The 70,337-nt window shown below is 52.5% G+C and overlaps 2 protein-coding genes across 2 annotated transcripts; one reads left to right on the forward strand and one right to left on the reverse strand.

The window, feature by feature from the left end:
• The first annotated feature begins 19,082 nt into the window (after positions 1 to 19,082).
• LOC142450660 (cytokine receptor common subunit beta-like) lies at positions 19,083 to 38,056 on the forward strand. The gene is made up of 13 exons (XM_075552633.1): positions 19,083 to 19,158; positions 19,939 to 20,062; positions 21,792 to 21,982; positions 26,514 to 26,671; positions 26,753 to 26,921; positions 27,828 to 27,963; positions 28,079 to 28,236; positions 30,335 to 30,462; positions 31,683 to 31,845; positions 33,191 to 33,281; positions 33,420 to 33,477; positions 34,033 to 34,136; positions 36,836 to 38,056. The coding sequence occupies exons 1-13, from the start codon at positions 19,083 to 19,085 to the stop codon at positions 37,542 to 37,544; spliced, it is 2,265 nt and encodes a 754-aa protein (XP_075408748.1). The 3' UTR covers positions 37,545 to 38,056.
• A 10,782-nt stretch (positions 38,057 to 48,838) lies between these two features.
• LOC142450661 (cytokine receptor common subunit beta-like) lies at positions 48,839 to 58,253 on the reverse strand. The gene is made up of 13 exons (XM_075552634.1): positions 58,178 to 58,253; positions 57,339 to 57,462; positions 56,413 to 56,603; positions 54,970 to 55,127; positions 54,720 to 54,888; positions 54,149 to 54,284; positions 53,876 to 54,033; positions 52,601 to 52,740; positions 51,710 to 51,872; positions 51,332 to 51,422; positions 51,162 to 51,219; positions 50,497 to 50,600; positions 48,839 to 49,931 (listed from the first exon to the last, which is right to left on the reverse strand). The coding sequence occupies exons 1-13, from the start codon at positions 58,251 to 58,253 to the stop codon at positions 48,839 to 48,841; spliced, it is 2,661 nt and encodes an 886-aa protein (XP_075408749.1).
• Positions 58,254 to 70,337: the final 12,084 nt, after the last annotated feature.

Consider the following 70,337-nt stretch of genomic DNA (forward strand, 5'->3'; position numbering starts at 1 on the left):
CCCACTCCTCACCTTCCAAAACTATTGAACACTACCCTTCTATGGTAGCCACAATGGCCCTAAGGGGTGTTAAGACAGCTATTATGCATTTTGGAAGAGAGCCTAGCAGCGTCATTGTCCCATATACTAGTGAGCAAGTTTCTACACTGTGCGCCACTACGGATGAGTGGGCAATTTTTAAATGCAGTTTTAATGGACTAATAGACAACCATTATCCTAAACATTCCTTGTTGCAATTTGTGACTGCTCATCCAGTAATTTTTCCCCGTGTCACTGTTAACAACCCCATTAAGGAAGCTTTAGACATTTATACAGATGGCTCTAAAACAGGCAAAGGATGTTATGTAATAAACGATCAAGTGACTACATTACAATTTTTAGCTGATGCACCCCAATTAGTAGAATGTTTGGTGGTCTTAGAAGTTTTTAAGAAATTCACGGAGCCAATTAACATCATATCTGACTCCCATTACGTAGTCAACGCGGTGTCTAAGCTGGAAATTGCTGGCTACATTAAGCAATCCAGCAAGGTAGCAGACATCTTGTCTCAAATTAGAAAATGTATTTTGCAACGAAAACACCCATTTTATAGTCAGCATATACGTGCTCATAGCTTGCTCCCGGGACCCATGGTAAAAGGTAATGATTTGGCTGATCAAGCTACAAGAGCTTTCCCTGTGTTAACTAAATCCCACTTTGAACTTGCTAAAGACTTTCATGAGCTGTATCATGTGCCTGCTGCCACCCTACGCATTAAGTTTCCAATTACTCGCGCAGAGGCTCGCACTATTGTGTTGCAGTGCGCCAAGTGTGCAGAATTTATTTCCAAACCCTCGGTCGGGGTAAACCCTCGAGGCGTCCGTCCTCTCGACATCTAGCAAATGGACGTTACCCACGTATCTGCTTTTGGAAAGTTGCAGTACGTGCATGCGTCAGTGGACACCAGTTCTGGCATTGTACATGCAACACTCCTAACGGGGGGAAAATCCAGCCAAGTAATTCAACACTGCTTAGAAGCCTGGAGTGCATGGGGCAAGCCCACCATGTTAAAAACAGATAATGGGCCTGCATACACTTCCACCAAGTTCCGACAGTTTTGCTTGCAAATGCAAGTGAAGCACTTCACGGGTTTGCCGTATAATCCCCAAGGGCAAGGAATTGTGGAACGATGTCATCGCACTCTAAAGCAATATTTATCAAAGCAAAAAGGGGGAATAGAGACCGTGACGGTCACTACCCCTAGAATGGCTTTATCGCTAACCCTTTTCACCCTAAATTTTTAAAATTTGGATGAGAAAGGCCAATCAGCTGCAGACAGACACGGGCAATGGCCAAAGCCACCAAAGGAAATGGCCCGGTGGAAAAATGTCCTAGACAACAAATGGTATGGCCCGGACCCCATATTAATCAGGTCCAGGGGAGCAATTTGTGTTTTTCCACAGGAAGAAGAAAACCCCATCTGGGTGCCAGAGAGACTGGTGAGACTAATTAAGAAGGAGGATGAAGATCGTGGGAGCAGAAAGAATGAAGAGGACAGCGATCCATCCAGCGCTACTATTGACGCTAATGGTGATATGGGCCCCGGCAGCACAGGGAATTAAGAACAGTATTGTGTCTCAAACCGCTGAAGCGTTACTGCAATGTCAGCGTGTGGATGCCCATCTGACCTCTGGCATTTTATTATTAAATCAAAAAACAGATTTGCTCCAGCAGCAAATCAACCAGCTTACCACTATGGTACAATTAAGCTGTGTCTCTTCCACCACAGCGCTTTGCATCACTCCAGTGTTATATGATAATTTTAGTGCATTGAGTGCTAATATTTCTCAGTATCTCACAGGACAATGGACCAAAGAGTTGAACCAGCTGCAAGAAGACCTCCTGAATCAATTTGTCCAATTGAATGGAACACGCGTGGAACCCCTTACCCTTGAAAATTTTCTTCTTGGCTTTCATCTGCATTTTCCTACTTTAAGGAGTGGGTGGGGGTGTTTACATTTGCTGCAATAATGTGCTGTGGAGGGGTGTTGTTGCTATGGTTGCTCTGCAAACTTAAAGCTCAGCAAAGGCGTGACAAGGTCATCATTGTGCAGGCGCTCTTAGCGATTGAGCGCGGTGGTTCCCATGATCTTTGGCTTTCTTTGTTAAAAGAAAACTAACCCCCATAAGTTGTCAGCTCTCGCACCCCAAGGGGAAGACCCCATTGCACTGGGAAGAGTGACAGAAATTGGATCTTGGCCAGCCCTTGCACCATGCGGAGCTCTGCTCATTGCACGCATCAAGGTGACCAGATTTGGGTTCTTATATCCATCTTGATCTCCTGGGGCTGCTGGAGGCTCCGGGGTGGATCGATGGATTAGGCCTAAAATAAATAAGAAAGGAGGAGATGTGGGAAGCCGCAGCTCTCGCCGCCATTACAAGATGGCGCCGGGCAGTCAGGGCGGTGGCCCAGTTAAGTGGTAAACAACCACTTAGAGCATGCGCACTGCTTAGATGACGTAGTCATAACTCCACCCTGGAGTATGCTAATAAGGGTTCTGGCGAACGCACCAATCAATGCACAGCACGTCCCCATAGAGCGCATATAAGCAGCAGTAGTTTGGGGCTTCGGGGTCTTTTTCCACATCTGCAAATCGAACCCGCATTAAACGCCTGTGGAAGAATCCTGTTGTGGCGCGTCCTTCTTGCTGGCGAGACTGAGCACGCGACAGCTGTCTGTGAGCGGATGATCTCTACCCCACACAGGGAGATCCCGCGATACAACTGTTCCTCAAATGCACACAACAGCCACTGACGCGGGTGTCTGAAGAAAAGTGTAAGAATTCTACCAATGCTTTCTGTCCGAATTGATCAGACACGCCATCAAGACGCAACTCATACTTAAAGACAAAACAGAGGTCTAGGACCTTCTGAAAAGATAGCATTCATGCACCCCAAAGGAGTAATGAGAGAACCCACACTTGGGGAAATGTTTAGCAGTGAGATAGCAGATGAAGGGCTAATTCACAAAGTCTTTAGAAAGCTACAACACTCTAATAAGAGAAATATACAAATAACCTGGTGAAAAAAATGGACGCAAGACGGGAACAGACAACTTATTAAAGATAAATGTCCAGGCCGCCAACAATCAAATGAAGAAATGTTCACATTCATCACCCTTTAAGGGAATACAAATTAAAGCCACCATGAGATGGTGCCTCACACGGACACTTGTAGCAATAAATAAATCAGCGCTGCAGAGGATGTGCAGTGATGAGGACGCTCAGACCTGGTGGGTAGAACTGTACAAGCACTGTGGAATCAGTGAGGAGCTTCCCGAAACAAGCGCAAATGCACATTCCTTACGATCTTGCGATCCCTGTACTGGGTCTACACACTAAAGAAATAAAGGACAAAACACACACAGACCCACGCACACCTAGGTTTATTGCAGCAATATCTATAACAGGGGAAAAAACAGACATTGGTTTTTACACTAAAGGATAAGGCTTTACGGAGTACCAAGAGGCTGGCATGGGGTAAGGATAGAGGGGGAGAGGGAATGGACAGGAAAGTGTGGAGGGAGGGAAGGTGGAAAAGGAGCGAGGCTGGAGACCAGGTAAGTCTAGGATGAAATGTTCATTGTTCGCTGGTGAAAAATTCATTTAAAAAATGAAGACAACTAGTGATCACCTGCCCTTTCTTCAAAGGAGTCACCTTTTAGCTGAGATTCGAATTACTTCTACTTTTTTGGGGGGTGGGTATGAAGATTTGGAATTCAATCTGTAATGGATTGAATTGTGTTTGCCTCCCAAATATAAGCTGTAAATCCTAACCCCTACACCTGTGGTTATCCATTCGACTGTGATCTGCTTGGTTGGCAGTTCAAAACCATCAGCAACTCTATGGGATAAGGACTGGGCTTTCTACTCCCGTTAAGTTACAGTCTGAGAGTCAGTTTCCGTGTCAGCATTGACTCCATGGCAAGGAGACGTGCCTGTGGTTATGATCCATTTGTTACTTTGAAGATTAAGGTGTGCCTGACCCAAATCATGTGATTTCTGGTCACCACTGTGAATGTGAAAACTGGACAATGAATATGGAAGAGTGGAGAAGAATTTGATGCCTTGAATTTGGTGCTGGAGAGGAATATTAATTATGCCATGGACTGCCAGGAATAATAAATGAGCAGATCTCTTCTGGAAGAACTATAGCCAGAAAGCTCCTTAGAAGCGAGGATGGCGAGGTTTCATCTCATGTATTTGGATACATTATCAGGAGAGGCCATTCCCCTGGAGAAGGACATCATGTATGTTAGTCCGGGTTGACCAGAGATAAAAATCCAGAGACACTCATATATGTAAGAGAGAACTTTATATCAAGAAGTACTTATGTATCAATAAAACATCCCAGCCCAGTCCAGATTAAGTCCATAAGTTCATATTAACCCATAAGTCATATTAACCCATTAATTCCTCTTCAGACTCACACAGCACATGTAGGCTGGTGGGTGGAAAGTCCTGTGGGTCCAGTGGCAGGGGACACATCTCCAGGGCTCTGGCTGCTATCGGCGTGGCTCCATGTGGCTTGTCAACGGGAATGTGAAGCAGAGAGTGTGCCCAGCCTCCTTGGAGGAAGAGAGGAAGTGCCAGCATCTTCATGAGAAGGCCATGCCCACAAGCTGGGAATCACCAAGCTGTGATTGACAGGCTAGACTCACCCCCTTCATCCTGATGCATCTAGTTGACATGAAGTTGTGTAACTGCCACATCATGCATGGGAAAGGGGAGAGTCAATGAAAAAGAAGAGGACCCCCCAGAAGGGATGGACGGACACAGTACTGCAACAATGGAACAATTGTGAGGGTGATACAGCTCCCCGGGCAGTGTCTCCTGTCATGCATCGGGCTACTGGGCTACTAAAAGTCAGATCAACGCAGCAGCACATAATAATAAACGACCCCACCAGCCAGGGTCAGAATGTGTAGTGTGTGCTAGGAATTCTTTGCTAACACGTGTCTGTCAAGAATGTTTGCCCAGCTTGTCCTTGGGAGACTACCTTACATCAACCTGTCCACGGAGATTAGGAAATAGAATGGATAAGGTTAAGTAAAGATGAAGCCGGGAGGAGGTCAATGCCAATCAACCAAGTGTGAGCTCTCATGGCCCGATTCTCTCGAGCCAGACTTCCTTTTCCCACTCGGAGGGAACATCCGTCCATTTCTGCAGACTCCTCGCCGCCCGTAACCAAGCGCTTGAAACTTGAAGACAGAGGGAGCCTGACTGTGAGCACAGTGGTTCGAGGCCGACAAGGGCGGCTAGGAGATCAAATGTTGAAGGAAGTTGAACTGCCAGCCACTTCCCCCTGAGCACACAGTCTGTGTTTACCTCACCTGATGAAACCTCTCTGTCTGGTTTGCAGCTGGGGACCTTACTGACAGCGTCGCTGTGAGTTGGAATCGATTTGGCGGCTGTGAGTTTGTTTCTTTGTGTTTGTGGTAGTGGTGGCGATGTGTCCTTGTATTGGACAGGGTTCTCTAGAGAGACAAACCAGATTGCTAATAATTATATATAAATATTTTTATAAAGATAGATATATAATTCAAGAAATAAACCGTTAAATAATATACAGATAGATAATACAAGAAATTAACAGTTAAATTATAAAGCAGTGAGACACTAGCAGTCCTTCAAGTTTTGAGAGCTGCCAGTTGCCAGTCCCCTTCTGTAGAGAGAGCTGGGCTATATATACCCAGGCAGCAAACACTAAGGCAGGTCCCCAACTCTCATCAGCTGTCAGTCCCCAGCTCCAGAGATGAACATTCCAATCGTGTGGGCTTAAAGGGACCTCAACTTACAGCGACACAGTTCACAGGCTAGGCACCTCACAGGTAGTGTACCCCTTAAAACTGAGGCACAGAACAACCAAGGTGAGGCTCACCAAGCCATTTATCCCTCTGCCCTTCAGTTAATCCTACTTGTGTTTATCGGCCAGGCTGGCACAATAAACTATAGCAGTCCTTTCCCCCCCAAACTCTCCCTACAATACATTTCCTTGTTGTCTTCTCACTTCCAGTAGAGGGTCAGCTTGAGCTGTCTCCAGGACATACGTGAGGACTCTTGGTGGCGCGGTGGTTAAGGTCCTCGGCTGCTGAGTGACGGTCGGCTGTGGGGACCACCCGCCGCTTCTCGAGAGGGACATGCAGTCAGCTGCTCCTGCCGTGGGAAGCTCACGGGGACACGCTGGTCTGTCCTCCGGGGCTGCTGTGCTTCAGGGCCCACACAGCAGCAGCGGCCTCTTTTGTATGTCTACACGTATGACGTTCACAGTTCATGGCAGCTTATTTTAAACTGTCCTTGATTTTTTTTAAAAATTGAAAACCAGTACTTTCACCCCCTCCCCACATTAACATTTCTTTTACTCATTCAGTGAAACCCAGGAGATGGCGCTCACACTCCCAGGGGCATGGAAGTCGAGAAGGAAGCCGAGAGAGACAGAAGCCCCATCGCTCACTGCCGTCCGGTGAATACCGGCTCATGGTGTAAAGAGTCGGAGCAGTGGTTCTCAACCACCCTCAGGCCGCAACCCATTCATTCAGCTCCTCATGTCGTGGTGACCCCAAGCATAAAGTTATTTTTGTTGCTACTTCATCACTGTCATTTCGCTACTGCTATGAATCATCATGTCCATCTCTGATAGGCAGGATGTCTTTTCCTGGTTACAAATTGAACATGATGAAAGCATAGTGATGAATCACAAAAACAATATGTCATTATATGTTATGAAATATTTCTTTCTATGACAAAGAAATGAAATGTCTTGAAGCATGGTGTAGCATGGGTAACAGTCTTCACGCCGGGTACTCGTAGGTGGCGGACCTTCCTGGAGATGGATAGAGGAGCAGTGTCTCGGTTCCTAAGACCACTGGAAATATGTGTTTTCCTATGGTCTCAGAGACCCCTGTGAGAGGGTCGTTTGACCCCCAAAGGGGTCGCGACCCACAGGTTGAGAACCGGTGGTGTAGAGTCTTGGACACCCACAGGATCGTTCTCCTCTGTCCTATAGGGTCTCTGTGAAGTCCCTTTAGGAGTGCTGACCGCAGTGAAGGGGAGTTTGAGGGAGAAAGCAGACCTTACATCCAGGTCGCAGAGGGTGATAGGCTGGTTTGACTAGAGAAATTCATTGACACTCATATATGTGTTAGAAAGAGCTTTATATCCAGGAATAATTGGACATCAAGAAAACATCCCAGCTCGAGCCAAACCACTTCCATAGGTCTGATACTGGTCCATGAACCCCTCTCCAGACACACACAGCTGCATGCGATGATGGAGCATTCAGGAAGGCCAATGGCAGTGGAGGTATCACAGGCTCTGGCAGGTGTCAGTGAGGATCGCCAGCAGGAAGGTGAAGCAGAGAGGGAGAAGGGAGGTTCCCAGGACCCTCCTTATGAGGGGGTCACGCCCACAAGGAGGCACCATCAGGCTGTGACCTGTTGACAGGCTAACTCTACTCCTACACTTCAAGTTCACCTGAAATTATGTAACTACCACAGGCACGAACCTCCAACTCAGTGGTAAGGAATGGGGTACAGGTGTCTGAGCCAAGGAGAGGGGGACCCAGGAGCAAGAGGAGGCAAGTCACCACTCAACCAAGAGAGGCAAATGGACCCCATGAGGAGGCTGAAGTCTCAGGGGGCTGCCTGTGACTGAGGGCCAGTGGGGTGGAGATCTGGGTGCTGAGGGACAGGTTGGGCTGGGTCCCCCAGAGCCATGGGGAGCCTGGACACTGCCCAGGGAGCCAGCAGAGATGAGAGGGAACTGGAGACCCGGTGGTCTCCTCCCATAGCTAGCATGGCTCACGGGCCATGGGGGCTGCTGGGTGGGGCTCAGGTTTCTAGTTTCAGGGAATCGTCGTGAGAAGGTGGGTACTCAGAACCTCTGGCCTGCTTCCTCTGTGTTGCATAACTTGGTTCTTTTGAACTGATCTTTCTTGGATGAGATAGAGGAAGTGGTGAGTGTGTCTTAGGACATCAGAGATGGGGCTTTCTCAGCACTGGGCTGACTCAGCAGATAAGCACCTGGGGAGAGAAGGGGCTGGTGAATCTCTTGGGGACGAGGGGTTAGGGAGGCCCAGTGGGTCCACACTCAGCAGTGGTAGAAGCTGGCCAGCCTCTCTCCAGAACCACTTCTCTGGGTGGGGTCCACCTGCCGGACCCCTGCCTCACTGCACATCATAATCCTTCTGCGTTTTCTCCTGCTGGCCCTACACTGTGAAAGAATCAATCTTCACAGAGGAGAATTCATGTGTATTAGATGGTTATGGAGCCCTGGTGGGGTAATGGTTGCGCTTTGGGCTTCAAACCACGGGGTCGATAGTTAAAACCACCTGCAGCCCCAAGGGAGGAAGACTGGGCTCTCTACCCCTGTCAACAGTTAGAGCCTGTGAAACCCCCAGGGGGTCGCTATGAGTCAGCATTGGCTGGATGGCAGTGACTCTGGAGTTTTTTAGATAGGGTCTCTAATGCATGGTTTCAAAGAGAATCCCAGAGCAGACACGACCCTCCCTCTAGATCGGAAACATTGACAGACACTGCATGAGTGGGAGGAGTCCTGGTGGTGCGGCGATGGATGGGTTGGGCTGCAAACTCGAAGGTCAGAAGTTTGAAACCACCAACTGCTCTTTGGGACAAAGAGGAGTTCTCTCTCTTCCCGTAAAGAGTTAAAGGCTGGGAACCCCGCAGGAGCAGTTCCACCCTCTCCTCCAGTGGCCCTCTTTGTTGGCCTGGACTCAATGGGAGTGAGTGTGCTATTTCAGTGTCTGTGCGTCTGGGGTGGGCAGGCTGCTTCTTGGATGCCCTGACTTGGTTCCCGACTTGAAAGACAGGGTCCTTTCGCTTTGCTATCAGGACCCTACACTATAGCGAGCCGTCCACCAGCCGGAAGGTAAGGAGAGGCCAGAATGCCGCAGTTCTGCCTTCCACGCTGTGCTTCAAACACGGAGTGATTTTTCACTCTGGACATCCAGTTACCGAGTTTTACTTATTCCAAAGTTTCCTGAAAACCCAAAGAGAAAGTTTGAAGTGTCTGGTTAAGCTGACGCAGTGCAGAGCCTGGCAGGGCAGGGCCAGGAAATGGTCTGCTTCGCCCAAGACTCGTGAGTCAGCTCTGTCCTGGCTTCACACGCTCTCGATAGCATGTGATGTCTTTATCTTTTATTTGGGTGGGCATAAAATAAACACTCGGAAGACTTTCAGAGGCTCGCTGGTGCCCTCCACCACCCGTCTCCCACTCCCTCTGCTTTTCTGGTTGGCACTAATGGGGGCGGGTGGCATGGCTCCTGCCACACTGTAACTGGTGCAAGGGCCCCGGGAGGGATACGTCCACCTGCCCCACTGAACCAGGAGTACGCGGTTCCCTTGGGTCTTGTGAATGTCCTCATGGCATTTCCAGGAAACAGGGACTTCTCTTGGGAGTTGAACCAGCTCTGATAGAGCCAGGATTTTCTTCATCTCATGAGAGGCTGGGACAAGCCTGGCTGAACCACTTGGGAATCCCAGGAAGACTTTGGGAGCAGTGGCAGTTTTCCAAGCCAGCCCATTCCCTGGGTGCGAGGATACCCACCCTTCTCAATGATGCTGTGTTGAGCCGTACACAGGCCTTTCCCCTGAGGGCCCCCCTGCACCCTCTTTGAATGACAGCCACAGAAACCCTTCTCTCCCTTGGGTGGCTTTTCCTCATCCTCAAGATTCCCCTTAGGAAATTGGCCGAGGCCTCACCCACTGCCATCGAGTGGGTGCCGACTCACAGTGACCCCACAGGACAGGGAAGAACTGGCCCTGTCAGTTTCTGAGACGGTAACTCTTGGTGGGAGCAGACAGCCTCCTCTTTCTCCCACGGAGCGGCTGATGATTTCGAACTGCTGACCCCGCGGTTGGCAGCCCAACACGTAACCCACTATTCGAAGTGAGCGTGGTTTTTTAGTATCTGTGGGTCTGGGGTGGGCAGAGCCCCGCTTCATCCTGGATGATGGACAAAGTCTGAGGGGGCACTGATCTTTTTTCTTTTTTTAAGGGGACAAGAGGCCAAATAGGTTTGGGAACCGATGGTTGGGAGGTGGCTGTGGATTGGAATAGACTCCACGGCAGTGGGTACAGGCATCCAGGGAAAAGGGAACAATTGTGGGTCACATTGGTGGCCAGGTCCCAAGAACGACAGGACACTAGGTGGAGTGGTGCCCATCTGGCAGGCAGAAGGGGATATCCTTAATGCCTTGAATCCTCAGACTCGTTGAATGAGGTGGAGAAATGACCCCACGGTGTCCTTTTCATAGATGAAGGAACAGCTTCAGGGACAGGCGGCTCCGTGGCAGAGTGGGGTTCCTCCCGAGCCTGACTGCACCGGGGGAGCCCAGCTGCAGCGCCGTGGCTGGGAGTTCTCCTTTGGGAGATGTTCGTTCACATGAGCTTATCTTTGGAAACCGGAAGGCGGTCTGCCTTGCTGGCGGGGTCTTATCTGTCTTGTGGTCACAGCATGCAACTGTCTCCTTGGCCTCCTTGACTCACTCCTGACACAACGCATTTGGTCAGGCTTGGGGGCCTGGGGCTCTTCTCCACTTCCCCATTTTGAGTTCAGGTCACCCCTGCCCATGAGTAGCCATGTTTTGGGAGGAAATCTTTGACCTTTGCCAAACTAGTATCCCACATGCTACATTTGAGTTGTTTCTAGAGCAGTGGTTCTCAACCTTCCTCATGCCGCGACCCTTTCAGACAGTTCCTCATGTGGTGGTGACCCCGCAACCATAAAAGTATTTTCGTTGCTACTTCATCACTGTCATTGTGCTACTGTTCTGAATCACATAACCCATATGAAAGGGTTGTTCGACCCCCAAAGGGGTCGTGACCCCCAGGTTGAGAACCTCTGCTCTAGACCGTCCCAGAAAGGGGTCCTGGGATAGTTGGGTATGTGGCTCTCAGGTGTGTAGGAGAGAGCTTCCTGAAGGGGACTTTGCCCTTGCTGGAAGGGAAAGGGATTGCCTGGGAGTGATTACAGCCTGAGACAGGTTGAGAAGGTGCAGGCGGGGCATGTGGCCTGAGACCAGAGAAGCTCCCTGCCATTGAATCGATTCTGACTCCCAGGGATCCTCTGGGACAGTGTAGACTTGCTCCTTTGGGTTTCTGGACTAGGCATTTCTATGGGAGTCGACAGCCTCATCTTTCACACCAGTGATTGGTGTGTTTGAACTGCTGACCTTGTGGTCCATAGGTCAGTACATAGCCCACTAAACCACTGGGGCCCAAGGTTAGGGAGCAGGTGGTGAGGAGGCTGTCAGAGAGGGAGGAGAGAGAGAGGGGCGGGGAGAGAGACATAAGAAGTGACAGCTTGTCAAGGAGGGAGGAGTGGGGACCCGGTGGAGCACGGCAGCGTAGAGGTCAAGCTGAGGTAAGCTCATGGACCAGGTGATAGGAAACTCCAGGGGCAGAAGCCAGGCTGTAGCAATAGAAAGACAAGTAACAAGGGGGTGGGACAATGAGGACTCTCTTTAGAAATGGGTCCATGAGGTAGCAAGGAAGGAAGCTTAAAGTGGGATAATCCTTGGTTGAGGTAAGGGCTCGTGACAATTATTCCTGTTAAATAGTTGGCCCAAAGTCCAAGAAAATATGCGCAAAGTGTTATGAGATACCTGGGGGGGGGGGTGGATGGGGATCAATAGATGAAGGGATGGGTATGAGAGGGACAGGAATCAGCACACACTTGACATCATATTGGGAAGTTGCTCTACAGGGTTCTTCTTGGCCCCAGCCATGTAGACACCGCTGGCTGTCCTTGGGGGCTGACCTGAATCTTCAGCTTCTCAGGGGGACCAGCTGACACAACGTGCCCCAAAGTCCTCACCCTGTTCCCCTCCAGCTGGCCCTAAGATCTCGGGCATACAATGACACTCCTCACAGGTAGGTCATTCCCAGGACTTAGAGATGCCCTCCTAGAACCAGCGCAAAGGCCAGACCTCCTTTAGAGCAAGGTTAAACCCTTGACTACACACCCGGCTACCACTTTCTTACTTTCCCTTTTTAGCTCATCACCCAAGTAGGCATCCCTGACTCCACCACTTAGCGTTCCTTATGTCCAGTCTATCGGCAGCCCCTCCACTTCTCTCCCTTTCTTCTCCCTCTAGTGTATTTCCTCATGTGCTTTCTATGCAGCTTTTGTACATCGTTGGGGACCTGATGGCTTAGTGGGTTACCCATTGGGCTGCCAACGGCAAGGTCAGCAGTTCAATACCACCAGCTGCTCCATGAGAGAAAGACAGGACTTTCCACTCCCATCAAGAGTTACAGTTTCAGAAATTCACTGAGGCAGTTCCACCCTGTCTTGGAGATCACGAGGAGCTGACATCGACTCAGTGGCAGTGAGTTTGGTTCTGCTTTGGTTTCTGTACTTCTAAATGGAATCAGTTGGTTGAAACACACCACATTTTTAATTTCCAGTATAAAATAGGTAATGACGAATGATAGTGAAAGCTATTAATTTTACGAAGAAAGATGGCAATTATGAATGTAATAAAAGCCCACTAAGGGAAAAGATGGATAGTCCATACATATGTTAAGAGAGTATAATTTCTTGGTAATTTTTAGGAAGAATATTATAGAGAGTTGGAGCCAACAAAATGCTTATATGAATTTTAAGCAAAAACAAAAGCTCAAGTGATAAAATACAATTGTGTTCTAATTTTAATCTTTATAGAACTTGGAGTGGCAGTGTCCCTCAGATGAAATGGAATCCCCTTAAGAATTCTATTTCAAAGAGAAAGCAGAACGATATTGTTTTTTAACATAAGTTTTCCAGGATCGGTGTATGAAATCCAGTAAATCTACAGAGACACTGACAAGATTAAAGGTTTTTTGGGAGTGTGGTAAGGGGAGGTTGGGGGAATTGGGGAGCTGATCACAATGATTACAAGAAAGTAGAAAAGGTTCTAAAGCAAATTGTAGTGAGGATTGTACAACTGTTGTAAAATACGATGGAACTATTGAATCGTGTGAATTATATGCCAACAAAACTGTTAAGAAATAAATTTTAAAAATAATTATCACAAGTGTTAGTGACTTAGGTCCATGTAGGTCCTGGGTCTTTCAAGAAAAGGTATGACTTGACAGTTCAACACACCTTATGAAAGCAAAAAACCTTTTGCTTGAGTTTTGTGCCAGAGTTTCACAAAGAGAATGCAGTCCAAAGATTATGAAGACCACAAAGAAAGGAAGTATGATAGCCAGGTTCATTGTGCCAACCTGGCCCACAGGAGCACATGGGATTGATCAGGTTACAGTTTGATTGGCGGGCAAAGAGATAAATGGCTCTGCAAGGACCACTCCCCTCTCTTGCTCTCTGGTGATTCGAGCGTGCTGGAGTGTGAGTGGGTGCTGCTGCTGGAGCTAGTTCTCTGCCTCAACCTGTGAGCTGCACTACCTGTGGGCCAGGCCAACCCACGGATTGTGTTGCTAGAGCTGGAGGCTCCTTCGAGACCTGCTTCGCCACGCTGCTGGTGCGTACATCGCTTGAGCCTGAGGCTGGTGGATCCTGTCGCCTTGCATTGCTTGCGTTTGGTATGCCATCAGGACCAACTTCGCTGAGCTCCTGAGCTACTGACTGTTGCTGACCCACCCTGCTGCTTGCTGCCTGTGGGCAGACTCTGCTTGCCTTACCCAGGGAGGACTCCGTTGTCTGCTTCCTTGACCTTGGACCGGCAGCCCATGTGAGTTGAAGGACTTCCAGTATATTAACTGTCCCACAGAAGTGAGTTGAACTGAGCCCTCTGTACTGCTGTGTGGACTAGTTAGGTGTTACATTCCTTCTCGCTGTATAAATCTATCTATCTATCATCTATCTATCTATCTATCATCTATCTATCTATCTATCATCTATCTATCTATTCATAATTGTCCCAGTTTCATTTCTCTAGAGATCCCTGCCTAACACAGGAAGGAATGGCTAAAGATAAGCTAGGCATTCAAGACATATTTCCATTATTGAACCTCAAAACAGCAGCCTTTACAGAGTACCGTTGGTGGGCTTTTGAGTCTCAGAAGGTTAAAATGTAAAACAGGAAAGAAAGGAAGAAAGAGAGAGGGGAAATGCTCAGAGATGGTGGCTACAGACGACCCACATTTCAGAAGCAGAAGACCAAGCAAGGCTCTGGGGATCTGTCTGAACCATTAATCCTGAGGATAGAAAGCCTTTTGGAAACATATGACCAGGAAATTTCCCCGAGTGATGTCCCTTCTTGTGTGCACAGAGAGATTAGGGATATTGCCGGAGGAGCTACCTGAAAGGGCGCATTTATTGCGGATCTCAGGGATGCGGGAGTCGAGTCCCAGGAGCAATCTGCCACTGATTATGGCAGAGAGATTGTGGTCCTTACTCATCGCTTGAATACAAATATCTGTAATAGTAACACTGCGTCAGGGTTGTCATTGTGGGGCGGAGAACATTATGGGCATCTTCCTGTGGCCAAAGATCCGCTGTGCGTGTTGATTCCCTAGTTGACCTCCTCCAGCCCAGGGTCCGGGCTCTGCTTGTTCTGTTGCTGACCCAGGGCTGGGGAGGTGGGCAGAACCGAAGGGGCTGGGGTTAAGGACATCCACAGGCTTGCAGGGCTGGGGCTCAGACCACACTCTGGTCAAGACCACCTGTTTACATTGGTCAGGTCAACTATGACTTTTGCCGACCCCACATGTTAGGGGCAGAACTGGCCCATGGGCCTTTCTGGATTGTGTGTTTTATGGAAATAGATTACCAGGCCTTTCTTCCCTGGGCACCCAACCTCCCCACCCCCACTCTGGGAGGTTCAAACCACCAGCCTTTAAGTTAGTTTGAGCAGCTTGGGGACCAACAGCCTGTTCAATAGCTTCATTCTCTCAAGGAGATGGAGTCAGACTCAGAGATGGAGAGTGGGGTACTCCAGGGCACCCGGCCAGGCAGAGAGCTCGGCCTGAGCCTACAAAGGGCTCCTTGGACCGAAGATGTTGTTGCTGCTGTTAGCCACCGTGGAGTCGGTTCTGACCCAGAGCAACCTTATGCACAGCAGAAAGAAACACTGCCATCCTCACAATTGCTCTGGTGCGTGAGCCCACACGCTCAGTTATAGTCCCTGCGTCCGTCCATCTTGTTGAGGGCCTTCCTCTTCCTCACTTCCCCTGTACCCTTCCAAGCATGGTGTCCTTTTCCAGGGATTGCGCTGTCCTGGTAGCATGTCCAAAGTAGGTCAGACCAAGCCTCTAAGGAGCACGCTGGCTGTACTTCTTCCAAGACAGATCAGTCTGTCCTTTCAGCAGTCTGTGGTACTTTCAGCAATCTTCTCCAACGCCACAAGGCAAACGCATGGGTTCTTCTTTAGTCTCCCTTGTCCCACGTCCACATGCACACGAGCGATCGAAAATACCAAGTCTTGGGTCAGAAGCAAAGATGGGAACTTGGGTATTCTGTATCCACAAGGCTGCCCAGCTCAGACGTCAGCCCCAGGAGCCTGGGGGAGAAAGGGTCATGCCCTTCCTACAACTCCTAAGGCCCTGACTACCCCCTTAGCTCAGCGCTTCTGCTGTGAGCTTGTTCTGTGTGAATACGCCCGAATCTCATGCTCTTGGTCTGCACGTGGCAGACCCCTGCTCTTTCTGTCCCCAAGTTCACCTGCCTGGTCAGCATGCTGTGCCCTGAGCCAGGCTGGACAGACCAGGCAAGGAACACACTCTGGAGCTGCTGTCCTTGGGAAGCTTCTCCATCCTTCACCCGTGGATCCTTCCATTCCCACACTCTCCAAAGGGCCACCTCTGTACCAAGGTTTGGGGCAAAATAACTAAAATGGGAGCCAGGAGAATCCAAGGGATTTCAGCCAACACCCTGGAGGGTCATCATGTACCAGGCGCCGTTCCCACCAAAGCCTTCTGGGGATTGTAAGACAACCGTCTTCCAGAGGCAGATGCAGGAGGCTTGCAGGAGTTAGCTGCAGGGACTTTGATAAGGCGACTTCAGAAGTAGCGGAGCCAGGATTCAGACTCTGGGCTCTGGGGCTGGCACCTGTCTGCTGGAGGAGGCCTGTTTGAACCCAGGCTGGAAGTGTGGGCGGAGTTTACAGGAAGACAAGCTTGGGGGAGAAGAACTTCGAAGAGAAATTTGCCTAGTTGACATCACGGCGTTGTCAGCTGGCAACAAAAATATTGACAGCGTGGTATCCCCAGTTCTAAGAAGCTGGTGATGTGCTGAAACAGACTTGGGTTCTGGGCTTCCTCTTTCGGCCTCTTGGCATAGATAGGAAGTGCTTGCTGCTCACTGTATCCGGAGCCTCCAGCAGAAGACAGAACTGCCTCCCACAAAGAGGTTTCCCCTGGATTTCAGGAGCAGGGTTGAGGAGTGGACAATGCCTTTTGCGTGAGACACAGGTAGGATTTGGGGAAGTCCTGGGTGGAGTGGGGCAGGGAGAGCCTTGGGGGACAGGTGGGCAAATGTGCGCTGGGGGAGGGGCAGTGCTGTTCTTCAGAGAGGCATTAGGAGAAAGGCCAGCCAAGTTGATCGATCGCTGTCTGCTTGGGTGTTTGGAGATGGGCTACCCAATAGGCATGTCAGTTCTGAAGTGTGTGTGTGTGTGTGTGTGTGTGTGTGTGCGCGCGCGCGCATGTGCGTGCAGATCAGGCACATGCCCTGAGTGCCACTTGAAGGGAGATGTCACTGAACTGCGTTTGATACTTTTGATAATCCAGTACTGCCAACACCCTTCCTCAAGCGGGGAGACATCCAGAGGCCTAGTGCAGGGGATGTGGGGCACACTGGCCCTTGGGGTCAAGTTCAAGGGGTGCCAGATGAGGTGGATGATAGGCCAAACATAAAAGGTGACCACGAGACAGCTGGGCAAGAGAGGGGACGGCATCATCATCATCATCAACGTCTGTTCTTCTTGAACTTGGGGGCTGTGGGACTCGGGAGACGATCCCGGGCCATCGTCATGATCCGTGTGCATATACACAGGTAGGGAGGGGTGGGGTAGTCTGGGAACAGAAGGAGTGATGCAAACAGTGGCAGGAAGTCCGCTGTGTCCACCTCACAGTCACGTGTGGCTGGGGGAGGGTCATGTAGGAGTTGAGGAGGGTGGAGCCTGGTCCAGAGTTCTATGAGGTCACTGAGCATCAACCACCCCTTTTTGCTGAGCGACCCGAGGAGTCCTGGTGGTGTAGTGGGTTACCTATGCACTCAGCCACAGACCCCGAGGCTAGCAGTTCAAAACCGCCAGACATTCCACGGGCTAAAGATGGAGCTTTCTGCTCCCATGAACATTTACAGTCTCAAACATTTACAGTCTCAGACCGACGGGGGCATCACTGAGGCGGAATCGACTTGAGGGCAGTGAGTTTTTTATTTGATTTGATTTTTTGGTTAACTTAGTATCCTGTATCCTTGTTAAACTTACTGAGTCCTAATAGCTTTTTAGGGGTTGATGTCTTAGAATTGTGTACATTTTTTGTTCCTTGAGCATTGGCTAGGACCCCCGTTATAATGTTAGTTAGAAATGCTGAGACTATTGAGAGCTAAAGTAACTAGAGCTTTTTCATGGATGGTATTTGTCAGATTGAAGCTATTATATTATATGCCCAATTTCCTGGGAGCTTTTAAAATTTTGTTAAAATGCATTTTGAATTCTATCCAATTGGCATTCTCTCTTCAGTCTGTTAATGCGGTAAATTACATTGATTGGCTTTCAGATGTCCAGTGAAGCGTTCCTACTTGGAAAATGACACTTCATCATGCGAGATTATCTCCCCTAGCCATGATCCATTTGAGGATGTTTTGTTAAGGATGTTTGTTCCTGAGGAATCTTGGTCTGAAATGTCCTTTTCTTGTTTTAAGGGGAATGATGATTTCATAAAGGGAATGGGGAAACATTTCTTCCGCCAAGTTTATTTATGTAGAATTGACATCGTTTTCTCAACCTCATCTGCAAAGTCATCTTGCCTGTGCTCGAGCCCATTGTTGCCCAAATCAAAGTATCAGGAAAAAATTTAACTTGCATGAGTATGAAAAAAAAGCAATATATCAGGATGTGTGAGATGCATTGAAAGCGCTGTTTAGAGGGAACTATATTGCTTTAAATGCTAATATCAGCCAAGAAGGATGTGCAGTCAGAACCCCCCCCCCCACCTAACGAGCAAGAAAAATAAGATCCAATTTAACACAAATAAGTAAAAGAAGGAGTAATTAAGAGCAGAATCAATGAGATTTAAAAAAAGAACAATAAGAAAAAATGCAACTGCCGTGTGTTTGCTTAATCAATAAAATGAATAAACTTCTAGTTAGTCTGAATTTTTAAAAAAGCAGAGGGAAGATACAATATCAGGAATAAAACAGGAGGCATCACTACAGATGATATGGACGTTAAAAAGATAGTCATGGAAAAAAAATAAAAAAATAAAAATAAAAAAACAAACAACAACAAAAAGATAGTCATGGAATAGCATAAGCCAGGATATGCCAACAAATTTGTAAACTTACATTAGAAATTTTAAAATAGCTTTAAAGGATGCAGATTCTAGACTTACTCTAGAAGAATCAGAAAATTTGAATAGGCCTATATCTGTTTTAAAAAGTGGATTTTATAATTAAAAACACACACACACATAAATGTAATCTCCAATCCCAGAGCAGACGCCCTCCAACACACAAGATTTCCAGCAACGTGGCACAGCTGCCAACATCCCAGTGACTGGCACATCTACTGCTCCAGACACGCAGAGACTGAGCGCCAAGGGCTACCAGCCAAGGCTGAGCAAGGACTAAAGCCAAGGCTGCCTGCTCCCCTCCATCAGGGCATTCTCTCCCCATAGCTGGCCTTGTCCCTGGGAGTGGGGAGGGGCATGGCAAGGTCAGGCTCTATCCCATATCCCCCTTGTCAGTCCTGGGGGAGGAAGAGCAGTGTACAGAGAATCAGAGCGGGTGACATGGGCCTGGCCTGGCCCCCAGCCTGAGAGGCACAGAGGACTTCTGGGCATTGAGGACTTCGGATCTGTCCACAGCCTGGACCCACCTGTGCCAGCCACCTGCCCATCACAGCTGACAAGGGAGATGGAGCTGACCTGGGAGCTGCTCCCCACGGTCCTGCTGGCTCTGTGCTGGGGGCCCAGCATGGCGGGGGCCCACGGTGAGTCCCATCATCCCTTCCCTCCCTGGCTCTTCTTCCCTGCTGGGCCGGTGGGTGAGTCCCCATCACATGGCCCCAGAAAGTTCCAGACACATAGTGGCTCCATCCTCCCTCCCTGGCTCCCTGTCCTCAAGAGCCCCCCCCCTCCGCCCCCACTCCCATGCTCTCTGTCCTCTGGAATCCTGATAAAGTCACATCAGGTCCTGCAACTTCTCTGCCCTCAGTTCTCAGTGTGACTTCCAGTGTGACTCTGAGCTCCTTCCTCCCATTCCTCAAGTACCCCCCCCCCAGTCCCACCCCCTGCCTTGGCTCCTGCTGGGCCTCCACCGGATTCTCTTGCTGGTTTTGCCCGCAACCGACCCCTGTGCTCAGACTCTGCAGGGACGAGCCCCCCTCCTGGGGCAGGAGGAGCCCCACCCAAAGTGCATCCACCACAGTGAGTGGGTTCCAGTCAGAGGTCCCAGGGGGTGTCTCTGCCACCATGCCTCTAGGGGTGGGCTTAGGCATTACCTCCCCAGGCCACAGAGTGGGCTCTGGTGCAAGTTCCCATCCTGGGACCACCCTAGGGGCCCAGAGCAGAGCTTAGAGAATGCGCTGTCAATCCTTGACATGCAGGATGACCACCTGAAGCCCCTCCCTGCCACGCCCCCTGCCTGGTATCTGAGAGCCTGCCATTGAGGAGATATGGGCACCTGGGGAAGATGGAAGGGGGGGGGCGCGGCGAGTGATGAGGGACACCTGGCAGGGTTTGGCGTGACCCTTTCTGCCTCTCCCCGTCAGAGGCCCTGCCCCTGCAGAGCCTGCGTTGCTATAATGACTACACCAGCCGCGTCGTGTGCAGGTGGGCAGACACCGAGGCCAGCCAGCGGCTCATCAATGTGACCCTCTATCGCCGAGTGAACAAGTGAGTGACCGGAGGTGCGGGGGGGGGGGGGAGCGGGGCATGGGGAGTGGTCCAGCATCATTGGCGTGGGGTGGGGGTGGGGCCAGGAGAGCCTGCAGGGAGCTGGTCTGGGTGTCGGGCTCGGGAACAGATGTTGACGATGGTGGTGAGGACCGCCCACTTCCTCAGGGGGCAAAGACTCCCACGGGCCGAATTGCCCTTCTTCCGGGCTGAGGAGGGCAGAGCAGGGACAGGATGCACATTTCATAGATGGGGAAGCCAAGGCCTGTGCCCTGGCCTCCCATGGGGATGGGGATGGGGGCCTGGCTCGAAGCCCCACTCCCCGCAGGCTTGTTCATGTCTGGTCTTGTGTGTCCTATGCATGTGCAGTTGGGGGAGGGCTTACGACATTTTGGGATCTTGGTGTGAGGCTGAGTCAGCCAGAACAGAGACAGCGCAATGTCTGGGTACCTGTCTGGGGAATTTCCTCCGGAGACTGAAGTTGGGGAGGAACTGTTCTCTCTTCTGCTCCCTGGAAATCTATAGCTTCCTTCCTCCCACCCCCAGTCCCCACCCCCATCATTCTCAGCCTGAGTCCTGCCCCAGGGCCATCAAGCCTAACTCACTGCCATCGAGTGGACTCAGTTCATATTCCTCCTACAGGACAGGGTAGAGCTGCCCCTGTGAGTTTCCGAGAACGCAACTGCTTACGGGAGCAGAAAGCCTGGTCTGGGTGTTTTGAACTGTGGACCTTGCAGATGGCTGCCCAATGCATAACCACTATGCCACTAGAACTCAGCAGCCGAAGCTCCTCAAGACCCCAACTGCCCAGTTCTGGTAGTCTATAATACCAGAAGTGACTCACTCACAGCGGGAGCCCTCCTGCCCCCGGCTGACCTGGCAGGGCAGTCCAGAGCCCTGTCTTGGGCTGAGTCCTAGCTTCACCCACAGAGGAAGCCGCCCTGAACTCCTTGTCCACGTAGCTCACCAGGGATCCAGGCCCCTCCTATTCTACCCCCAATTCTGTTCACATCACCTCATCTCCCTCTGACTTCCCTTGTCCCTCCTTTGTGGTTCAGTGTGTGTCTCCTTCACCAGGATGTCTGATTGTGTTAGTCTGGGTAGGTGAGAGAAACAAATCCACAGAAACTCATATAAGAGAGAGTTTTATATAAAGGGTAAGTTTACACTAAACAAGCATCCCAGCCTAGTGCTACTCAAGCCTATAAGTCCAACATTAGCTCATATGTCCATTACCAAGCTACAAAGTCCTCCTCAAACTCACAAAACACAAGCAATGACACTGACTACAGGAGGAAAGCCGAATCAGTGAGAGTGTAAGCATCTCAGTGCTGGCAGGGGTCTCCATGTGGCTGCTCCAGCACCCAGGGCTGCATCGGGGTAGGTCCACATGGCTTCTCCTCAGGGATGTCTTGCAGGAAGCGAGCCTTGCCAGCTGAAGCAGGGAACTGGTAAGGCAGCTGCACCCTGGTCGGACCATCAGAGAACAATAGACCGGAGAACTGGAAAGGCGAGGCTCATGGAGCCATTAATCTCTCTGCCTTTCAATGAATCCCACATGTGTTTATCAGCCAGGTTGGCACAATAAACCTTAACTATCTCACCAATCCCCAGGCAGGAACTGAGGTGTGGCTCTTGCCCCTGGGCACTGTGGTGTGCGGCCACCTCTCTGTGTTTGTTGAATAGGGATTATCGTGCCCAAGAGCTAACGCATGTCCTCTGTCGGCAGTCACCCTCCGGAGCCAGCGTCCTGCACTCTCAGCGAGGAGGAGTCCTGGTCAGGCTGCCCATCTCCACCCTGTGTGTCCAGGATGTGTGTCATCCCCTATAGTGGCTTCAACTTGGCTGAAAATGACTCCTTCTCATTCCTGCCAGACAGGCCTCTGGGCGCCGGGCTCACCGTCACTCTGACCCAGCACGGTGAGAGCTTGGGCCCCTGTAGGGAAAGCAGGGTCACCAGGAGGTGGCCCCTGAGTCAGGGTCTTCCAGGGGCTGAGATACTCACAGGGGGTTGGCACCCAATCTTTGGAGCTGGCAAGCTTGGGAAGGTTCTGGCCAATGGGTTGACCTCCTGGCCATGGCTCCTCCCTCCACCCATCCAGATAGAAAGGCTCTAGCCACAGAACTTCCTCACCAGTGCGAATGGGCGTCAGAGAGCAGAGGCTGGAGACGGAGTAGTAGATGCTGCTGGCCGTGGCATCTCTGGACAGTGTCATGGGCAGAGGGGAGGGAGTCCCTAGGAATCAGAATAGGCTTCCTTCGCATTCTACCCTGCTCCCCTCACACGTAAAAGTACCCTAGTAACATATTAGTCAAGTGCTTAACTGCTTCAAAAGGCCAGCAGTTTGAACCCAGTGACTCCACACCAGGAGAGGCCTGGCCGCCTGCTTTGGGAGAGATTTACAGCCCAGGAAGCTCTTAGGACAGGTGGGTTCTATGTCATAGGATCTCCCTGGGTTGCAGCAGACACCATGGCATCCAACAACACACATGAAAAGCCATCAGAGTCTTAGTTCCAGATTGTTAGGTGTTTACTTGATAGAAGATGTGTTAGTCTGGGTAAACTAGAGAAACAAATCTATAGACACACATATGTGTCTATAGGAAAGAGGTTTATATATAAGAGCAACTGAATATTGAAAAACATCCCAGCCCAGTCCAGATCAAGTCCACAAGTCCAACATTAGCCCATATGTCCAATAATAATCTATAAAGTCTTCTTCAGACTCACAAAATACATGCAACCATGCCGAATGCAGGAGGATCTCAGGCCAGTGGGTTGGAGTCTTGTGGATCCAGTGGCATTGTAAGAATCTCATCACTGGTAGGGGTCTCAACTTGGCTTCTTCGGCTCCAGAGGTCTGGTTGCATCAGGATAGGTCCATGTGGCTTCCCCAGCTCCCAGGGTGTAGAGCCATGTATCTTGTCAGTAGTGTCTCTCAGGGAGTGAGCAAAGAGGGAGAAGTATCTCCCACCTCCAAGGAGGAAATCCGGGAATTCCCAGAGTCCTCAGGGTATGGCCATGCCCACACACAGGCCTCATTGACTAGGATTTGATGGACAGACTAGACTCCACCCCTTCACTCTTAATCCTCTCCAGTCCCAAACGGACACCAGATGATGTAACTGCCAGAGAAGAGCTGTTCTTTTTCCCTCCAACTTAACTGTGTTACCAGTTTCTTTGTTTGGCATCGATGCCCACGTGGCATGCCACCGTTCCTTCTTGTTTTCTCTCAGTTTGGGTGTGAAATACATCCGACAGTGCTTTCTTTCCATACAAGATCCGAGCAATTTCCGCTGTCCTTTCCCATCCCGAGTGTGTAGGTTTACTTCCTCTCCACCTTGGAAGAGCGCTTGACTTATTGTGAGTCTGGGTTTAAGTTCAGTGTCCCTTTTGAAGCCCTTCTCCATGTAGAGTTTAGGGTCACTGGTGAGATGTCCTGTGCCAGCCTGACCCACATTCCACTGATGGTAACCTGTTGTGTTACGCTGGCGTGCTAGTTGGTACATTAGAGAAACAAATCCACAGAAACTCATATGTATAAGAGAGAGTTTTATATGAAGGGTAAGTGCACATCAAGAAAACATCCCAACCCAGTGGTGCCCAAGCCCACAAGTCCATTACCCCATATGTCCAACACCAATCCACAAAGTCCTCCTCCATCTCACAAAACACACGCAATGACGCTGACTGCAGGAGGCAAGCCGAATCAGTGAGCGCCTAAGCATCTCAGCGCTGGCAGGGGTCTCCACATGGCTACTCCAGCACTCAGGGCTGCATCGGGGTAGGTCCAGGTGACTTCTCCTCAGGGATGTCTTTCAGGAAGTGAACCTTGCCAGGTAAAGCAGGGAACTGGCTAGAGCAGCTACACTCTGGTCCGACTATCAGAGAGCAAGAGACCCAAGAACTAGAAAGGTAAGGCTCACTGAGCCATTTATCTCTCTGTCCGTCAATTAATGCCAGGTTGGCACAATAAACTTTATCTCAGCTGGGTTCTGTAGAGAAGCAAGATCAGGGACACTCATAATACATGTCTAAAAGAGACACTTTTATCAAGAGAGCAGTCTACGCAGCCACAGAATAGGCAAGCCCAGTCTATCTCACGTCCATGGGTCAGAGGCTAAGCTGGAGGCCCTTCCTGACTCATGCAGCTGCCAGGAACGATGAACCAGGAGGCAGGAAGATCAACCAAAAAACTGGGAAAACCGCAGGATGAAGAGTCAAGTGGTTCCAAGGTTGGCAGGCAACATGGCAAGCTGTTGGCCCAAGTCCCAAGCATCCAGATGCAGGATCCAGACCAGCAGGAAGGAGGGCATTCGCCAGAGTGTACACTTACATGTTTGAGGCAAGCCAACCCCCCAAGGGGGCACCAGCAGGCTATGACTCGAGTAAGGGGCTGGGTGGCACTATGCCCTAATCTTCCCATAGCTGATGGTTACGTTATGTTGGGTCACATTTGGGGAGAGGATCCTGGCCCTGCCAAATTGACACAAAACTTAATTATCCACCTGTGTTGCTGCTGCTGTTGATTTGTCACTTTCTGGAAGCTTCTAGGATTTCATAGATTGAAATTTCACCCATAACTGAGTGGGTATGGTGCTTTAAGAAAAGTGAAACTAGCTCCTCACTGAATGGACGATGGTCTTCTTTCAAGGTCTGGGAAGTTTTCCTCTATTGTTTCCACTTGTAGCTACTTGGTTGCATAGGGAGGATCTAAAAACAACAGTGGTTTACATGGTCCAGGGGTTTATTTCTCCTTCACATAAACGAACCTGGAGGCAGGCTACTCCAGTGACATGAGGGACCCAGCCTCTTCTCCTCCTGTTCCATCAGCCTGGCGTATGGCTTTCTCTCCCTAAATCATCTCAGAGTCCAAGCTGGCTTCTGGTCTTCAGCCATCAAGATGGAAGAGACAGAAGGGACACCCCTCCCCTGCCCACTCCATTCAAGCAGGCTTTTCCGGAAGGCCTAACCAGTGCTTCATTCAATCTCCTCACATAACGCTGAGCCCTGTGGCCCAGAACAGAGCCCAGAGAGTGTAGGACACACCGGCTTTTATGTGTGGGCGCTAAGCCCTGGCCTTCTCTTAGCGCGAAGGAAGGGGCCAGGCAGGTGGCTGGCCCTGGGCCTCCCTGCTCTCTGTCCTCTGGGCCCTCTGCTTCTGAGTGTGGGGACGTTGGGGCCTCACTAGTCTCTATAACTTCCTAGCTCTGTCCATTCACTATGGGGAACCCCTGGTCTTCAACATCCAACTCCATAACACCATCAACCGTAGAATTCATTCAGGGAATTGAACCATTCTTGAAATTAAAATGCATATCTATGTGGATCCTATCGTTTGCAGTCCAAGAGCTCTGTTTTGGTGGATTCTGTGGTTTGTTTTTCATCTCTGTCTGGTCTTTTAAATGGGCAGTTCGACAATGTCTTAGAGTGTCCTCATGCTTTTGGATCAACTCACGGCAACACGTTTCCATTTTTGTTTTTGTTTTTTTTGAGGAGGGGGGTGAGGAAAAGAAAACAAGGAAGGGTTTCTGCCCCAGGGGTGAAAGGACAGCCAAGGAGGGTCTTGCCCCCAAATCCACTGCCAGGAAGTCCATTCTCACCCATAGCTACCCTCTAGATCAGCGGTTCTCCACATTCCTCATGCCGCGACCCTTTCATACAGTTCCTCATGTGGTGGTGACCACCCCCAGCCATAATATTATTTTCGTTGCTACTTCATCACTGTCATTTTGCTACTGTGATGAGTCATCATGTAAATATCTGATAGGCAGGATGTATTTTCATTGTTACAAATTTACCATCATTAAAGCATAGTGATTCAACACAAAAACAGTATGTAGTTATATATTGTGAAATATTTATGTGTTTTCCAGTGGTCTTAGGTGACCCCTGTGAAAGGGTCGTTCCACCCCCAAAGGGGTCACGACCCACAGATTAAGAACCGCTGCTCTATAGGGTTTCGGAGACTGTAAATCTTTACAGAGCAGACAGCCACATCTCTCTCCCACAGAGTAGCTAGTGGGTTTGAGACCTTGGCTGTGGCCCTGGGGAGGAAGGAGGTGGGGAAGGAGGAGCCCAGAGGACACAGCACAGAGTAATGGGGGAACAGCGCCCTCTGCTGGAAGGAGGCTGCAGAGACTAGGCTGTGGGCAGCAGGAGCCCCCAGAGGGCAGGAGGCCTGATTGCCTGGAGGTCAGCACCTTGCATTGGGTTCCCATGTTCTGGGCAGGGCACCTGCACAGCTTTGTCCACATCCTAACCTGATCCCACAGGAGTCACAGCGAATATCCCATAGGCAGTGGTGAGCTGTCTGGTCCAGGGTCACTCAGTGGTCAGGGCTGCCCTGGGCCTGCAAGCCCTGGTCTGTCCACACAGAAGGCCATGGGGATCTGCCCCACCTTACTCCTGCCCCCTCCCTGACTTGTCCTTTGTCTCCTCCCACTCCAGTCCAGCCCCCTGCACCCCAGGACCTGCAGGTCAGTGATGCAGGGGACCACTTCCTGCTGCACTGGAAGACGCCCCTTGGGGACCCCCAGAGCCACTGGCTGTCCGAGGGCCACCTGGAGTCTGAGCTGGTCTATAGGCGACTTCAGGACTCCTGGGAGGTACGGAAGCATGCATGGCCAGCTCTGCCCAGCCCAGTGGTACCGGTTGGGCCAGCCTCCTCCAACTCCCTATTCCTACAGGAGGCCACCACCCTCTACTCCAACTCCTCCCAAGCCACCCTGGGGACTGGACAGCTTGTGCCAAGCAGCACCTACATGGCCCGAGTGCGGACCCGGCTAGCCCCGGGCACAGGCCTCTCTGGGTGGCCCAGTGAATGGAGCCCAGTGGTCCACTGGGACTCCCAGCCAGGTCAGTGGCCAGAGCTGGGTACTGGCTTGTTAGTGGGAGGGTGAGTCACCTCAAGCTCCTGGGGCAGGAGGGTCCTCAGAGTCCCCACTTGTGAGTTTCTGGGCATCTGATGTCCTGGGATGTACAATCACTCCCGCAAGACCAGGCCCACTTCTGCTGAGCTCCCAGAGACAGGGTTGTGTCTTGGGTCCTGACTTCTGGACACTCCATAGCTGGTCCTGACTCCTAAAGCTCAGCTCCCAAACTGACACTAGGCCTCTCTGCCCTTTCCCATGGGGGCAGGTGAAGCTTCCCAGAAATCACTTGGCCCCCTGGTCACATAGTTTATCTCTGAATCCCAATACTGCCCCTCTGTGATTCTCTATGGGGCCTCACTGATCATTATAGCATGAATGAGTGAATGAATGAATGAGAGGTGGAGGAGTGAATGAATGAAGGAGCATCTCTCTGAATGGGGTGATCACTGAGAGTTATGGCACAAATGAATGAATGAGGGATGGAGGAGGGAATGAATGAAGGAGCATCTCCCTCCATGGAGCCCTCACTGAGGGTTACAGTGTGAATGAATGAATGATGGAGGAGGGAATGAAGGAAGGAGCACCTCTCTCAGAGCCCTCACTGAGTGTTACAGTGTGAATGAATGATGGAGGGAATGAATGAAGGACCTTCTTCCTCCACAGAACCCTCACTGAGTGTTACAGTGTGGATGAATGAATGATAGAGGAGGGAATGAATGAAGGAGCATCTCCCTCCATAGAGCCCTCACTGAGGGTTACAGTGTGAATGAATGAATGAATGAATGAATGAATGATTGAGGGAGCACCTCCTGCCATGGGCTCTCACTAAGTACCACAGCATGAATGATGGAGGGGTGGCCCAGGGAATGGACCAGTGCATCTCCCACAGGCGATGAGGCCCAACCCCAGAACCTCCAGTGCATCTTCAATGGGGCCCACATGCTCAGCTGCTCCTGGGAAGTGAGGTCCGAGGTGGCTCGCTCCATCCCCTTCAGCCTCTTCTACAAGCCCAGCCAGGAGGCAGAGTGAGTGGCCTCCCTCCTCCCAGCCCTGCCCTGACCCTAGGGGCCCAGCAGAGGGCCCAGTTCCTCCTGGAGTCTCCCCTCCAGTGATCCTCCCTCACCCTGCGATGCTCCCCAGGGTGACAGAGTGCATCCCGGAGCTGACTGAGAAGCCCAACAGCCCCTACACCCGGCACCGGTGCCAGATCGATTTGCCGAAGCCTGGCACCCATGACCGGTACACAGTGTCCGTGCAGCCCAAGAAGGAGGTGAAGTTCATCAAGAGCTCCAAGCACAGTGAGTCTGCCCAGCCTTCTGCGCAGCTGGTTCTGGGACAGAATCAGAGTCAGCTGTGTGACCAGAGTCCCCCGGGCTCCTGCGGGCTCAGCCTGCAGACGTGCCCTGCCCACAGCGACTGAACATCCGCATCACTCATTCGAGTGCCTTCTTGCAGTTGTCAGAAACTACCTCCGCCTGATCAGCACCTGCCAGCACCGTCATTACAACCTTTCCCCCTTGTCCTCTTTTCAACGTGTAGTTTCTGGACACCTTGGTGTCTGTCACAGGTTGGTCCTAGTGACCAGTGTGATGCCCCTGTGTCTTTCACATGCTCGAAGGAACTCCTTCCCACGCTGCTCCACCTGCTCCTCCACTGCCTCCCTTCGCCCTAAACGGCAGTGTGTCCTGCAATTAGGTGTCCATCAGGTGTCACAAGCGGCTAAGCACTTGGCACGTAATCAAAGGTGGGTGGTGTGAGTGCACCCAGAAGCAGCTTGGAAGAAAGGCCTGACCAGCTACTTTGGAAAGAGGAGCCATTGAGAGGCCTGCGGGGCACAGTGCACCTCCGACATCCGTGGGATTGAGGGGTGTTAGAACTGGCCCGAAGACCACTGGTTTGGTCTCTCTCTTGGTCCTTCAGCAAGGAGCTCAGGAGAGATGCCTTCAGATCACCTTTCTCTTTAAGGCCACCTCTGCTCCACCATCCACTCCCACCATCTCCGTCATGGAAGCAGAACCTGCCCCCTTGTCCTACTTTCGCCTGGGTTAAGCATCCTGGAACCTTGTCCCAGTTCCCGCTCCAATCTGTCTCTACTCTTTGTTCAGTTTATTCCCAATCTGCTTTGTCCTATCTACTGCAGGGGAAGCCCAGGGGTGGGGCTGGGAGTGGGCTTGGAGAAGGGATATTTTCTAGGACTGGAGCTCTGCCTCTTGCTCCTGTGCCAGGGGAATCCAGCCCCTAGCACATCATTGTGGGTCCAGTAGGCGCAACTGTACAGCGATAATAAGTAAAGATCATAGAAAGTCATAGAGAGCCTGAGAGGCAGAAGAGAGAGATGGAAATAACGGAGTCAGACACAGTTCATGGTAGCATGCTCACCTCAGCCCCCTTGGTGGTCCACGTGGAGAGAACTCAAGAGTTCTCTTCCTACAAGGCCCACGTAATGGGCACCATATGCGGTTGAGGGGAGGGGTAGGTCAGCCCCCCACCACTAATCATGGGTCCGGTAGGCAGAATTATATGGTTGAGATATATAAATATTATGTTAAAGCCATCGAGAGCATGCGAGATAAAAGAGAGATTGAAATAATGGAGTCAGACAATTCACGGTAGCATGCTCACCTCAGCCCCGCATGGTGGTCCACGTGGAGAGCGCCATCTTTAATGCTATCTAAGGCTTTTATATTCTCTGGGGATATGCAAGCCCCCTAATTACAGGTGAAGACATACGTCACAGGAAAGGGTTTTGCTATGGGTAGTACAGTAATGGAAGGGGATGGTCGAGGGGCATACATGCAATAGGAAGAGGAGGGATCGGAAGTTTGCATGTGACAAGATGGGCAGATCCTAGATTCAGGATGGCAGCTCAACTTTGGAGGTCTGGAGCAGGTTTGATCTGTTCTCAGGATCTCCATAAGAACCATTATCAGTAGGGTGTAGACCCCACCTACAGGAACCAAGTTAATGATCACAAGCCTTAGCTGATTGTCCCCAGCAGCAGGGAGTAGGGCCTACCTTAGTCTGGTGACTGATTGCCTTCAGGGAGGATGTCTGTAAGCATCTGACCTCCTCCCACATTCCTGCTCCAGGAAGCATAAAAGCAAGTGGCCAAGGGACACTGAGACTTCCCTCTGTCCAGCGTAGTGTGTCCCTTTGGGGTCTAGGCTCACAGTTGCCAAACCTGAGGCTTTCAGCTACCATGAGTGACCAGTCATGTATCTACCTCTCCACTGACAGGCAGGCAGGCAGACAGCAGCTTAGCTCAGAAGCCCCCAGAGCATGGCTTCCCAGGCCCAGGTAGATGCTGACCCCTGAAGGGGCCATGACCTGGATGTATCTGGAATGCTGGGAGACTACGAGCTGGACCATCCCCTGAGTGTCTCCCCCGATTCGCAGTCCAGATGAGCCGCCCACTGCTCCTGGTCATCCACAGTGAGGACCGTTACATCTTGCGCTGGGAAGCAAACAAAGACCTGGTTCCCACCTTCCAGGTGCAGTACCGGAAGGACACCGTCTCCTGGAAGGTGAGGGTTGGGGCACGGAAGGGGCAGGGTTCAAGGAGGGCGGTAGAGGAGATACACCGGGGAGAGTAGGGCCCCTGCTCAGCAGTCGGCCGTCCCCCCACTCCCCACCACGCCCCCGAAGGTGAACAGTGGTCCTTACAACACTGTGCTGGAATCATGACCCTGTGTGGTCAGCAGGTCACCATCCACCTCTTGGTGAAGGTCCTGTAGCACAGCTGAACTTCGTGACAAGGGCCAGACCCTCAGGGCAGGGAGGGGCAGAGAGGCCCCTCGGTGGTGACCTTGTCCAAGGGGCTTGTCTCCAGCACCCCATGTGCAGATGGTTCCCAGGGGCATGGGGCTTTGGACAAGGGCTCAGTGTGCAGAACGTGGGGTGTTCAGAGTCCCTGGAGCTGGCAGAAGTCAGGGAAACTGAGGCCAGGAGGGGGCAGTCCTAGGTGGGAGCAGGCCCCGGCTCCTGGAGGTCTGTCTCAGGGCCAGTGTCCATCATATTGCCTCCTAAGGGCACGGGAGCCAGGGAGTTGAGTGAGGGCTGGGCATATGGGGCCTGGCACTCTCTAGAGCAACGGTTCTCAATCTGTGGATCGAGACCCCTTTGGAGGTTGAATAACCCTTTCACAGGGGTCGCCTAAGACCATTGGAAAACACATATTTCTGATGGTCTTAGGAATTGAGACACCGCTCCTCTATCCGTCTCCAGGTGGGTCCGCCCACATGCAGATGCACCCACCTATGAGTACCCGGCGTGAAGACTGTTACCCAGGCTACACCAGGCTTTAAGACAAAATTTCATTTATTTGTCATTAGAAAGAAATATTTCACAATATCTTGTTAGATATTGTTTTTTGTGATTCATCCCTATGCTTTATGTTCAATTTGCAACAATGAAAATACATCCTGCATATCAGATATTTACAATTCAGAACAGTAGCAAAATGACAGTGATGAAGTAGCAATGAAAATAATTTTATGGTTGGGGGGTCACCACCATGTGAGGAACTGTATTAAAGGAAGGTTGAGAACCACTGCTCTAGAGCTACGTGGTACCAAGGGGGGTGTAGCACTGACAGCCTGGGGAGGGGGTTCCGGCCAGGGTGGTGGGGGGATGTAATCTGACTACAGGTTAGGGGAGACAAGCAGACCCCCCCTCCATGAGCCGGAGGAGCGGGACTGGGGGATTGGGAGGATGTGACCACTTCCCCATTCTTCTCTGTGCACAGGAGGCCAAGGATGAGACTTTGCAAAACACATACAGCCTGCCCCTCTCTGGACTGGAGCCTGCCACCAGGTACTGGGCCAGGGTCAGGGCCAAGTCCAGCATCAACAGCTACTCGGGGATCTGGAGCGAGTGGAGTGAGGAGCATTCCTGGGAAACGGAGTGGGGTAGGTCTCCCCACTGCCCCTCTTGGCACAGCCAAGTGTGTGTGTGTGTTGTATGCATGTGTGTGTGTGTTTGCGTGGTGTTTGGGTTGTGTATGTGTGTGTGGTATCTGCTGATAGGTGTGGTGTGCATATGGATGTACATATATAAGGGGTGGGTATTGTATATGTGTTGTATATGTCTATATGGATGTATATATGTGTGTATATAGGTGTGTGTTGTGTATATGGTGTCTGGGTTATACATGTGGCTGTGGGTGGTGTGTGTATGGTATGTGTTTATGTGTGTGGTGTATATGTGTGCATGTGTGTATACGGGTGTGCGTACGGGTCTGGGTGTGTGTGTGTGTTCTATGTGTGGTATATGTGTATGTATGTGATGTGTGTGTCTGTGGGGTGTGCGGGGTGTGTGGGTGTGTGGCGTGTGTGTATGTGTATGTGAAATGAGTATGTAGGTTGAAATGAGTATGTAGGTATGTGTGTGTCATATGTGGTGTGGGTACGTGTGTGTAGTGTAAGTATATATGGCGTGTGTAGTGTGCGTTGTGTGTGCTGCAGATAGGGCTCCCAGGCCCTTCTCACATCTGATCTGAAGGCCCCTTCCTGCTCACACTGACTAGAGATTTGGGGACTGTGTCTGGGGTGTGTCCCTGGGGGAACAAATGGTGAGTGTGCTTGCCTGCTAACTGCTAGCAGGTCAAGTGCACCCAGAGGTGCCTCAGAAGAAAAGGCTGAGGGTCTATGTCTGGAACACTGGTCTCTGACACCCCCTGGAGCACAGCTCTGCCCTGACCTGGCTGAGGCTGCTCCCCAAGGGGCCCTGTCACTGGAGCAGGGACACCATCCTGGCTGGAATGCTGGGGGGATTCTTTAATCTGCCCCTTCTCCCTGCACTTGTGGCTCCCACTGGCCCCTCACAGCGACCCCCAGGAGATAGGAGTCATGAAAACTTCTGGGTGGTCTGAGGGGAAGCAAGGACCAGGGCTGCCTATTAGGCTGGGACATCCTCAGACTGAGAAGACAGCTGGATCCAGGCCCACAGGGCGGGGGCGGGGATTGTCCTGGAGGCAGCTCATCCCATGCAGGGGTTCCTCAGTCCCCACTGCCAGCCTGCCTTCAAACCCTCCTGCTCCCTGAGCCCACAAGCAAGCTGCCGCCTCCTCCAGGAAGCCTCCCCTGATGGCCTGGGTTATAGCATTGCCCTCACACTGCCCCCCTCCCCATCCCTTTACCCCCAAGGTTCCCACTGCCCTGTCCCCCGAGCAGTGTGGGGGTCAGTGCCCTAGGCCCCTGGGCTCCCAGCATTTCCCATCCAATGCTAACACCCGTCCCCCCTTGTGCCTAGAAGGGCTGTCTGCGTGGGTCCTGGGGCTCATCCTGGCCCTGGTCACCCTGGCCTTGCTCCCCGCTCTGCGCTTCTGTGGAGTCTACGGATACAGGTAGGGGACATCTGTGTTGCAGGTGGGCTGGACAGGGACCCAGCAATCCTGGGACACGCCCTGCCCCCACCTTGGGCCTCAGTTTCCCCTCTGCTCCTGAATGTGGGAGTAGCTGCCACCTCCTTGGTGTCTTTCCAGGCTGAACCAGAAGTGGAAAGAGAGAATCCCAAACCCCAGCAAGAGCCACCTCTTCCAGGTAGGGAGTGGGGGGGCTGGCGGATGCCCCTGTCTGCCCCACCCCTCCTTGCTGGGGGCTTTGAGCTGCAGCCTGTAGTCACAGGAGGCAGGACTGCCCTCCTTGCGGACTGACCAGTGTGGAGCCCGGCATGGCTTCTCGGTGGACACGGCACCTCCCTGAGCCCTGGGGGGGTGGGGCGGGAGGGTAGGGGGCTGGTCAGGACAGCGGGCTGAGATGACCAGGGATGATGGCAGCCCAGGCAAGGCCGCTATGCTGGTGAGGGGGGTCTTGTAGAGTGAATGTGGGGGCAGGGACACCCCAGATGTGAGACTTGTGGAAGCAGGATTTGTCCTGTTTGTGTCTGGGCCCTGGAGCAGCCACAGCCCCTCCCTGGCTGCCCGCTCCTGGTTTCTGAAAGACCAGGCAGCTCCTGAGACCCTCCCCTGCCCATGAGGCTCACTGAAGTCTCCTGGTCACTCCCTCCATCTGCCCCCCTCTCCCTGCCACCCATCATTCCACCTTCCTGAGTGCCCCTCACACCCACAGGCCCCCCTGCCCTTTCTTTCCCTGCAGAACGGGGCCGCAGGACTCCAATTCCCTCACAGCCTGCCAGACTTCAGCAGCGGAAGCTTCTCGCAAAAGGAGTCAGGGATCATCCTGGTCCCCGACCTGGAGAGGTGAGTGTCAGGTTCTGGGCGGTCCCATCCTCTGGGGAATGGGGTTGAAATGACCCCATTATGCACATCAGAGGAGGTGGCCCATGCCTTGGCTCCCCTGGAAAGCAATCCCAAGGGGGCTGGTTTGCTTTGAAGCAGGAGGTATTCCAGTTAGGTATCAGGAAGAACATCCTGAGAACCACCCTAGCAGAGAGCCAGCAACAGACTTGACAGAGCCACAGCCTGGAATGATGGCATCTTCCTCCCTGCTGCCTGGGGAAGCTGCCAACCATAGTGCCCTCCCCCCACATCCCCCAGGCACCAAGGGTTAGGGAGTTCATTGGAAAGCCCCTGGGCTAGGGGTGCTTGGGGTCAGGGTCCTCCAGAGCCCCTGGAGTAGTAACCATGACGGCTGTTTACTGTTGACATGGGCCATCCCCCCCCGGTTCCCTTGGCCAACAGGGGCAGCTGTGATTGGCCCATGACTATCACAACGTGGACAAGACAGGGCAGCCCTGGCCCTGCCATAGCTGCAGTGGGTGGATCAGGCAGGGCGGATGGGACTGTTCCATGGACTCTGTGGGGTGGACAAGAGCCAGCAGGAGCTCTCAGTGTCCCGTGACGACTGTGGCCCAGACAAGTCAGGGAAGCCGCTACTGTCCCCAGGAGCAACATGAAGGGCGAGGAGAGATGAAGGCCCTCCTGGGCTGCCATGCAGGTTCTGCCGCTGCTCAGTGCAGGCGCTTTAGAGGAGAGGGTCTTTCATTTAAGACCCTTGGCTGGAACCTTCTATTTGCGGGTTGGTGTGCACACTGTCTGTTTCCCTCAGCTTCCACCCCAACCTTGTGGTCACATGTGAAGATCCAGCGGGGGATGGGGGTGCCCCCCAGGTCACTCTGCATCGACATCACATTCCCTCAGATTCTGCAGAGGCCCATGCCCACCGTGCTGTCAGTCCGGGAGGGTGCTTCTTCCAGGCAAACAGGTGGAGGGACCCCTCACAGCCCTGGGCTTTGGGGGACCCAAAGCTCCCCGTGTCCATGTCTCCTTCCTTTCTCTCACTTAAGGTGGCTCCTCCCTGAGTGGGCTTCCTCTCATGTATCAGTGCCCCCACTGCCTGCGTCCCAGCTTACAGGATGCCTGGGAGAAGCCCTGGGCCTGGCACCCCCCACCTCCTGAGCCCCTTGAGCTGGGGCCAGTGTATGGAGCTGGGGTGGGGTGGGGAGGCGGTGGGGTCTGGCTTCTTATCGAGAGCAACACTGTACAATCCAGGAGCTTTTTGCACAATTGAGTAGAATCACCTGCTGCCAGGTGTGGGGAGTGGAGGGCAGTCAGGAATTTCGTGGCTCTCCCAAATGGTTTGCTAGTTTCTGTGGCTTTTGAAGGTTTGTCAGAAAGAGAGAGAAAATGAAGTGGGAGGGGAGGGAGGGAATGAGGGAGGGAGGAAGGAATGGGAGGGGGGTAGAGAGCAACAGAAGCCAGAGCACAAGAGTTGAGGGAACTAGCTAGCTAGGGCTGTACCCCAGCCCAAAGAAGCCTCTCCTCTGAGGCCACACTCAGCAGGGATTTTATTACCCACTCAGAGTGACCCTCCAGGACAGGGTGGAACTGCCATCTGTGAGTTTCAGAGACCGTAGCTCTTTACAGGAGTCCCTCCTTGTTCTCCCATGCGGTGGCTGGTGGATGCACACTACTGACCTTGCTGTGAGCAGCCCAATGCTTAAGCACTGTGTCCCCCCAGCGGGCTCAACCATGACCACGTGTGACAGACTGTAAAGCAGACCATTGGAGAGGGGCGGGCTTCAAACTGCAAGGTCAGCAGTTCACGCCCACCAGCCTCTCCGAGAGGGAGAAGGGCGAGGCAGTCTGAAAGGTTTAGAGTCGGAAACTGGGGAGCAGTGGGCTGTGCCTTATTGAGTCGCTGGGAGTGGGGATCCACTTTACAAAAGTTTTTATTATTTTTTATATCATTTTATTGGGGGCCCTCCCTTACAGCTCTTACAACAATCCGTACATCCATTGTATCAAGCACTTTTGTGTCTGTGTTGCCATGAGACATCCATCCTCTGGATGGCTTTGGGTTAGCTCCAGGTGGGAGAGGGAGCAGGCCCCGCCCCTGCCCATTGGGGGGCGGGGCTTGGAGAAGGTAGGGGCTTTCTCATCAGGGAGGGATTTCTACTTAGGAAGGTGGCACTCCCCAGTTCATGGGAGGAAGGTACCAGGGACCCAGGCTGGGAGCCTGGGGCAAACTGGGGCCTCGAAGGACTAAGGGCGTCTTCGTCTTCCCAGAACTGGGAGCCCCGCAGGGTGTGATTCCCTGCTTTGTCGGGGAGCTTCTGTTTGGAAGGGGAATGGTCAGTGGCTGGCTTAGATCCCCAGTGGGGTGGGGACAATGATGAGGCTGTCCCACCCCCACAAGCATGCCATGTTATTTTACAAGGATTGTGAGAGGTATGGGCTTCGCAGGATGGGTGCCCAGAGAGATCGATGAAGGCGGGATTGGGGGCTGGTGGGGGGTGGCTGTGGGGAAGCATAAGTTGGGTCACAGGTATCCCAATGGGAGGAGGAAGTTGCTCAGAAAGGTGGATAGGGCATCAACTAGGCCCTCGAGCCTGAAAGGCAGGTGGGTCAGGTGCCTCCTCCCACATGACCCAGCCTCATGGGCCTGCCCTGCCATCTGCTCCTGTCGGCAGAGGCCAATATCTCTATTCTCCTGGCAGGGTGTGCTCAGTGCATGGTGGGGACAGCCAGGTGTCACCTCTCATGACTGAAAACCCCAAGTGCACCACCAGCGACTCACCGTCTAACCCAGATGTGACTGCGGCCACCTCGGAGTCCTTGGAGCAGCCCCCCAGGCCCCCACCTGCCCCCTTGGACAGCCCTGACAGCCAGGCTTCCGGCTTCCACTTCAATGGCCCCTACATCAGGTCACCCCAGAGCTGCTCCCTGCCTGACCTCTGGGGTCAGCTGCCAACCCCTCACACAGAGGAGAGCGGGAACCCACCACCCCCAGGGTCCATGGTATACCTGTGTCTGCCCCCTGGGGGGCAGGTGCAGCTGGTCCCGCTAGCTCAGGCCATGGGGCAGAACCAGACCATGGGTGTGCAGTCCGGGCCCAGCCCGGAGATGGAGGAGAACAGCCCCCCTAAGTCAGAAGAAGGCCCTGCCTGTCCTCTCCCTGAGCCCCTGGGGGGTGTCCAGGGTCCAAAGGACAGTCCGGTGGCTCTGGTCTCTGGGGCAGGGGGCCCTGAGGGAGGGGCTGTGGCCTCTGGCTACGTCAGTACTAAAGACCTAGTATTTGTCCCATCCTCAGGGGCCCCTCTGGGCCTCTCCTCCCACCAGCCCCCAGGGCCTGTTCTGGGCCAGCCAGTGGGCCCCTTGAAACTCCAAACCAACCTGCAAGGCCCCAGGTCCCTGCCCTTCATGTAGCCCAGGCCCGAGCCCGAGCCCACAGGAGACCCCCTCCCCCCACCTTGAGGGGCTCTGTGGCAGTTACATAATCTGTCAACTTGCGAAGGGGTGGAGTCTAGCCAGTCAATCAGGCCACAGCTTGATGACTCCATTTGGAGGCAGGATGGAGATAAATAGCTCACTGGAGGCCAGATCCACTCTCTCTGCATCATCTTCCGGTTGACAAGCCACATGGAGTTAAGCTGTTGGAGCCAGAGCCCTGGAGCTGGAGGAGTCATGTGGAGACCCACGCCAGTGTGAAGATGAGTTGCTTCTACCACCACAAGACTTTCTACCCACTGGCCTGTGATCTTTCTGAATTCAGCATCATTGCATGTGTTGCATGAGTCTGAAGAGGAATTTATAGACTGGTATCGGACATATGGGCTAATTTCAGACTTATGGATTTGAACCGGACTGGGCTGGGTTGTTTTCTTAATATGCAATTACTTTTTGATATAAAGTTCTCTATTACACACAGATGAGTGTCTCTAGATTTGTTTCTCTAGTCAACCCAGACTAACTTGTCCTTCGGCAGGAATGTGAGTGAACCGCTCCTTCAGCCGGCCTCCTGCCCAGGTCAAGACTTCAAGCCTGGGACCCGGTGCTTGGGTGAAGATGGCTCAGCCCAGACACTCTTGTCAGGCCAAGTGCCAAGCAGATTCCTCCTCCTGAAAGCCACGAAGGTGCCGCTTCTTCCCTGGGGAGAAAGATGAGGCTGTGTGCTCCTGTTAAACCAGATGGCCTCACACACTCTCCACAGAGGGGCTCGCAGTCCGACCTCGACCACACTGGCTTTGGTGTCGGGCACCCTCCTAGCTAGCTCTGCACACGATTTATGTTTACATTTAATCTGTGAAATCTGGAGGATGTGTCTTCTGCTGCTGAGCTGGGATTCAGGGCTCGTGAGCTTGCTCACCGTGATACCCCCCACTGACCTTTGGAACATTCCTACCTTGTTCTGTCTTCAGAAGATTGTGATTCTTACGTCTGCGTGGGATGTCTGTTTCCCTGAAACACATCTTTGGATCCCTGAACACGCTTAGCCTTCAACTCTGCTTGACGCGATGTTGACATGGCTGCTCTTGGCCTGAACGATCATTCCCATCCCACTGTCTCCAACACTCAAGCCACTTTGTGGGGGGTGGTCTGCAGCTGCATTACATAGACCCAGGCCAACCTGAGGAGCCTTTCCTCGGTGGTTCTGTTTGCCTTGATTGGGACAGCCAGTAAGGATGCGAGCAGACTGCCACCTCTTTGTCCTGCAAAGTGACGGGTGGGCTCAAACTGCCTTGCAGCTTCAGAAGGGACCTCAACTCAATGTAAAAAAAAAAAGCCCTCACAACTAGACCAAGAGACGTGGAACCCCGAAGGGACAGCGGTTACGTGCTGGGCTGTGATCTGCAGGGACAGCAGTAGGAGACCACCGGTGGCTCTGTGGGAGAAAGGGGAGCCTTCAACTCCCAGAAAGACGTCTCTTGCTTGTTCCATGACAACAATTTTCTTCCCTGGCTTTTAAAATATTGATGGCGGTCTTTTCTTTCTTACTCATTATTTGTATATTTATATTATTACTAATGGAGCCTTACCACTTTATTTCATTTTTGCTTTTTGTTGTTTCTGTGGGGTTTCCCAGTTTGTGAAGCACAGAAGAAGTAGATGCATACAGGTAATAACTGATGCACGGGTTTATAGGGGAGGTAGGTTTGTAGGGTTTATAGGGGTAGGGGGTGGGATAGAGAAAGGGTGAAGGGATTTCCGGAGTAAACAAGGCAGGGGGGTGACTAGAACTGATGATGATTACACAACTCATTTTAAAGACAATTTAATCATTAAAATGTTCTAAAATTAATTGTAATAATGATTGTATAATTCTTGGTATGATATGTGGATTATGGGGCAATAAAACTGTAAACAAAGTTCTAGTCTTGAAACCCCCAGGGGCAGTTCTTCACAGCTCTATCGGGTGCCACGAGTCAAAATCAACCTGATGGCAGTGAGTTTGGTTTGGGGATCAATAGGCAGCAAGATGGTAAACAGAGAAATGATTAAAGTTGTCAAAGGCTTTGTTCTGCTCTGATCCACAATCAGTGCTTGTGGGAGCACCATCAAGATTATAGGATGGGGCACGTGTATACAAGATCTCTTTAAAGAGTGGAAGAGCCAGGATGTCACTTTTGTGGGGAAAGGTGCACCTGACCCACACCAAGCTGTTTGCAATGGTCTCATATGCGCATGGATGCTGGACAGTGGTTGAAGTGGTTAGTTTATTGTGCCAACCTGGACGATAAACACATGTGGGATTAAGTGAAGGATAGAGAGAGAAGTGGCTTGGTGAGCCTCGCCTTTCTTGTCTCTTGCTCTTTGATCATTGAACCAGTGTGCGGCTGCCTTGCTTGTTCTCTGCCTCAATTTTCAAGCTACACTACCTGTGGGACACCTAACCCGTGGACTGTGTCGCTGTACTTTGAGGTTCCTTCAAGATCTGCTTCACCACACAATTGGAATTTACATCTCTTGAGCTGGGGACAGTTCAACCCTGACATCTGGCTGACTGTTAGTGACCTGACTTGCTGTTTGCTGTCTGCGCCCAGATAGCCTGAAGTGCTCTACAGGGGACTACCTGGTGGCCCTCAAGACTTGAAGGACTGCCAGTGTCTCACAACTGTATCACGGGAGTGAGTTGCACTGAACCATTTATACTGCTTTATATTTTAACTGTTTATTTTGTGGGTTATATATCTATCTGTATAAATATATAGATAAAATTATTAGCAATCTGGTTTTGTCTCTCTAGAGAACCCTGTCTAACACATTTTGGTACCAGGAGTACTTATGGAGAAATAAAATCATAAATATGGGCTTCTTAAATTGGCTTTCCAGCCTGATAAGTCTGAACAGCACTAATAATGCTACTTCAACACCGCAAAGCATGGATGCGTCTGCTGCGCTTCCTAATCCATGGTATGAAATAGCAAAGATAATACCTAAAGTAGCACCCCCGATAGATGAGGTGCTGGTTAAAGGAGAGACTCTGAGTGATCGTATCTTTGATATTTTCCAGGAGTTTTGTAAGGATGACAAGTATAAGGAATCTGGTTGGCTGGTCCTTCTTACCATGGAAAGTGTGATTAAGGATAGGGATGGTCTCCGAGCCTCAGAAATATGCCTCAGGTGCAGACTAACAGATTTGAAAGCTTCCGTCTGTGCTACAAAGGAGAGCCTTCTCTCCTCAAGTAAAAGAGCTGACATTGCTGAGAACCAGGTCCAGAGTCTCATTATGTGAGTGGCTGAATTACAACGGCAGCTGAATGCAGATCCAGAGCATTGTCTGATACCAAAGGGAGGGTATTGATTGGGAAAAGTTGGGACCCTGAACCATGGGATGGGAACACATGGGCTGATGATCCAGAAGAGGAAGCTATTGAGCCCCTAGAAACAATTGACCCACCCTGTCAGTAGACCCACCCCTCCCAGTTGAAAGTATTAATTCACAATCCACACCTGAGCAGATTAGCCAAACTATTCAAGTTGATATGCCAGGTGGGGCTGCATCAGCAGCATTGCCTGAGGGAGATGCCTTACAAGAGATTGCTGAGAGCACCCAGGAAACACCCTCACCACCCATTATTTCTGCTAGACCTGTCACTAAAATTAAGTCTCAGAAAGCTCCTAAAGGTGAGGTTGAAATGATTACCCAAGAAAAAGCGCCCTGTACTCATAAAGATCTGCTCGAGTTTTCAAATATGTACAAGCAGAAGCCTGGGGAATATCCCTGGGAATGGTTGCTAAGGATGTGGGATACTGGTACACGAAATGTAATATTAGACCAGTCTGAGTTTCTGGATATGGGACCCCTAAGCACAGACTCTTCTTTCAATGTCTCTGCGAGAGAGGCTAAGAGAGGATCTAATTCTTTATTTGGTTGGTTCACTGAAGCATGGACTGACAGATGGCCTAGATTGGACCAACTTGAGGTACCTGACCTACCTTGGTATACTGTAGAGGAAGGCATCCAAAAGCTTAGAGAAATTGGTATGCTGGAGTTGATCTATCAGGATATTCCCATAGACCCAGAAAGGGGGTGTCCTGAGGATATACCCTTTACCACAACCATAAGGAACAAGTTTGTGAAGTGGGCCCCAGCATCTCTTAAGACTCCTGTAACTGCTATTTTATGTGCACCAGGATTAACAGTGGGCACTGCCCTAAGTGAACTCCGACATTTGCCCACAATGGGGCTGACTGGTCCCCGTGATGGTAGAGGGCAGGTGTCAGCACTGAACCAACAGAGACAGGGTGGGCGTGGTTATAATAGACAACAAGGTTTCCATAGTAATCAAAGCAACCTGTCTTGTGTGGAATTATGGCATTGGCTACTTAGCCACGGTGTCCCTAAGAATGAAATAGATGGGAAATCTACAAATATTTACCTGATCTATACAGGTGAATGAATGGTAGATCAGGTGAACAGAATAGACAGTCATGCTCGCTCAATCAATTCCCAGACCTGAGCCAGTTTATAGTCCCACAACCCCTTGATGAGGAGGAGGCCGGGTCCCTTGTAAGGAGGACCCTGCTACATCACCAAAGGTTTATACTGTTAGTCTTTCTTCTAGCCTTCCCCAAAGGGACCGGCGGCCTTTCACAAGAGTGATTGTTCATTGAGGGAAAGGAAATAATCAAACTTTTCAGGGATTACTAGACACCGGCTCAGAACTGACACTAATTCCAGGAGACCCAAAATGTTTCAAAGGCCCATCAATCAGAGTGGGGGCTTATGGAGGTCAAGTTATCAATGGAGTTTTAGCTCATGTACGCCTCACTGTGGGTCCAGTGGGTCCCCGAACCCATCCTGTGGTTATTTCCCCAGTTTCAGAATGCATCATTGGAATAGACATACTTAGTAACTGGCAGAACCCCCATATTGGAACCCTGAAATGTGGAATAAGGGCTATCATGGTAGGAAAGGCCAAGTGGATACCGTTAGAACTGCCATTACCTAGGAAAATAGTAAACCAAAAGCAGTACCGCATTCCTGGAGGGATTGCAGAGATCAGTGCCACCATCAAAGACTTGAAAGATGCAGGGGTGGTGATTCCTACCACATCTTTGTTTGACTTACCTATTTGGCCGGTAAAGAAGACAGATGGATCCTGGAGAATGACAGTGGATTATCGTAAACTTAACCAGGTGGTGACTCCAATTGCAGCTGCTGTCCCAGATGTGATTACATTGCTTGAGCAAATTAATACTTCTCCTGGTACTTGGTATGCAGTTATTGATCTGGCTAATGCCTTCTTCTCAATACCAGTCTCAAAGGACCACCATAAGCAGTTTGCCTTCACCTGGCAAGGGCAACAATATACTTTCACAAGTCTCCCCCAGGGGTACATCAACTCTTCTGCCCTGTGCCATAATATAGTCCGAAGGGACCTTGACCACCTGTCTATTCCACAAAACGTCACACTGGTCCATTATATTGATGACATTCTGCTGATTGGACCCACTAAGGAAGATGTATCAAAGACTCTAGATTCATTGGTACAATATCTGCATAGAAGAGGTTGGGAAATTAACCCAACAAAGATTCAGGTATGCTCCACATCAGTAAAATTTCTAGGGGTCCAGTGGTGGGGGGCATGTCGACATATTCCTACTAAAGTGAAGGATAAGTTATTGCATTTAGCACCCCCAACGACTTACAAAGAGGCACAACGCCTAGTGGGCCTCTTTGGATTTTGGAGGCAACATATCCCTCAGTTGGGTGTTCTACTTTGACCTATTTATCAAGTGACACGAAAAGTCTCCATTTTTGAGTGGGGCCCAGACAAGAGAAGGCTCTTCAACAGGTTCAGGCTGCCGTGCAAGGTGCTTTGCCACTGGGACCATATGATCCAGCTGACCCAATGGTGCTAGAGGTGTCAGTTGTAGATAAAAATGCAGTGTGGAGTCTTTGGCAGACCCCTATTGGTGAATCACAATGTAAACCATTGGGATTTTGGAGTGAAGTCCTGCCTTCCTCTGCAGACAATTACTCCCCCTTTGAAAAACAGCTGTTGGCCTGTTACTGGGCCTTGGTGGAGACTGAACGCCTCACCATGGGCCACCAAGTCACCATGAGGCCTGAACTACCCATCATTAACTGGGTATTGTCTGACCCATAGAATCATAAAGTTGGACATGTGCAGCAACACCCCATCATTAAATGGAAGTGGTATATACGAGATCGGGCCAAAGCAGGATGTAAAGGGACAAGTAAGCTGCATGAAGAAGTGACCCAAATGCCCACAGTCTCCACTCCTGTCACATGGCCTTCTTTCTCCCAGTCTGCACCTATGGCCTCCTGGGGAGTTCCTTACCACACTTTGATTAAAGACCAAAAAATTCATGCTTGGTTTACAGATGGCTCTGCACGACATGCAGGTGCCACTAGTAAGTGGACAGCAGCAGCACTATAGCCCCTTTCTGGGATCTTCCTAAAGGACAGTGGTGAAGGGAAATCTTCCCAATGGGCAGAACTTCTAGCAGCTTACCTGGCCATTCAGTTTGCATATAAGGAAAAATGGCCAGATGTGAGACTGTATACTGAATCATGGGCTGTGGCTAATGGCTTGGCTGGATGGTCAGGGAATTGGAAGGACCATGATTGGAGAATTGGTGACAAGGAGGTGTGGGGAAGAGGTGTGTGGATGGACCTCTCTGAATGGGCCAAGAAAGTAAAGGTAATTGTATCTCACGTGAACGCTCACCAAAGGATTACCTCTGAAGAGGAGGACTTTAATAATCAAGTGGATAAGATGACACACGCTGTGGAGACTGGTCCTCCTCTTTCCTCTGCCACCCCTGTTATCGCTCAATGGGCACATGAACAAAGTGGACATGGCAGCAGGGATGGAGGTTATGCATGGGCACAGCAACATGGACTTCCACTGACTAAGGCTGACCTGGCCACCGCCACTGCTGAGTGCCCCATTTGCCAGCAGCAGAAACCAACATTAAGTCCAAGATATGGGACCATTCCTCGGGGAGATCAACCAGCAACTTGGTGGCAGGTTGATTACATAGGACCACTTCCATCATGGAGGGGACAGTGTTTTGTTCTTACTGGAATAGACACCTACTCTGCATATGGATTTGCCTTCCCTGCACGTGATGCTTCTGCCAAAACTACTATTCTTGGACTTACAGAATGCCTCATCCACCGGCATGGCATCCCACATAGCATTGCTTCAGATCAAGGAACTCACTTCACAGCAAATGCAGTGCGGCAATGGGCCCATTCCCATGGAATCCACTGGTCATATCATGTTTCTTATCATCCTGAAGCTGCCGGCTTGATAGAACGATGGAATGGGCTCCTAAAGACACAATTACGGTGCCAACTAGGTGGCAACAACTTGCGGGGCTGGGGCAATGTTCTCCAGGAAGCTGTATACGCTCTAAACCAGTGGCCAATATATGGTGCTGTGTCTCCAATAACCAGAATTCATGGGTCCAGGAACCAAGGGGTGGAAGCTGGAGTGGCACCACTCACTATTACTCCTAGTGATCCCCTTGCAGCATTTTTGCTTCCTGTCCCAGCAACTCTGTGTTCCTCAGGCCTGGAGGTCCTGGTCCCAAAGGAAGGAACTCTCCCACCTGGAAACACAGCACGGATTCCACTGAACTGGCAGCTGAGAAAGTCCCCTGGCCACTTTGGTCTTCTCATGCCTTTGGATCAACAGGTCAGGAAGGGTGTCACTGTACTGAATGGTGTGAGTGATCCCGATTACCAAGGAGAAATTGGACTGGTGTTACGTAATGGAGGTAAAGAGGAATATGTCTGGAATCCAGGAGATCCCATAGGCCGACTCTTAATGCTACCATGCCCTGGGATTAAAGTAAATGGTAAATTACAGCAACCCGATCCTGACAGGACTTACAATGACCCAGACCCCTCAGGGATGATGGTCTGCGTCACCCCACCAGGCAAAAAAACCACAGACAGTTGAAGTGCTTGCTGAAGGCAAAGGTAATACAGACTAGGTAGTAGAAGAAGGTAGTTCTACCTATGAGTTACGACCACATGATCAATTGCAAAAGCGAGGTTTGCAATTGCCTGTGTATTTTCTTTTATTGTGTTTATTGAATATCTTTCCTTTGTTCATGTATGATATAGCAGATACAGTTGGACTCAGTGTGTTTTCATTTATATGTATGATAGATGATTGATGATGAGTGTAAGTGTGATTTCATCAATGTCCGGAAATTATGTAATTATATATGGGTAAAGAATTGTGTACAGGTGCCAAGTTGGCAAGGGGTGGATTGAGGTAGTTAGTTGATTGTGCCAACCTGGCTAATAACCACATGGGGGATTAATTGAAGTGTGGAGAGATAAATGGCTCGACGAGCCTCACGTTTCTTGTCTCTCGCTCTTTGATCATTGGACCAGTGTGCGGCTGACTTGCCTGTTCTGTGCCTCAATTTTCAAGCTACACTACCTGTGGGACACCTAGCCCGTGGACTGTGTCATGGTAGTTTGAGGTTCCTTCAAGACACACCATTGGAATTTACACCTCTTGAGCTGAGGACTATCCGACCCTGTCATCTGGCTGACTGTTGGTGACCTGTCTTGCTGTTTACTGCCTGTGTCCGGATAGCCTGAATTGCTCTACAGAGGACTACCTGGTGTCCCTCAAGACTTGAAGGACTGCCAGTGTCTCACAACTGTCTCACGGGAGTGAGTTGCACTGAGCCATCTGTACTGCTTTATAATTTAACTGTTTATTTCTTGTGTTACATATCTATCTATCTTTAAATATATATATAATTATTAGCAATCTGATTTTGTCTCTCTAAAGAACCCTGTCTAACACAGTGGTCAAGACCCGAGAAGAATGGGTGCGTTTGAGTTATGCTGTTTGAGAGACTATTGAAACCATCGTGTGGATTACCAGGAGAACAAACAGATCTGTCCTGGAAGAAGTACAGCCAGAATGGTCCTTGGGATCGGGGAGGGTGAGACGGTGCCTCGTTGACTTTGGACATGGTGTCAGCAGAGATCAGTCCCTGGCAAAGGACAGCTTGCTTGGTCATGTTCAGGGTCCATGGCCCAGAAGACCCTCGAGGAGATGGATTGACACAGTGGCTGCAGCAAAGGACTCAGATCTAACCACAACTGAGAAGATGGGACAGGACTGGCCGTGTCTCACTGATTGTTCTTCGGGTCACTGAGTTGGAATTCACTCAACGGCTTGTATGAACAACCACAACCCCAAGGACTCATTCCCAAACTCGACAGCGTGTCTCAAAGTCAACCCCTCGCGTTGGACAGAAGCCATCCTTAGAGGGCAACACTGGTGTCACACAGTCACACACTCGCCAATGACTATCACACGGACACACAGGTTCAGGCGTTTGGTTCGTTTTATATTATCCATATTGTATTGACAAACCCCCCCCCCCCCATGTAACTGCATCCAAACCCTTGGTAAGTAACCTCTTGCACTTCCTACCAATTCAGGTAGGTTTGTTCACTGTATTCATTGGGAGCCGAATAGTCCAGCACACCCTAGAGGTTTGATCGTGTCACCTTTGACGAACACCTAACGTGCTGATGATTGCCTGCCTCCGCAAAGATGGCTGCGATGGGCAGAGGCTGGTGAACAAGAGAGTAACAAGCACCATTGCTCTGTGGCTTCTTAGAACATATTACCAAGCTACGACGATCAACCTGGTGGGGCAACCCAGAGACAGCACTGTACTCAAGTTGAGAGTAGAAACTGACTCTTCAAGGACATTTGTAATACATGGACAAAGGATAAATGAGTCTGCTCGGGATGAAAGGGCAGGACATGATACAGAGAATACAGAAGACAATATAAAGCCAGAGGAGTTTCTCACACCTGTCCCCTGAGCAGGCTGCCACACGGCAATGTAAATGAAGCACCTGCAGATCACAGCACCACCACGAGGGACACAGCGGAATCGAACAGTCCCCGAGTGGGCGGCCTGGGAAAATCTGACACCAGAGTGGAGCCCTCTACTGGTTTCCACGACAGTGTCAAAATACTGTGCACGCCAAACCGCCCCCCCTCGTGTGCAAAAATAAAGACAGAAGACCACAAGCAAGGGGAAGCGCTTTCCCCCTTTGTATCACACCTGAAAGGTCCTAGTTTTAAAAACCGAACCCCCCCAAAAAAGTGAACGTACCCACAGAACATAGGCCTGACCTGACAAAGCCCAATTAAAAAAATTTTTTTAATCTGAACCCCAAGGAACATGACATGTGCAAACCTGAGCGTTATCAAATCATGCAACGTGGAATATTTAATGCTGGCTTTGCTGATCAGAAAGGTCACGTGCAAATACCCAGGATTGGCCCCAGGAAGCTGGGTGGGATTTGGAGGCAGGGCAGCCGGGCAGTGTGGAGCCAGAACCCCCAGGAGCACCCCTCTTTTGTCACACTCCCCTGTGACTTGCTTCAAAAGGTTTTCTCCACTGGTGAGTGCCGTGCCCCTGCTCCCCATTTCCCCAGCTCCCTCCAGTCTGAGGGTGGTGAGGAACCTAGCCACTGGCCACTTCTTGGCCATGATGTTGGGCTCTGGTCTCCCCAGGGCCCCCGGGTCATTGCTGTGTGAGCCGTGGGAGTCCCCCTGGAGCTCCCTCATAGCCTCTCCCAGTCTTCCTTTACAGCCCACCATCTGGCACCCATTTCTCAGAGGGCAGTCGAGGCTGGTACTTTGCCTTCTTCTGGAGCTTCCAGCACCTGGTGCCCACTCCCTGATGTGCCCTTCCAGCCCCAAACCTCACAGCTGCCCTGGGCCTCCAGCCTCCTGCTCCCTAGTCCCTACCCCCAGGCAGAATGTGGTCACCTTAGTGCTTGCTGACACTGGTCCTCAAACAGCCAGAAGTGTCCCAGTCTCTGCAGCCAGGAACCCCAGTCTCATGCTAGAAGCCCATCCCTGAAGAAAGCGGGCAAGACTGAGGGCCCAGATCTGAGGGCAAGGAGGGGAGGGGGGCAGTGTACGCAGAAAGCTCTAATCACCAGGGACCTGGGGGCAGAGATCTGCTCCACAGGGAGATGGAGAGAGAGGAGACAGAGCTGGAGAGAGATAGGGGGTGGGGATTTGCAGGGAGTTCAGGAGGGGTGGGGGTAGTAGCCTGACTCCAAGTCTTCCTCTCTTTCAATAGGGAAGCTTCTCATTGGCCCTGTGGAGTGGCTGGGAAGGGGTGAGGGTCCCACAGGCCGGCACTCTCTGCAGACACCCTCAGTATGACTGGGGGTCTCAGTACACCACCCTAGACCTGCCCACCTCCCAAGGGGGCATCGCCAGGTAGTCCTGCTGCTTCATAGCTTTGAAGAGCTGAACAGCTGGGACCTGAGGCAAGGCTGGCCCGATGGGCTTCTTGGCCTGGGTCCCCACTGGGTCCAGAGCCCCTATGTCAGAGCAGGGCTTGCTTCGGGGTGAGAGCGGGGCAGGCACCACACCAGGAAGGAAGCAGTAATCCCCAACTTGCTGCAGAACAAGGAGACCCTCAGGGTGGGGGGACCCAGGACTTTCCTGGGCTTGGGGCTCCCCTGGGCTCAGGACTTGGCTGTGAGGTACAGGGCAGGTAGGACTGTCAAGAGAGGGCGTCAGGAGCTGGCCCGTGACTGGAGGGAGCACCACATAGCCCTCAAATCTTGGCTGCAAGGGGTCTGGAGTCTCAGGGGCCTCACTGGATGGCCCAGGACAGGGCTTGTGGGGCTGGTGGGAGGAGAGGGCCAGAGGGGCCCCTAGGGATGGGGTAAATACCAGGTCTGCAGTGCTGACGTAGCCAGAGGCCACAGCCCCTCCCTCAGGGCTCCCTGCCCCAGAGGGCAGAGCTACCAGACTGTCCTTCAGACCCTGGACACCCCCCAGGGGCTCAGGTAGAGGACAGGCAGGATCTTCTTCTGACTTGGGGGAGGTGTTCCCCTCCATTCCTGGGATGGGCCCGCACTGCACACCCATGTTCTGGTTCTGCCCCATGGCCTGAGCTAGGGGGACGAGCTGCACCTGCCCCCCAGGGGGCAGACACAGGTACTCCAGGGACCCTGGGGGTGGTGGGTTCCCGCTCTCCTCTGTGTGAGGGGTTGGCAGCTGACCCCAGAGGTCAGGCAGGGAGCGGCTCTGGGGTGACCTGATGTAGGGGCCATTGAAGTGGAAGCCGGAAGCCTGGCTGTCAGGGCTGCCCAAGGAGGCAGACAGGTCTGGTGGGGAGCTGGGGGGCTCCTCCAAGGGCTCCGAGGTGGCCGCAGTCACATCTGGGTCAGATGGCGAGTCGCTGGTGGTAGACTTGGGGTTCTCAGTGATGAGAGGTGACACCTGGCTGTCCCCACCATGCACTGAGCACACCCTGTCAGGAGAACAGAGACAGATTCTGGAACCACCCTGACAGAGCCCATGGGAGCCCCAGGACAAAGGGAGCAAGGGAGGGGGTCCCCCAATGAAAGAGGAGGCGGGGAGAGAACAGTCCTCTTGACTCAGTCTCCCATTGGGGTGGCTGACTGTGGCATTGAGTGGTTTGCTCCTGGACACCTCACCCAATCCTGGCTCAGGTGGTGCCAATCTGGGTACCACTCAGACCCTCTCTCCTCTATTCATCCCCCGCCGCCCCCTCCCACCCACTGCCTTCCTAGAGCCAGGACAATGGGGCGTTAGCAGCAAGGGCCTGCAGGCCTCTGCTGTGGACCTCACCAGGCAGTAGGTCGGGAAAGAACACCTGCTCCAGCAGCCAGCATCTGATCAAGTCAGGCCCTCTGCTAACTAACGTGGGATCAAAAAGTTCTTCCCAGTGTCTAACTGGCGTGCCTCCTATTTGAGATCACTGCCCAGGGAGCCAGAACACAGCCTGGTTGTGCACAACAGGACCAGCCTCACTCTTCCCAGAGGATGGGACCACCCCAGAACCTGACACTTACCTCTCCAGGTCGGGGACCAGGATGCTCCCTGACTCCTTGTGCAAGAAGCTCCCGCTGCTGAAGTCTGGCAGGCTGTGAGGGAACTGGAGTCCTGCAGCCCCGTTCTGCAGGGACAGAAAGGGCAGGGGGGCCTGTGGGTGTGAGGGGCACTCAGGAAGGTGGAATGATGGGTGGCAGGGAGAGGGGGGAAGATGGAGGGGGTGACCAGGAGACTTCAGTGAGCCTCATGGGCAGGGGAGGGTCTCAGCTGTCTCAGGAGCTGCCTGGTCTTTCAGAAACCAGGAGAGGGCAGCCAGGAAGGGGCTGTGGCTGCCCTAGGGCCAAGACACAAACAGGACAAATCCTGCTCCCACAAGTCTCACATCTGGGGTGTCCCTGTCCCCACATTCACTCCACAAGATGCCCCTCACCAGCATAGCGGCCTTGCCTGGGCTGCCATCACCCCTGGTCATCTCAGCCCGCTGTCCTGACCAGCCCCCTACCCTCCCACCGCCCCCCTCCCCGGGCTCAGGAAGGTGCCGTGTCCACTGAGAGGCTATGCTGGGCTCCACCCTGGTCAGTCCGCAAGGAGGGCAGTCCTGCCTCCTGTGACTACAGGCTGCAGCTCAAAGCCCCCAGCGAGGAGGGGTGGGGCAGACAGGGGCATCCTCCAGGCCCCCGCCTACCTGGAACATGTGGCTCTTGCTGGGGTTTGGGATTCTCTCTTTCCACTTCTGGTTCAGCCTGGAAAGACACCAGGGAGAAGAGGGGAAACTGGGGCCTGGGGTGGGGGCAGGGCATGTCCCAGGATTACTGGGTCCCTGTCCAGCCCACCTGCAACACAGATGTCCCCTACCTGTATCCGTGGACGCCACAGAGGCGCAGGGTGAGGAGCAAGGCCAGGGTGACCAGAACCAGGATGAACGCCAGGACCCACACAGGCAGCCCTTCCAGGCACAAGGGGGGATGGGTGTTAGCATTGGGTTGGAAATACTGGAGGCCCAGGGGGCTGGGGCACTGAGCCCCACAATGGTCTAAGTGCAGTGAGAACCTTGGGGGAAAGGAGGGCAGTGTGAGAAGGAGGGGGCATTGGGGGTGGGGGGCTTCCTGGGCCTGTGGCCTCAGGGAGCAGGAGGGTTTGAAGGCAGGCTGGGGGAAGAGGCAGACTCAGAGGCCCAACCAGTCCCATCTTGCTGGACTGCCCCACGGGGGTTGGGGAGGCTGGGAGACCTACCCCACTCCGTGTCCCAGGTGCACTCCTCACTCCACTCGCTCCAGGACCCATTGTAGGTGTCCGGCTTGACCCTGACCCTCACCCGGGCCCGGTACTTGGTCGAGGGCACCAAGGTTGGTAGGGACATGCTGTGGGCATTCACTAGGGCCTCTGTCTTGCTCTCCTGTGGGTGGGACAGGCGGAAGCCCTTGGGTGAGCGTGGGCGCAGTCGCCACCAGCACACCAACCAGCCTAACTTGCCAACCTCAGCCCCTCTTCAGCCGCATCTTCTCCGCCTGGGGAAGCCTCACTGCAGAGCCCACGGAGGATGGGGATGGAGGACAAGGCACCTGGAAGCCGTGTCCCACACAGCCTGGGCGGCAGTGACAGGACTCTGATCCCCAGGCAGGTGTTCTAGAGCCAGGGGCCCCTCCTGACTTCAGTTTCCCCAATTCTGCCTGAGCCTGGAACCATCTCTGGGGACTCTGGGGCACCCCAGGCTCTGAGGGCGGCCCAGGGTCGGGCAGAGACTGAGCCCTGGGCCAGAGCCCTGCTCCCATGAAGCCATCTGCACACGGGGTCCTGGAGATCTGTATCTGGACAAGGTCCCCAGAGAGTTACAGGTTTAGAAAACCCACCACGGGGTGGGTGGGGGTGGCTCTCAGCCCCTCCTTGCCATGAAGGCCTGGCCCTTGCCATGAAGGCTCAGCTGTGTGTCACGTGACCTCTCTCTGCCAAAGGTCCTCCACTAAGAGGTGGAAGGAGACCTGCTGACCACACTGGGTCATGATCCTAGCACATGGCTGTAATCACCAGTTCTCAACCTTGAGGTGGGCTGGAGGTGCCACCAGGGGCCCCTGCTCTCCAGAGTGTCTCCTCCTAGGTCCTCCCTGCAGCCAGCCCCAGCCTTACCTCCCAGGAGTCAGCATCCTTCCGGTACTGGACTTCAAAGATGTAGGTTAGATGGTCATAGTATAGCTTCTGTGATTTCCAGCGCAGGATGTAGCTGTTGTCATCCTTGGTCACGTTGAGGGTTGGGGGGTCCATCTGGACTGGAGGGGGGAGACCCTCAGGCTGTGGTCTCATTAACATCCCACCCCCCTCAGATGAAACATTCCCGGCATTCCCTGCTGACCCTGGCCCTAGTGAGCATTCACATTTTACAGGTGGGGACATCAGAGGCTCGGAGCAACCAAGTATCATGCCCAAGGCCAGGCAGGGAACTGGGCGGGGACCAAGGCTGGAGCTGGAGCCCTGTGACTCCAACGCCCTGCAGGTGGCACCCCAGCCTCTGTGATGAGTTCTGTCCAGGGAGACTCTCCTGGACACTTCAAAGGCTGACGCCAGCTCCCAGGTCTCACCCGGGAAGCTCCTCCTTATCAGCTGGGTCCTTGTGACCCTTCGTCCAAACAAACCATAACCCAGCAGTCCAGGGTAGCCCCTGTGGACAGACAGCACCTCCCAACTGGGTGGCTGACTGGCAAGTTGGAAAAAAAAAACCTCAAACCAAATCCACTGCCATCAAGTCAAACCCTCATGGGTTTCCAAGGAGAAAGACAACTTTCTCCAGAGGAGGGGCTGGTGGTTTCAAACTGCCAACCTTGTGGTTTGTAGCCCAATGAATAACTGCTACACCATCAGGGCTCCTCAAAGGAGCAGGTAGAGTTGAACCCAGTGATAAGGACTCCCTGGCCATCGTGGAGCCATGGAGGAGGCTCTGTGTGGTGGGATCCTTCTTCCCAGTGGCATCCGGGACATGCTCTTGTCAGGAAGCCTCCCCTCCCCACATACACACCCATCCCCAACTGAGAAGTGAACCTCGGGCTCATTATGCGGACAAGAGTCCAGAGAAGACTCGGTACAGGCATGGAGAGAGTGGCCTCCAGAGAAGGTCGGGGTACCTCGGCGAGGCGGGAGCGGGGAGCCCAGCCCTGGGAACTGGACTGTAAGAGCTTTCCTCCCATCCTCAGTGGTGTCTCCCTTCTTATGATTTTGCCCTGGTTTGGGGAGAATGTATTCCTTCTTGACAACTGCAAGAAGGCACCCGAATGAGTGACGCGGATGTTCGGTCGCTTTGGGAAGGGTACGTCTGCAGGCTGAGCCCGCAGGAGCCCGGGGGACTCTGGTCACACAGCTGACTCTGGTTCTGTCCCAGAACCAGCTGCGCAGAAGGCTGGGCAGACTCACTGTGCGTGGAGCTCTTGATGAACTTCACCTCCTTCTTGGGCTGCACGGACACCGTGTACTGGCCGTGGGTGCCAGGCTCCGGCAAATCAATCTGACACCGGTGCCGGGTGTAGGGGCTGTTGGGCTTCTCAGTCAGCTCCGGGATGCACTCTGTCACCCTGGGGAGCATCGCAGGGTGAGGGAGGATCACTGGAGGGGAGACTCCAGGAGGAACTGGGCCCTCTGCTGGGCCCCTAGGGTCAGGGCAGGGCTGGGAGGAGGGAGGCCACTCACTCTGCCTCCTGGCTGGGCTTGTAGAAGAGGCTGAAGGGGATGGAGCGAGCCACCTCGGACCTTACTTCCCAGGAGCAGCTGAGCATGTGGGCCCCATTGAAGATGCACTGGAGGTTCTGGGGCTGGGCCTCATCGCCTGTGGGAGATGCACTGGTCCATTCCCTGGGCCACCCCTCCATCATTCATGCTGTGGTACTTAGTGAGAGCCCATGGCAGGAGGTGCTCCCTCAATCATTCATTCATTCATTCACACTGTAACCCTCAGTGAGTGTTCCATGGAGGGAGATGCTCCTTCATTCATTCCCTCCACCTCTCATTCATTCATTCATTCATACTTAACTTCCCCATAGTAAAGGGAAGAGGGGCCACTGAGTGTCAGAGTTTGGGGGTTAGGACCAGCCATGGGGGATCCAAAAGCCAGGACACAACCGTGTGTCGGGGATCTCAACAAAAGTTGGCATGGTCTGGGGAAGCCATTGCACAGTGGGGACTTTGAGGCCCCTCCTACCCCAGGAGCTTGAGGTGACTCACCCTCCCACTAACAAGCCAGTACCCAGCTCTGGCCACCGACCTGGCTGGGAGTCCCAGCGGACTACTGGGCTCCACTCACTGGGCCGCCCCGAGAGTCCCGTGCCTGGGGCCAGCCGGGTCCGTACTCGTGCCACGTAGGTGCTGCTGGGCACAAGCTGTCCAGTCCCCAGGGTGGCCTGGGAGGAGTTGGAGTAGAGGGTGGTGGCCTCCTGTAGGGACAAGGAGTTGGAGGAGACTGGCCCAGCGGGTCCCACTGGGCTGGGCAGAACTGGCCATGCATGCTTCCGTACCTCCCAGGAGTCCTGAAGTCGCCTGTAGACCAGCTCAGACTCCAGGTGGTCCTCAGACAGCCACTGGTTCTGGGGGTCCCCAAGGGGCGTCTTCCAGTACAGCAGGAAGTGGTCCCCTGCATCACTGACCTGCAGGTCCTGGGGTGCAGGGGGCTGGACTGCAGTGGGAAAGGCAAAGGACAAGTCAAGGCAGGGGTAGGAGTAAGGGGTGGGCAGAACCCCATGGCCTTCTGTGTGGACAGACCAGGGCTTTCAGGTCCAGGGCTGCCCTGACCAGAGTGACCCTGGACCAGACAGCTCATCACTGCCTATGCGTTATTCGCTGTGACTCCTGTGGGATCGGGTGAGGACGTGGACAAAGCTGTGCAGGTGCCCGGCCCAGAACATGGGAGCCCAAAGTGAGGTGCTGACTTCAAGGCAATCTGGCCTCCTGCCTCTGGTGGGCCTTGCTGCCCACAGCCTGGTCTCTATGGCCTCCTTCCAGCAGAGGGCGCTGTGCTCTCATTACTCTGCTGTGTCTACTCTGCTCCTTTTCCCCACCTGTTCTTTCCCCAGGGCCACAGCCAATGCCTAGGACAAATGTCCTGCTCAGGACCCTTGACCACCTCCCTCTCCTTCCCCTGGAGCCAAGTCTCTTTCTTCTCTTGTCCAATTTGTTTTATCCGTCACTGTGGCAGTGGCTCATTGGTTTGCAGTCGTGGTGCACCGTGCGGGTGTCCCACCAGAGGCCTTTGTGAGCCCTTCCCACCATGGTTGCTGTCTTCTGCTGTCCGCTTCCCCGAGGAGGGGAGCTTAAGGAAGAGAGGGGTTGACTGTCTCTTTCCCCAAGGCCTGAGAGTCTCCGCAAGGGGATTGTGGGAATGATGGGAGATGAATGAAAGACTGAGTGCATACACGCAAACTACTTTCACAGGCTTTTCACGAATCACCACCATCCGGTGGGAACTCTCCTGTCCGTTGGGACTGATGAGAAGGTGCATTCAAGAATGACAGCAGTTGCCTTCTCGAAGCTTCTGTGTGTGTCCCATGGCTGAGGGATGACTTTCACACGCACATTATAAAAATCAGGAAGAGGACACACAGGTGTCAATGATCGATCCTGAGCATGGATGGTGTGCTGGAGTGGGTCCGAGCTGGAGCCTTCCAGAATCCCTTTGACTGGTGCAACAGGCAGCCAGTCCTCCCCTCCCCGCCCCACCTACAGCCAGGGCAGGCATCACTAATCAATCATCACACTCTTAACTCCTGAGCCAGGTCAGGGGGCCAGCCCTTTGCCCAGAATCTTCCCAACCTGTACCTGCTCCAAAGCCTCAGTGATGAGGACTCCACAGTGTCTTCCCTCAAGACCCAACCCCCAGCGATTGTCTCCACACCTCGAAGACCCTGGCTCCCTGGTCCTCCTCCTGGTGACCACTGTCCCACCTGGGGATGCCAGGTTCTCACCATGCTGGGTCAGATTCACTGTCAGCTGGGCTTGGAGAGGCCTGTCTGGCTGGAAGTAGTAGCTGTCTTTTTCGCTGATGACAAAGATGCTGTGCTGGATGACACACTTCCGGGACACACAGGGTGGAGATGGGCAGTCTGACCAGGGCTTGTCCTCGCTGAGAGTGCAGGACGCTGGCTCTGGAGGATCACTGCCGAGAGAAGACGTGCATTAGCTCTTGGGAAAGAGAATCCGAATTTGAGAAACAGAGAGGTGGCCACAAGTCAGACTGCCAGGGGCAGGGCCATGGCCCATCTCTGCCCAGCGAGTGGACCGGACATGTTGAAGAAGAACCTAGTAATGACATATGGAGACAACATGACGTCGGCAGAGCTGGGTAGGGGTGAGGAGACTGGGAGGGGCAGGGGCAGCGGGGGCAGTGTGAGAGATACAAGGCCTTTGGACAGAATTCGCAGGGGGAGGAGGGAGCGAGTCCTGTATGTCCTGCGAAGAGGCAGGGTCAGGAAGAGAGAATACGTGTGCAAAAGTGCAGTGGCAGGCTCAGCCTGGGTGTAGCAGGCACCGACCACCTGCATGCGTGACTCTGGGGAACCCCACTTCTGGGGGTGCCTGTGTCTCCACCCCGGGGTAGGAAACAGGTGACAGGCTGAGGAACCGGGGAAGGGGACTGGAGGATGAGGAAGGTGGAAGCAGGAGTGGCAACAGGAGAGGGCCCTGACCTTGGCCGTGGAGGCCAGCGCGGACTCCTCCTGTGGGCGGTCTCCACCTGGAGACTACTCAGATCATACATCCTCGTCGCTCTGCGCTTCCGAACATGCGCAGCAGAGCAGGCAGCGGTGACAAAGACTTTCCGCAGGTACATCCAGCGACACCATGGACCTCTCCCCACTCCCCGTGCCCCACCCCCGCACCTCTGGTCACTCACTTGTCCACTCGGCGATAGAGGGTCACATTGACGAGCCGCTGGCTGGCCTCGGTGTCCGCCCACCTGCACACGACGCGGCTGGTGTAGTCGTTATAGCAACTCAGGCTCTGCAGGGGCAGGGCCTCTGACGGGGAGAGGCAGAAAGGGTCACGTCAAACCCTGCCAGGTGTCCTTCATCACCCGCCGCGCCCTTCCCCTCCCAGCTTCCCCAGGTGCCCATGTCTCCTTAATGGCAGGCTCTCAGATACCAGGCAGGGGGTGTGGCAGGGAGGGGCTTCAGGTGATCCTGCATTTTCTGAGCTCTGCTCTGCTCTGGGCCCCCTGGGGTGGTCCCAGGATGGGGACTTACACCAGAACCCACTCTGTGGCCTGGGGAGGTGAGCCCTAAGCCAGAAGCATGGTGGCAGAGACACCCCCTGGGACCACTGGCTGGAACCCCTTGACAGCGGTGGGTGCACTTTGAGTGGGGCCCCGCCTGCCCCAGGAGGGGGCTCATCTCTGCAGAGTCTCTGAGCACAGGGGTCGGTTGCTGGCAAAACTAGAAAGAGAATCCGTAAAGGCCCAGCAGGAGCCAAGGCAGGGGGTGGGACTGGGGGGCGAGTACTCTGAGAGACGGGAGGAAGGAGCTCAGAGCCTGGAAGTCACACTGAGAGCTGAGGGCAGAGAAGCTGCAGGACCTGATGTGACTTTATCAGGAGACCAGAGGACAGAGAGCATGGGGGGTGGGGGACTCGTGAGGGCAGGGAGCCAGGGAGGGATTCGCGGTCCATGTGATGGGGGCTCACCCACAGGCCTAGCAGGGAACAAGGGCCAGGAAGGGAAGGGACAACGGGACTCACCGTAGGCTCCCACCATGCTGGACTCCCAGCACAGAGCCAGCAGGACCGTGGGGAGCAGCCCCCAGGTCAGCACCATTTCTCTGGTCAGCTGTGACGGTCAGGGGACCGGTAGAGGTGAGTCTAGGCTGTGGACAGAGCCGAAGTCCGAACTACCCAGGAACACTCTGTGCCTCTCAGGCTGGGGGCCAGGCCAGGCCCAGGTCACTGGCTCCCGTGGCTCCTCCCTCCAGCAGTGTGACTTCTTTGAGGAGGCCTGGGATGGAGCTGTCAGTCGGGAGCTGCCCTGCCTCCTGCAGCCCCAGGAACCCGGTGGTGATGGAGAGAGGTCGGGCTAGAAGCCGGAGGCGAGGCCCAGGTTCCAGGTCCTGCTGCTGCCTGGCTCGGTGGGGCAGTCCTTTCCCTTGGGGCTTTGGTCTCCTGGAGTGTGACCTTGAGGGACTTGGGTTCAATGGTCTCTGAGTCAGGGTGTTTGATCAGGTCAGATACCAAACCTGCCTGCAGTGCGCTTCCCCCCACACACACACACACCACACCCCCCTACACATCTCACAGTAACTCAGAGGCAGCCTGACCTTGATGAATTCCCTCAAGGTCTCTGGCCTCTATGTCCATTTGGGGCAATTGCTGGATGTGATGTCACCCACAGGACAGGAGGTCTTAGCCCTGGGCTCACCCTGCCCCCTTCATTTACCGGCATCAACTCCGCCCCCCCCACACACACACACACACACACACCTCTGAGAGCTAGTTCCTTGTTTTCTGGGCTGGGGATTTCCTCATTTCTTTTCCTCAAGGCCCTGGGAAGTACCCAGGAGAGCTTCCTCTGTTCATGGCGATTGTCCAGACTCCCTCAGCAGGTACACAGGCTGGGGCGGGCAGGGCTGGACTCCACCATGCTGTGCCTCAGCCCGGCCCGTTGGTGGCCTGAGTGAAACCACGCCGTGTCTGTTCCGGGTGCTGTGGAAACCAAGCGGAGGCTGTGGTTGGTTGAGCACATGCTCAGGAAAGAGGAGGCTTGGGGAGCTTATTTGGACCTGCGGGAGAGATTTGTCCCCTTAATTTTCTGAAGGTTGGGGACTGTTATCATGGGGCAGAGTCGTGAGTGTCTGCATGCATCTCTGTGTCTAACTGCAGAATTCCAGAATGTCCACTGGTCTCCTCCCAGATGGGAATACCCCATGTGGGAAGGGAGCCATTTATCCTATGGAAAGTGAGAGGCTTCCCACACATCCAGTCAAATGCTAACTCGTTAGTTTTACAGGAACTGGGACTGGGGGTCGGGGGTCGGGTAATAGAAGTTCTAAGCTCAAAATCTCACTGCCGCAGTCCATTCTGCCACACTGCGAGCCCGGAGGACAGACTAGAATGGCCCCTGTGGGTTTCCAAGGCTGTAACTCTTTGCTGGAGCCGGAAACCTCATCTTCCTCGTGGAGCGGCTGGTGGGTTGGAACTGCTAACTTTGTGGTTAGCAGCCCAACATAGAACCCCCAATGCTCCTGTGGCTGTGAGAAAAGTCGCTGAGACTTAAAGACATAATAAGTAGGCTCAGGCCATTAACAAAGGTCTTTCAAAGATCTTGTAGATAAGGAGGTGTGCTAAACACACACACACACATGAATCGATAGATTTTCTTGTGCTATGCAAGACTTGACTATGTGGACGGAAGAACCCCTTATGGATATAGAATGATGGTATATTCAATAAGCAGAAGCCTCAGTTTAAATTCCCACTGCACACCATTTCCGAGGGTCAAAAATTGAAACAAAAATCAGCCAGTGCAAACGCATTGACCTTGCCAATCCTAGAAGGGACTATTTTCAAATGATTGAAGCTTAAGGGCAGCCAAAGCCAGGGGAGAGAAAACTTGGCCGATGGCAGGACAGAGAAGCAAAACAGCCCTCTTACGATGTGAACGTCACTAAAACATGAAGCCAAGGAGAAACCGTTTAAAGCCTCCCACTCAGGGACATTTGAGATCTGGCTACTATACTCTGAAAGATGAATACAAATTAATTGGCTGTCAGATACTGCACGCTGACACTTCACACAGGTAGACAGTCCGTGGTAGAACATTTGAGAAACCACAGCCATTTAAAAGGACAGACTGTCTGGCAGCCCACAGAGTACAGCCCAGAATACCACCAAAACAGAGTGGCCTTCGAGGCCTGAGACCCATGATTTAAAAAACAAAACAGAAACCCAGTAATAGTTCCAGCCGCTGAGTGAGCTTCACAATTGAGCGTGTTGTAGACTCAGACGAAGACAAAGGAGTCCCTTAGGATCCAGAGGGGATGGACGAAGGCAAAGACAAGACAAAGAATGGGCACAGAGCTAAGAAGAGACCTGGTGGTAAGACCCCAGTGTCCCCGCACCCGGAAGCAGAGGGCCCAGAGGACAGAGAGCAGGGAGGCCCAGGGCCAGCCACCTGCCTGGCCCCTTCCTTCTCACTAAGAGAAGGCCAGGGCTTAGCATCCAAGCATAAAAGCCGGTGTGTCCTACACTCTCTGGGCTCTGGGGTGGGCCACGGGACTCAGCGTTGTGTGAGGAGACTGAATGAAGCACAGGCTGGGCCTGCCGGAGAAGTCTGCTTAGATGGAGGGGGTGTCCCTTCTGTCTTTCCTCCATCTTCCAGCCTGCAATTCAAGACAGGACGGCCGGAGACCAGCAGCCAGCTTGGACTCTGCGGTGACTTGGGAGAGAAAGCCTTACGCCAGGCTGATGGAACAGGAGGAGCAGAGGCTGGGTCCCTCGTGTCACTGGAGTATCTCTCTACGGTGGCCTGAGATTGCCTGCCTCCAGGTACTTTTATGTGAAGGAGAAATAAACCCCTGGGTCATTTAAGCCACTGTTGTAGATCCTCCCTACGCAACCAAGTAGCTACAAGTGGAAACAATAGAGGAAAGGCTCCCAGACCTTGAAAGTAGATCACCGTCCATTAAGTGAGGAACAAGTTTCTTCTTATTATTTTAATGCCTTACCCACTCACACTCTGGTCCAGGAAATCCTAGAAGCGTCCAGAATGAAGCCAAACAACAACTCACAGGTCATTTTCAATGGGAAAGAAGTCGGGTTGAAAAGAGTCGGGTTGGCGTGGGATTTCTCACAGGTGACCCTGAACTCTACATAGGCAGGGTCCTTTTACATATGAAGTGAGAATAGAGTCATAAGGAGATCACGTGTTCTTTCATTTGTCCTTGCTCTGGTTTTGAATATTCTGTTTTCCTCATATTGGGGTATATCTCTGTTGTATTTTGTTATTGTTGGTAGCCCTCTCGACTTTCTCTCATGTGTTTTCCTGTATTTCTCAGTGCATGGAACTCAGGATGAGTGACTCTGTAGAGAATGTTACTAGATTAAGTGTCCCTGGGGGGTGATGGGGGGGGACGGTACGGAGGTGGCCGCGTGGTGGTGTAATGGAGAGCTAATATCCAGGGGTATCCCAAGGAAGGAAATGCTTTAAAACTGATCATGGTAGCGATTGAACAACACTTCTTGATATGTCCAGACGCTTGGAGGGTATGGTGTCTGGATGACACCCTAACAAAACAACAAGAAACCCGAGTGTTCTTTGAAGGGCAAGGGCAAAGGGGGTGGGACTGGGGGGACCCCAACACACACGGAAGAAGGAAATAAAACCTCATACAAGCCCTCACAAAACCCACACATTTTAGATAGGCAACCACGGAGAAAGGTTCCAGATCTTTGCTGTTGGCTGCATTTGGGAGCGGTGTGTGTGTGTGTGTGTGAAGGGGTTACTCTAAGAAAGATATATTCAATGCTAGAACCAGTGTTGAGGAGACTTCTGACTGCATAAAGTATCAAGAAGTGAAAACAGTATTGATATAGGACTGAAATCCAGGTGGTTTTTAAGGTGGGAGCGGGGGATGATTGGATCTGGTCTTGTTTGGAAAGCATACATGCTGGGGAATCGACAGGTCCAGACATACGTTAACATCTCAGGGTGCCAAGCTAGGAGTGAGGAGTGAGCACACAGGCAGAAGAATGAGAGAAAGAGTCAGAGAGAGAGAGAGAGAGAGAGAGAGAGAGAGAGAGAGAGAGAGAGAGAGAGAGAGAGAGAGCCTGAGACAAAGAGGTAGGAGGAGGCACAGGAAGAAGGAGAGAGGACAGACAAACACAAAGTGCACAACCAGCTTCTCAAGCTGACGAAGACATTGCACGGCAGGAATAGAGGTGAAAAGAGACAGAGCCAAAGAAACGTGCAGTCCAGACAGAAGCAATCTCCTAGCCCCGTCGGACAAAGATCACTCCAGAAACACAGGTGTGTGTGTGTGGGTGGGGGGTGGGGGGGTTAGGAAATGAAGTCTTGTCCTTGGGAACATTGACAGATTGAAAAGGAAGAAGGAAACAATATGTCTGTCTTGGCAGATGCCCCCCCCCCGAATGTTTGATGATCTACCAATCATCTTTGATTAAAGAAACTAATAAACCTTTAGGCAAATGACACACTGGAGGAGACCTTTGCATTCCCGAGTTGACCAGCCAACTTCCAGTGGAAGCTCCCGGGCTTCCCATGCAAGGCACGGATTACGGCCCCCACCTCCAGTAACCAGTTCTCCCCTAAACAATCTCCGAGGGTAATGTGATCGAACCTCAAATTCCCAGACTTGATCTGACAGACTGGTTCTAACATTCAAACAAATCCAAGAGAGGAGGCTTGTTCTCTTGGTGAGAAAATGAACTCAGCCATGTAATCCAGGGGCATAATTGTATGCAAAGGCAATAGGAAACGTGGGGCTGGGGTGGGGGGGAGGCGGGTTGGAATGAATCTAGGCAGGAAGCTTGGACGTGTTGGTGGCATTTCAAATCACTGAGGAAAAGATGCAGTTAAATGATCACTTAGGATAACAAACTGCTAGATTATCGCTTTATATATTATCTAGCCCTCCACCTTCCATCGAGATTTAAATGAAAACGATTCAGGATGGAGGAAGTAGAACTCTAGAAAGACCAGGGCCTGGGTCCTTCTGCCAGCTTCCAGAGAGAAGTCCTGTCCAAATTTTGGCCTCAGCTCTGTGACCCTGTGACCTCTGCCTTCTGAGCTGCGCGATTAAAAATAAAATGATAAACGCCTTCCACAGATTACTCTAAGGGGTTGAACAAGACACTCAAACCAGAAACCATAATGGAACACCTGACAAACTTGTTGCCTACTGAAAAATTAAATACGATGCAAGACAGCTTAAAGACGGTAAAACTGAAAAATGAAACAAAACGTTCTGCTGTCGAGTCAATTCTGACTCCTAGCAACACGACAGGACGTGGTAGGACTGCCCCGTACTTTTCCCAGACTGGAACTCTTGATGGGAGCAGCAAGAAGCTTCGTGCTTCAGAGAAGGGAGCAGTGGTTTCGATCTGCTAGCCTCGTGGTGAGCGAACCAATTTGTAACCCACGACACCAGCAGGAGTAAAAGGCTGGATGTGGAAGGGGGGCGGGGACAACAACAGACAGTGGTCATCCGTGAGAATATGTTTTCAACAGATGCTGAATTATTCCATATGTAAATTACTCATTCATAACCAATGGGCCATTCTTCAAATCAATGTGTACAAGAGAAGGGAGTCCACAGAACATGACAAAAGAGTCCACGTACATCCTGAAAGGAGACTACATAGTGTCGCAGTTAGGAGTTGGGCTGCTCACCGCCAGGTCGGCGGTTCAAAACCACCAGCCTCTCCTCGGGAGAAAGCGGGGACTTTCTATTCCTATAAAGAGTCAGTCTCTCCGCAAACCACAGTGCTACCCTGTGCTGTGTCTCCCAGTGCCAGCGAGAGGTAGACATGCACACAGCCTCGCCCACCTTCATAGAAAGGAGAGGGGCATGCGCATCACCAAGGGGCTGAGGCTTATCTGCGACTCCAGATAAACGGACAAGATCGAGACTGTCAGCATCGAAGCAGAACAAAGCCACAAAGCCCCTGCCGCCCCGAGTCGAATCCGACTCACAGCGACCTCCTCCTCTGTGTCAGGGTAGAACCGAGCCCCATGGCATTTTCTTGGCCGAAACTTTTACCAAAGCCGACGGTCAGGGCTTTCTTCCGCGGGGCCACAGGGGGGCTCCAAGTGCTTATCTGTAGAGCGAGGAGGCCTGCTATAATCTCACTGACTAAAAAGGGGAAGAGAAAACATATTTCTACCACGCCTAGAGAGTTGTGGAGAGATACCCATGCTAACGCGAGTTGGATGGGGAGAATAGGGATGGAGGTGACTGGGGACTTTTATAACTCTGTAATTCGCCATGATGATGTGATCCTATAGTATTTGAATGCTTAAGAAAGCAAGCGCCCTTGTAGTCATGTGTACGGTGCTGAATGCACTCATTGAACACCTTGAGAAGGAGCTAGTGGAGGCTGGAGGCCAACGGCAGGGACACTGATGAGCGAGGAAAAGTTACGGTCAGGCGGTAAGGGTGGCAGTTCAAACCCACCAGCTGGTCCAAAGCAGAAAGCTGCACCCTTGAAAACAGACAGCCCCCCGAATCCAGTGCAGGACAGCAATGAGTCGGATTGGAGCCTGTGGCGGTGGGTTGGGGGTTGGGGTGTAGGGAGCAGCGAAGACGATGGCAAGCCAAGGATATCTGAATCCGGTTCCACAAAAAACACAACGAACTGCAGGGCATTTGGAGACCGAAACAGTGCCTGCAGGAGACTAGTCTCTAGAACCAGTCTGGTGTGATCGTAAGGCGCACCCCCCAATGTGGACCAGTCAGCACCCCTGTCCTCTGCCCCATGGCCAGCACACATACCTCCACATACCCCCAGACTCCCTCCCACCAACACACGGGGCACGCAACAGCCCTGTGGGGTTCTGCACTAATAAACAGTCACGAGATACAGTTCCCAGCGGCGTGTGAGTAAGAGCGCCTATTTTGAGAGGAGCATGGGAACCTTTGAGTGCCTCCGAGGAAAGGGAAGGCTCTTTCTGACCGCCAAAGTGAGTCCCCAAGCTCCCAGCTCTGAATCAGAGTTGAACAAGTTCCCAGCTCTCCCTCAGCCTCCCTTCCTCTGTACCCTGCATCTCTCTCTCTCTCTCTCTCTCTCTCTCTCTCTCTCTCTCTCTCTCTCTCTCTCTCTCTCTCTCTCTCTCTCTCTCTCTCTCTGCCTGGGTGCCAGGGATTCTCATCTCCCTGGATGTCCCACAGGTGAGGGTCCTGAAGCCCAAGGCAAGTCAGGGATGGTCTCAATGCCATCAACTCCTTAGATCAGAGCTTTCGACACCATCCGGCAGCCTCCCTGCCAGGACACCCAAGCCCCTTTGCTACCCAAGTCAGAAGGCAGTACGGCACCGTGCCATCACACACTGGCTGCCAGAGGCTGGGGCTCAGGGTTCCCCTTCAACCGAAGAAAGCCCTGGTCCCTCCAACTCCCCAGAGGACCCCTGTCCCCAATATGTCCCTTTTCAACCAGAACTTCCTGCCCCTGCCTGGGAAGCCAGGCCTTACCTCTCCGTGGTGGCCTGAGCTGCCTCCTGCCGTTGTCCCCAGACAGCACTGACTGGGCGCTTCCTATATGGGCTGACGTCGTCAGTTAGGAAACAGAGAAGCAGAAAGAGGAAGCAGCAGTATCAGGCCTGCTCCTGGGCCCTGAGCCGTCAGAAGCATAGCCCAGCTTCTTAGAACTTTGAGTGTAATGCTGTTTTGCAAGCCGTGTTGACATTGCACACGATTCTCTCTCTCTCTCTCTCTCTCTCTCTCTCTCTCTCTCTCTCTCTCTCTCTCTCTCTCTCTCTCTCTCTCTCTCTGTCTGTCTCTGGAAATGAAATGTATGTGCATTGAGTGCAAAGCAATTTGTATCTGCAAACTTTCACCCAACCGATCACTATAAAAACAAACCAAGAAATGTATTATACACAAGTCAATTAAAAAGTGAACTCCCAGTAGATTCCCCCCCCCCCCCCGCCCCAAGCGCACAATGGACTCTTCTTGGTTGGAGGAGGTGGGAGAAGGGAGATTCTGGCGGCTGTCTCAGGCCCGGTGCTGGGACATTTCACTGTGGAGCAGGCACCAGGCGCCACAGGTGGACACCCAGTCCTCCCAGGGGTCAGAAGGAGGAGGCATCGTTGCTTTCGGCTTCATTTTTATTTTTGACCCCCAGCCCAAACACGTCCCAGTTCCTGCCAGCAAAGTCTCCTGGTTTTTCTGGGAAGGGTTTCCTTGAACTTGGTTTTTCACGGTAGGTACTTCTGGATTTCCTCGGATGGCTTCCGAGGGCGGTCCAGAACCATGGGCTGAATCACAGCAGGGCTGTGAGTAGCAGCAGGCACCCTGGATCTCAGGGAAGGAGTCAGGGTGGCAGTGTGACCAGGGGGTGGTGCTCTTAAGAGTCACCGATTCCCCCTGCTTTGTCTCCCAGCACATCCTGCCAATTCCTACACATCCTGGAAGTCTCAGTTCAAACACCACCCCCGTCAGGCAGTCTGCCCGGATTCACCCATGCAGAGAGGGGCAGGTGAGAGCCTAGAGCCGGGCGGACCTGGGTTTGACTCCTGCTCACTCTAGCTTAGAATGTGACCTGGTGCAAATTCCCTGCACAGAAGGTCTCCCAGCTCGCCTATTGCTTCAGTAGAAGTATGGGTACAGCCGGAAGGCTGTGGAGGGAACCCATCCTATTCTGGAGATGGGGATGTCTTAGCTCAGATCCTGTCTCCTGACAACCCCCCTGAGAATGTTCACTGGCAAGGTCTTAATTCCCCTGCGAGTCTCTGTTGCCCCACACCTCCCCCACCCTGTCCCCAAGTCCCCAGTCCTGTGACTGGCTTTCCCCAACACTGTCCTCACAGCTGAGCTTGTGCCAGCTCCCATTTCTCTCCTGGTCATCCAGCACATGCCCCAACCCAGTGGAGTCCCCCACCACCCGACTGTGAGTGAAATGGAGGGTGTAAGGTTAAGTAACTCCCACGGTAGGCAGTCGGCCGTTGAGGTGAATGAAGCATTCACACAGGGTGCTAACGATGTCAACAGTTAAGGGAAACTCTATTTTAAGGTTAAATTGCAAAGTGCACAAAAAAATGTATGATGCACAAAATTTGAGAACGGATTGATTTTGGTGCCATATTGGGGTGTAAGACAAAAGTAGGGGGGAATCACTAATCCTTGGATGTTGAGACAGAGGGAAGACCACGGGGATGGTGAGCTAGTTGCGGGGAGAGGGCTGATGGGGGTGCAGCAGGCAGGACCTTGCAGGAAACCCACCAGACTTCCAGACTTATCATTCCCTGCTTTCTTCTTGCCAGGAAGAAGGGCTGGAATGTCCATCTTTACAGGGAAAGTCCTGCGTGGAGAGCCAGAATACTGGGTGCAGCCCCTGGGGTCCACTCTGGCAGCCTGCCTGGTATGAATCTCACCTGGAGGAGCGGGCTCCTGCAGGGGTCTCACACTGGATTTGAGGAGGTGAACTGGAACAGCACCCTCCCATTCAGTCTGTCCTTGCTGAGCCCCTCTGCTGTGGTGGCTGATGCGGAGGGCTGGGGGCTCAGGGAGGGGCAGCACTCAGACCCACGCCTGGTCACCAAGAACTCCGTTGGCCTCCAGAGGTCAAAGTGGAGCAGGGTTCTCCAGGTTGGCTTGACCCTCCCCTGGGGTGGAACATTCGGATTCACTGCCTTCCGACTCCCATATGATACAGCACAGCGTTGGCATCGACCCTGTCTGATTTAAGAACTGATATTTCCCTCAGCATAGAGTTTCTTTCATCTATTTTGATTTTTTTAAAATTGTTACATTAAGTGAGACCAACATGGGTACAGGGCTCTCCGGGTCGGCCAGGGACCTGCACTGTCTGAGAGGTCAGGAAGTTTCATCTTGTTGCCACCATAGAAGTTGCCCACCAAGAGCAGGGGCCCAGAAACCCACATGGTTGTGACCCACCATCCCTGGGGGGTGCGCCAAACATGCACCCCCACCCCTTTGCTCGTGGCATGACAAAGACTCAGCCCTGGAGAGACCAGGAAGTGGGAAACAGGAAGTTACGGTCTTGATCCGGGTCTGGGACCTCACCAAGAGCGGTCTAGGGGTGTGGCCACGCACAGTGTGGTCCTGATGGAGAGACAGAAAGAGGGTGGCATCCAGTCTGGGTCCTGGGAGGCTTGCTTTCCTTGACACCAGGAGTCCTGGTCAACTGTCTTGGGCGGATTGGCATGGGACCCAGGAATTCTGGGAATACCTGGGAATGAGTAAATTTTCTGTACATTGCCGAGTAATTCTCTGCTGTGTGGTGCGTTGGGTTATGCATTGGGCTGCTAACCACAAGGTCAGTGGTTCAAACCGACCAGCTGCTCCTTGGGAGAAAGATGCAACTTTCTGCTTCTGTGATGATTTACAATCTTGGAAACCCTGCTTTGAGAACTGCTCAGGGTCCGTGGATTTGGCTTTGGGGGTTGGTAAAATGAACAAATCTTCAGTGTACGATGTCACGAGTATTTATTGACTGGACACTCAGAGAACAGCCATCTAGATCCTAAAACACCCCCAAGTCCCAGAAGGCTCCTTGGTGCCTGCCCTTCACGATCTCTACTCTGATTTCCCTCCTAAGCTGGCTGGGTCTGCTTTTCTACTTCACCTTCCAGAATCACCTGGCACTGGGTTGTGTCTTCAATGTCCACACCTGCTGCATACTGATGCATGATCCATTGCTGGTTCTAAATGTATGATGCTCACTCACAGCCACCAAGCAGATTCCAACTCCTAGCCACCCTGAAGGACAGGGCTGAGCTCTCCCTGTGGGTTTCCGTGACTGTGACTCTTTATAGGAGTAGAAAGCCGCATCTTTCTCCCAAAGAGCAGCGGGGGTCGAATTGTTCAACCATTGCCCTTGGGCTTGCAGCCCAACAGCTCAGCTCCCCCCACCACCTCCCTCCATTCTTTCTCACATGATGAGACCTTCCCCTAATGTGGGCGGAAGACCACCTGCCGTTAGATGGTGCTGCTCAAAATACCGATCCAGTGCTTCCAGGTAAATGATGACAGCAAACCCAAGTTCTAGAATAGATCATAGATCGCCGGGTAGCGATCAAAATGAACAGAAATTTACTCCCATTTGGGGGTGGGGGGAGGACCCGTATCAGTTTCAGTAGCTGTCTAGGAAATGTAGATTTCATCATGCTTGAAAACATATTGCAGCCCGGAAGCAATAGAAGAAGCTGGCAAGGTGCCCCCCCTCCCACTTCCAGGCAGAAGCAATACCGAGAAAGCAGGTGAGTCAGCAAGACCTGTACAGAACTCCTCCTCAGGATGAGGAGGACCACCCAGAGGGTCTAATGAAATAGGGTTGCCAAATTTACGGGGAATGGAGCAGCCCCGCCCAACTAAAACTGGATCTGTCTGTAAACCTTCACTCAATTGAAAACACAAATGTTTCAAGAAATAGGAAACTAACCGGGTGTTTAAGAGAATTTAATTAGATTGGCAACAGAACACTCTTCAATGTACTGTCAGAAAGCTTCTGGTGTTTTCCTAAATGTGTAACTTTAATCAATTTAAAAAATAGATTCCTCCAGGTGGTACGTTGCCGCTCTTGGTTTGGCGCATCATGGTGGGGTCTGTGTGCACACTCCAATTCTGTGGGGACACAAGTACTCTCCCCCTGCTCCCCCTAGGCCTTCATCTCAGTTTCTCTCCACCCCCATTTTCCCTTCTCCTTCCCCTTTTTATGTTGGATTCACATGTACCTCCCTGGGTTTGGTCTGACCTCCCCCGACTGCCCATGCTTCGGCCCGTGTATGCGAGATAAGTGTCTATTCTTCTAACCCTGCTGTGCTGATTGTCCTTACCTCGGGGGACTCATGCCATACCTGCCCTTTTGAGATTGGCTTACTTGATTCCTGCCAGCTCTTCCCATGAAACGACATTTTTCCGTGTGATCGTCCATGCTTTTCCGTGCTGCATAGTACTCCATTGTGTGTATGTGCCAGGGTGTACTAATCCACTCATCTATCGATGGGACCTTAGGCTGTTTCCAAGTCTTTGCGATTGTGAATTGTGCCACAGTACACATGGGAGCGCAGATGACTGGTCGTGTTTTATTTGTTACATCCTCTGGGTATTTGCCCAGTAGAGGGAGAGCTGGGTGATAAGGCAGATCAATTTCCATTTTCTTCACGCATCGCCAGATCTCTTTCCACAGTGGCTGTACAAATCTACACGAC

Source organism: Tenrec ecaudatus, chromosome 6, assembly GCF_050624435.1.
Source record: "Tenrec ecaudatus isolate mTenEca1 chromosome 6, mTenEca1.hap1, whole genome shotgun sequence".
NCBI lineage: Eukaryota > Metazoa > Chordata > Mammalia > Afrosoricida > Tenrecidae > Tenrec > Tenrec ecaudatus.

Bases quoted from the DNA above. Each gene is read 5' to 3' on its own strand.
- LOC142450660 (XM_075552633.1), top strand. From the start codon at position 19,083: ATGGAGCTGACCTGGGAGCTGCTCCCCACGGTCCTGCTGGCTCTGTGC. The intron at 20,063-21,791 runs GTGAGTGACCGG...CTCTGTCGGCAG, and splicing joins CTCTATCGCCGAGTGAACAA to TCACCCTCCGGAGCCAGCGT. The intron at 26,922-27,827 runs GTCAGTGGCCAG...CATCTCCCACAG, and splicing joins CCACTGGGACTCCCAGCCAG to GCGATGAGGCCCAACCCCAG.
- LOC142450661 (XM_075552634.1), bottom strand. From the start codon at position 58,253: ATGGTGCTGACCTGGGGGCTGCTCCCCACGGTCCTGCTGGCTCTGTGC. The intron at 54,034-54,148 runs GTGAGTGGCCTC...GATGCTCCCCAG, and splicing joins AAGCCCAGCCAGGAGGCAGA to GGTGACAGAGTGCATCCCGG. The intron at 51,873-52,600 runs GTAAGGCTGGGG...TCCCACCCACAG, and splicing joins AGGATGCTGACTCCTGGGAG to GAGAGCAAGACAGAGGCCCT.